This window comes from Mustelus asterias, chromosome 2 (assembly GCF_964213995.1).
Source record: "Mustelus asterias chromosome 2, sMusAst1.hap1.1, whole genome shotgun sequence".
Taxonomy (NCBI): domain Eukaryota; kingdom Metazoa; phylum Chordata; class Chondrichthyes; order Carcharhiniformes; family Triakidae; genus Mustelus; species Mustelus asterias.
The window spans coordinates 73,763,493-73,835,581 of NC_135802.1; the positions used below are offsets into that span (position 1 = coordinate 73,763,493).

The 72,089-nt window shown below is 42.3% G+C and overlaps 2 protein-coding genes and 1 long non-coding RNA gene across 5 annotated transcripts in view; 2 read left to right on the forward strand and 1 right to left on the reverse strand.

Moving 5' to 3' along the window:
- The window catches only part of LOC144503490 (uncharacterized), a 1,218-nt gene extending 656 nt beyond the window's left edge, over positions 1-562 (reverse strand). Inside the window, exon 1 of the long non-coding RNA XR_013499487.1 lies at positions 384-562. This is a non-coding gene — a long non-coding RNA (uncharacterized LOC144503490). The remainder of the gene's footprint in view (positions 1-383) is intronic.
- Positions 563-5,680: 5,118 nt separating this feature from the next.
- Positions 5,681-34,477, forward strand: nr4a3 (nuclear receptor subfamily 4, group A, member 3). 2 transcript variants are annotated; one of them, XM_078237306.1, is made up of 7 exons: positions 5,681-5,925; positions 8,347-9,194; positions 11,235-11,364; positions 11,976-12,136; positions 14,175-14,374; positions 15,925-16,103; positions 32,897-34,477. In XM_078237306.1, the coding sequence occupies exons 2-7, from the start codon at positions 8,349-8,351 to the stop codon at positions 33,151-33,153; spliced, it is 1,773 nt and encodes a 590-aa protein (XP_078093432.1). In that variant the 5' UTR covers positions 5,681-5,925; positions 8,347-8,348; the 3' UTR covers positions 33,154-34,477. The 2 variants fall into 2 exon arrangements, with proteins under 2 accessions (XP_078093432.1, XP_078093442.1); XM_078237316.1 differs by having other exon boundaries at positions 5,681-5,842.
- A 13,162-nt stretch (positions 34,478-47,639) lies between these two features.
- The window catches only part of stx17 (syntaxin 17), a 96,873-nt gene continuing 72,423 nt past the window's right edge, over positions 47,640-72,089 (forward strand). The window contains exons 1-2 of one of the 2 annotated variants that reach the window (XM_078237351.1): positions 47,640-47,690; positions 68,418-68,591. In XM_078237351.1, the coding sequence (XP_078093477.1) occupies positions 68,469-68,591 (123 nt within the window). In that variant the 5' untranslated portion in view covers positions 47,640-47,690; positions 68,418-68,468. Of the gene's footprint in view, positions 47,691-50,676; positions 50,815-68,417; positions 68,592-72,089 lie in introns of those variants that run through there. The other variant, XM_078237341.1, reaches the window with a different exon arrangement.

The following is a 72,089-nucleotide window of genomic DNA, read 5'->3' on the forward strand; positions in this document are numbered from 1 at the left end:
TGAGACAACATATGGAAACTGTACAGCCGTCTTTATTAAGTAACATCTACTGTGTGCGTTATTTCGGTTGCTTTGAGCAAGTTGAAAATCTGGTGGTGCTTTTTTTTTCCACATTCCAAAACATTGCTCGGGTACAGTGAGGGAACGTATACCGTTAAATTAAAACGTGCTTTTTCCGCATTAAAATGCAATAACCGTCATTTCTTATTTCATTATCTGTAAGTATTGCGAACTTGTCACTAGGGTGAATCCAAATGTACTTTCAGAAATAAAATGCGACTTGCTGGGGTATTTCCAAGTTCTGGTTTAAAAAAAAGTAATCTGGGCAAGTAAGAGGCTACACCGAGACGATCAGAAAAAAGAACCTCATGCTTTCTACTCACTGTTTTGTGCAAGCAACAGTGCAATTCTCCATCAGCGGGGATCAAATATTTTTTTTGTGGTGGGTTAAAATCAGAAATAAAATCTCCATAATTTGAACAATTGATGTGAAATGGAGCAACTGAGGATTAGACCTTTTTGGAACGCCAGCCGGAACTGACCTCGTGCCGGCTGCGTGCCTGCGTCATCAGAACGTCTCCTGATTATGACCACGCTCCTTTACGTAATCCGCGTGCGTGCGTCATATGGAACGTTCCCTTCCGCCTGCCTATTTATAAAGTGGAACAAGGGTTCACCACCCTCACTCACCTGCCAAAAGCCTCAGGCGCTGCGGTCAAGCTGCCAAACCGCCAGCTTGCCTAAATACCACTCACCGTCAATTGGTCAACCGCCTTCATGCAATAATGGAATTAAAACATTCAAAAACATCTCTCATATTTTTTTCCACCAAAAATAATCTCGCTTGAAAAAAGTGGAACATCCCATGAAGCAGTAACTCCCAACGTAGTGAGACTCCACAGCAATTTATTTTTTTCAGATTATGCACGCAAGGGCGTATTAGTGCGTAATAAATTTGTGAAAGCAAAGGCGTTTTGGCACACTTACAAGAATGTGTCCATTGTTCAAATAATTTAAAAAGGGTGGAATCTAAACGGTTTAAAAATTTAATAAATTCCCCCACGCATAATTTATTCCAACTTCCGTTTTCCAATTTAATCACTACAATAAATGTATGTTTTTTTTGTTCCAGCATCGTGTCCACATTAATTACACTTGTACAGTGCACACACACACGACAAACTGACAAAATAAATACTATATAATCCATAAGTAAATCGCACAATCATTTTTTTTTGTGTCCAGACGACTCCCGAGTATTGTAGCTGAGACAATTCGGGCGTTATGAGAAATTAGCATCATAATTATTCCATTAGTAGCCGTAATTAGATTATGTGGGGGGGGGGGGGAAGAAAGGGGGAGTATTTCTAAACATTAACAAAACGAGACTAAAAATACCTATCCACGACTATATTTGGTTTCACTGGATCACAAAATACTTCCTAAAATAAACGGTACGCCCCAGAAATGAATGAGATCTGTGCTATCTCAATCGATGGATTGGCCCGGCGGAGGCTAAATTTAGCTGCCGCTTGCGTCAATGGCGTGCGTCAGCGGGGCGCTCTCACGCGCACAAAGTTCCAATCCCCCCCCCCCCCCCCCCCCCGGGGGCCCAGGCCGCGCCTGGCTTCCCGCGCTCCTATTGGCTCTCCATGGGGAGAGCAATGCCACAGGGGGTGTGGTTATGACGGATAGAGGGAGGGCGGGGGGGTGGAGGGAGGGGGGCGTGGTGTTCCATCGCGAGCGGCGCGCGGCCATTGGGCGCCGGCGGGCGATGACGCGCTGACGCGGGGGTTCATAAATGATAATAAAGCGGCGCGAGCAGGGTGGCAGTCGTCTAGGTGTGCGTTCACTGAGCTGTCAGCTGCTGGTCACTGTTGGCGCGCACGCGCGAGCCAGCCCGGGAGGAGCAGCGCGAGAGAGTGTGTGTGTGTGTGTGTGAGCGAGCGCGAGGGGCACTGTGAGCAGACACAATACCAGCCAGCTGACGTGACGCGCCGCCGCGTGACGTGAAGGGCCCCGGAGGCGTCACAATTGACGTTGCCTCGCATTCCAGCCGCTCTGATGGAGATAGCGGCGCTCCTCCTATAGGCGCGCGCGGCTTCGGTCCCAGAAAGCCCACCCCCCCTTGCCTTAAACATAAATGACGTTCACAAAGTCAGGGATTGTACTGTTATCTGCTGCCTGCACATAAACAAAGGCACATTGCAACCGGAGGAGAGAGACAGACTACCCAAACCCGAGCCAGGGAGAGGAAAAAGGAAGAGTTTCTATCACTTTTTATTTTGTGTCTCCACTGATGAAGAGGAAGGATCCGAATGTGCATTGCAACCCCCACATCATTTTACCGGGAGTGATATTTTAAAGAGAAGTTTATTTTCTGTGTTCATATCCATGATTCGGACTGTACGCCTACACGCAACTTGGACGGCTGTTTGATTGTATGTAAAGACGGAACCGTCACAGCAATCAAGTACGTATCAATCAGTTACTCACTGGACATCATAAAAGTTACAATGGGTATGCTATAGAACAAGTGACTACAATTCAATGAGCTTTAGCGATGTTTTTTGTTGTTTCTAACGCTGATTGGAACATACTTCAGAACTTGTGCTTTGATGCCTGTGTCCTGAGAATTTATGGGTTAATCAGCCGCTTTGAGTTGTGTGACAATCGGAGATCAGCGGGTATTAAGGTATTTCTGGTAGTTGTCATGGTAATGTAATGCTGCAGGCAGGCACTGTGTTTGCTATGATGTGATGAATAGATGCGATTTGTCTTGCACTTGTCTGTGTATATATAATTAGCTATGTTCAAGTGAAAGTGTATAGTTATTTAGTGTCTATTTGACTTTGCTGCGACTGCATTCTGAAGAGGGTATAGTACTGGTTTGTTTATAAAGTTGAAATGCAACGCTTTGGGATGGAATTAGTGTTGATTACCATTTTGCACGTCGGTTCGGGGTACGGCCATCGATATTCCAAGTTCCAGTTAAGAAATAACCACGTCTAATTGTGGACTCCGTTGATCCACCACGCGTGATCATTCAAGGCACTAGTCCTAGTCTTGGCTTCAAATGCTTTTGCAATTCTTTTACTAATAGTTTCACTTTCAGAAGCGGATCTGTTTAACTTCTACTTTTTGTTGAGTAATAGTAGTAGCAAGTGCAGCACGTTCTTGTATGTATATGCGTATACATGGGATGTTTACATTAGAATTTTCAATAGAATGCCTTTGATATATGCGCATTGATGAAAGTAATAAGTGGAAACGTCAGTCAATAAGGCTACATGCGGGCGAGTCAACAGTCCAAGTCCCAAGTAGCCACTAAAATAAAAACTTCATTTTTCTGAGGCGGTGCCCAGAGATAAGTAACATGACACGGGCGAGTTTGTGAATTTGGGGAAAGTTTCTAATCGGGATCCCAGTAGAATTCCAAGGATGAAATTGCTGTAATCAAAACCCCGTAGCAAGTCCACATAACTCTACACTAGCTATATTTTGTATTCTTTCATTTAACTATTTGTGGTGATTTTGGCACGTAACTATTAGTGAAATTACAAGAATGTTATTCCCAGTGTTTTTGTAAATAGTAAGGTGTCAGAAATAGGGAGTCTTAAATAATTGTCTGTACAGGTAAGATCCTGAATTGTGCAGGTGGTACAAACATGTGCTATTATCTCTAAGCTCAACGTCAGAGTACACATTATACTGATCAATTTTTTTCATTTCACATATTAACATTTTTTCATGTTTCAAAAACTATTCTACACAACCAAGGGCGACATATCTGACTTCCAGTAGAGGTGGTAGTTTCCTTTCTTAAAGGAAAACGCGATTGAGAAAAGAGTATTTTAATGTAATAATTAAATGAAATTAAAATTAAAACATGACATGAAAAATTTCCCCGCAGTTAATGTTCTGCCCGACTCTGTATGGGAGACTGGACCGCTGGTAATAAGGTTGATAACAAGACGGATGTTTAAAGAGACATCGCCCGTTCTCTAGGTAACCAGCTGATTTGGAGCATTCATCCTGAGGGGAAAATAATGTGTAAAAGGAGTCAAGCGAGGAAGCTGGGCGATTTGATTGTTAAATGCAAAGGGTTGTTTTTAATTAAGTAAAACGAGATTCCACGCGATATAGATCAAACCGCCCAGGGCATTTCTAGAAGCGAAAGGTATTCGGAAAACATGTTTCCCTTTAGTGTAAGAGGCGACTACGATATTACCCGCAACTCGACATCTTTCCTGCCGATTTCCGCCCGCAGCTGCATTCTGTTGAGTGAAGCTCAGGGAGTGAAAAGTAGTTGTGACCATTTCTTTCCGATGGCAGGGACACAAGTTGTCTGAAAACGCCTTCTCGCTGTTTCACACCTGACTCAGCCCCATAAAGGATGTCGCTGTCCGATTATGAGTGTAAGAAGTTTAACAACACCAGGTTAAAGTCCAACAGGTTTATTTGGTAGCAAAAGCCACACAAGCTTTCGAGGCTCTGAGCCCCTTCTTCAGGTGTAATTATGAGTGTCCAGGCAACTGTAATATTGTTGAATGACATTTTCCAAGAAGACTGCATATTTCATAAGAGAGGGAAAAGAGCGGAGATTAAAGGCTGTGCTATAATTACTTCAACCACGATCTCCAGTTGAGTTATCACCAGTAGGTCATGTGTTTTATACCTGCCGGGGTAAAGGGGGCAGATTATCATGATTTTCACCAGATCCTTAGTCTTATCCAGTAAAATTCAATGCTGGCTGTGAGGTTGCACTGCTTGGCTGAACGTTTTCAGGAAAGGTTTGGTTCTGCAGCACCTTTGTGAAACGGAGTTTTAACTGTGGTATAACTCTGTGAAACTTTGTAAAAGGATAATGACATCGCTGTTGGGCTATTGTAACTTTGTAAAGTTTTGCCAAGTGGCGGTCAGATTAAACACATTGAGAGAGGGCGCTGCAGCTCAACTGATGGAGTTCGACTCCACGAATGGGACAAACGGGAGCAAAAAGTGGTATGTTTTTAATAATGCTGCAGGGGTTTGAGTGTGTTTCAATCCTGTGATTTAGTCGAGTGCCGGGTGATCTCAAAACCATGGTTTCCAAGCTGTGACATCACATGGAGACTAAGTGCAATGAGCGTAAGGCTGGCACGCAAAACCAAGAGCCACACTGACATCCTAGAATCTAGAAGAATGGAGTGGCTGAGCAAAGGCAGAAAGCACAAGAGTCGCTCACATTTACTAAGTTTCCCAAACCATCGCTCTCTGACTCAGCTCTGTGACAGCGACACAGGCTGGACCGCTTCAACCGAAGTGTCTACGCTGGAGGATCCCCCAGGGAAGCAGAGCTCTATAGTTTGAGTTGAGTTTCCATTCAATGAAGTTTACTCTGTCTTAAACTAACACATTATTGCCCAGTAACTTAAATCGTAGCGATTTGAGGTCGATTTGATGCAGGTCGATTTTCATTAGAGATTTTTATTTTTAAAAGTTACATTTTTATAACTTCTTGTCTCGGTCTTTCCGTCATGGGTTTTGTGTGTGTGTGAGGGATTATACATTATTACCATCATCTGATGTCTTAGGTGGCTTGATTTCATGTTTAAAAGATCAGGACAAAAGGAGAGCTTGTGCGCTTGTTGGTTTCCCCCCGGCTCTGATCTTTATTGTTCTCTCTGTGTAGATCTTGGTTCGGAAGAGCTTTCCCCGCCAAGCCGGAGCTCCGAGTCAAACCCGCGACCAGCCCAGAGCAACTCGCCCAGAGACAGCACGTCCACAGTGGCAGAGCCCCTGGCAGCCCAGCGAGCCAACATTCAGCGAGCCAAATATCACCCTCCCTCAGCACACACAGGTACACACTGCCGCACACACTGGAGGCGACATGGTTGTATGTAAACAACAGAATACACGCACAAGTGTATCATACACGTGAAGGTTCGTTACAACATCAGGAGATTCTCTACCTTGGGGGTGGGGTGGGGTTGGGGGGGGGGTGGTGGGGAGTGTGACGATGATGCTTCATTGTAGGTGGACAAATGTGGAAGGGGAAATTTATTTTTATTTTATCTTGTGCTATAGTTAGGATTTCTTTTCATTTTTTTTATCGCCTTCTTTTGTTTAGTGTTTTCCACTTCAATCGTCCACTTGTACATTTCCCCGTGCGAGGATAATTCGAATAGGATTCACCTCGGTTACACGTCACGGGAATGGGTAGCAAAGCTAGACTGGACTCTCCATTCATAATCTAGGTCATTAGTAGATGTGTTGTTTATGGGTCCATACTTGCTGAAACCTATGGATATATCGGGATCGCCACAAAAAAGTCTGCTTATGTCCAGGAGGTAGTATTCCTATGGAAGCCTACCTTTATCTCGGGGTCTGTATGGATATAGAAACCTGCCTACATCCAGCAGTCTCTATGCATATAGAAACCTGCCTATATCCAGCAGTCTCTATGCATATAGAAACCTGCCTATATCCAGCAGTCTCTATACATATAGAAACCTGCCTAGATCCAGCAGTCTCTATACATATAGAAACCTGCCTAGACCAAACATTCATTCATTACACTGCTTTTGCTAGTTTATGTACAAGGTCAATAAATCACTAATAAAAAAGTAATCCATTGGCTATGAAATGTTTTGGGGTGTACCGAAAGTGTTGTAAAGCCTTTTTTTGTTTTCTTTTAGCAAGCTAGCTAAAAACATTACTTTTATTATCCCAATTTTCTTAAGCAACAAATAGATGTGGTAGGAAGCATAGGCTTATCAATATGTAGTTTTTGTGCATATAACCAGAGGTTTGTATAGGTATGGAAAGAAACCTGACTCTTTTTTTGACGGTCTAAATGTATAGAGCTGCCTATGTCCAGGAGTCTCTATACATATAGATATACATATAGAAATCTGCCTATATCCAGCAGTTTTTGTGCATATGAACCAGCGGTTTATATAGGTATAGAAAGAAACTTGCCTCTTTCGAGGGTCTAAGCGTATAGAACTGCCTATGTCCAGGAGTCTGTATACATAAAGAAATTTACAGATAGCCAGACGTCTGTATGCATATAGAAACCTGCAGATAACCAGGGGTTTATATAGGTATAGAAAGAAACCTGCATCTTTCGAGGATCTGAACGTATAGAACTGCATATATCCAGGGGGTTGTAGACATGTAAAACGCTGCTTATGTCTAGGTGTCTGTATACATAGTGAAACCTATCAATATTCAAGTTCCTATACATAAAGAAAACTGCACATGCATTGAGGGCTTTACAAATAAAAACCTGTGTTCACCTGTAGCGAAATGAAAGCGGCCTATCTGCAGGGGTCGATAGATGGACAGGCTTGATAGACATGCAAATGAAGTTGCTTAAATGTTGAGAAAACATGCACATAGCTGATAAATGGCTTGCAGCTCTCCTTGAATCAATTTATCCACTGATGCCTACCCCCTATTTCTCGCAATGGATCACTACCACGTGTTGTGATAGCTGGGTGTAATATTCAGAATATAATCTATCCACTCCCAGTCAGTATCGATGGTTACTGGGTGTTTTTTGATCGTTGAAACTGAAACTTGATCTCATCAATTGCACAGTCTTAATGCAACATTTTCCATTGTCTTTCTTTACACGAAAAATCTAGGGTTCTCTTTCATTTCACTGTAACTGGCCATTTTCCCGCTTGATGTTTGAAAAAGTTCATTCATCTACGATACATTGAATGCAGTGCTCGTACTATTGCTCAGTCGCACCATTATTGTTGATAGGAGGCAAAATCCCTGTATCTGACTTCAAATCTTCACACAGGGCCCGCCTCTCTCTAGGCTACCGCCTGCCATCGAGCAGAGATCACTAAATGGCCCGCTGCTTCACTAGCAGGAAACAACATTTAAAAATAATATTACTTACAAAGGCCATCTCCTCCCATTCCCCCTCCCCTCCCGCCACAGTGTTGTATACTAGAGCAATACAAGTAAAATGTTACAAATATAATTGTCAGCAGAAATACTTCTAAGTAAGCATTGTCACGCAGTGACATGCGTTGCTGGAGTCTTCAACCATAGATACCCAGTTCGCCAATAATTTAAAAGTTACTAAGTGAGAAGGTGCAGATATTAACGTAGAGGAATCCTGACTTCTTTTAAGCGCCACTTAAGGTAAACGCTTTAGCCCTCAAGGTAAAATGTGTCAGTGGAATGCAGTTAATTTTCTGGGATGGTACTGAAGCAGGAATACGGATTTAGAGCATTTGCAGTTAGTGTGATCTCTTCTGTAGTAACATTTCCTTCCCCGCAGTACGAGCGCATACCATGCTACAGTACCTTTAGTAACGTCGTCTTTTTGTTTCTTCTTAGACATGCCCTGTGTGCAGACCCAATACAGCTCTTCGCCACAAGGTGCCAGTTTTGCAGCTCAGAATTACGCCTATGGTGGGGAGTACAGTTCTGACTTAGTGCATACTGAATCCCCCTATATGAAGTTTGGCATGGACCTGGGCAGCACTGAAATCACAGCCACCACCTCCCTGCCCAGTTTCAGCACCTTCATGGAGACTGGTTACTCGGGCAGCTATGAGTTCAAACCATCGTGCGTGTATCAAATGCACTCTTCTTCCTCACAGAGACCCTTCATTAAACTGGAAGATGCTCCCCATCACAGCTACCAGCCATCGATCCAGCATCCATCTGAGGACATCATGCCATCGACACCCATTTACTTCAAGCAGTCGCCTCCATCGACCCCCACCACGCCGCAGTTCACAACTCCACAGACATCCATGTGGGATGAGCCTCACACGTTACCTCCAGTGACCCAGACTTGCATGGCCACAGGTCATATCTTGGAAGCCCCCATGAAGAGCGCCCCGCCGAGATTTCCGCTGTTCGCCTTCAAACAGTCTCCGCCACACTCTCCAGCCTCCAGCAGCCACATGTGTTACGAGCCCACATTGAGCATGCCACTGGCAACCGAGAGCACTTCAGCACAATCTGTGATGGACACTCGCCAGTACCCGCTGCATTTAGTCAAAGGGTCGGGTTTGAGCTTCCATCCGATGCCTCTCGGCCACAGCGCCCAGAGCTTGCCGTCTCCCCCCAACCGAGGCTCCTCCTCTGGGGAGGGGATGTGTGCAGTGTGCGGGGACAATGCAGCCTGTCAGCACTATGGGGTGAGGACCTGCGAGGGATGCAAAGGGTTTTTTAAGGTACGGTGCACCTTCATTTTTATCATTGACGAAAAGGAAAGTTTTCGGGGGTGGGTGGGGGGTGGATATTCGCTAAGCAAATAGCACTTTGCAAAGACCAAACCTATCTTGTGTGCATTTATATAGCGCCCACCGGACATCTCCCAGCGCTTTCCAGCCAATGAAATACGTTTGCATTGTAAATGTTCAAGTAAATAAAGCATTCGGCGAGAGAACTTGTTGAATGCGCCTAATTTTAAATAAGTAGACCTTGGAAGTTATTTATTTAACTTGTTCAGTAATTAAACAAAACTCAAATGGTGGGGAATGTGCCTGGTCTGGGCTGATTTTAGAAGGAATGCGTTCGAAAGAGAGATGGGATCTTAGTACAACCTGCGAATAGCAGAATCCCGCTATCCAGCAACACCTTTTATGAATTGGGCATGTCGAAATGAGATGCTTGAAAAAGCAAGAAATCCTTCAATAAACACAGCGACAGATGAGGGAACCGAGCTGAAAGCAAGCCACTTTCAGTGGAATGGCAGTTATATACGGCAAAAATTAGTGAGAATTTCAAACAATCAGGTACAGAAGGGAAACATTTCACCGGCAAAAGCTCTAAAAAATTATATTAGAGAGCGAGGCAGAACCGAGACTGAGAAAGTTTCAGTATCTAAAGATCAGAAGGAACATTTTATCATAAACAAAATAACCAGGTAGTTGAAACCAAAAGAGAAAATGCTGGAAAATCTCAGCGGGTCTGGCAGCATCTGTATGGAGAGAAAAGGGCTGACGTTTCAAGTCCAGATGACCCTTTCTCAAAGCCAACCTTTTAACCAGGTAGTTTATTATTTAAAGCAGAAATCTAACTGAAATTGAGAATAGTAGAATAAATCAAATACTTAAACAGATTTATTGAAAGAGCTTCTGCGTTTTTTTGTGTGTTAAAACTTGTGACTCCTGCTGTGCCCCACATTCAAGCACGTGAGATCCCCTGTACATTGAATTGCAGTTTCAAATGCGGCCTTGTACTTGATAATTGCAGTTAAGGCAGCCAGAATTTAGGAATAGGTTCTGTCTAAAAGAGAGAGCGTGGGGGTGGTGGGGGCACGGAGCAGGTTACGGGGTCATTTCAGGATAAGACAATTCAACCTTGGCAGTCAGTGTGGCTGAGATGGTACTTTCTAGTCGGTGCAGGAGGCAAGTCTCATTTGCAAAAGTGAACAACCCTTCCTCAGACAATGATAGACTGGGAAATGCTACATTGTTACGAGCAATTAGTTTAATGGGTCGTTTCAACTGTACCGCTGAATGGGGAGCTCGCGAAAGGTGGGCAATCTATAATTATTATAATAATAGTTATCTTCTGCCGTTGTTGCTAAACGTAACGATTTACCAAACTTTTCCCATCTGGTGAAGGAACCTGGTGAAGGAATCTGGTGAAGGCGGCTTCCACCTTCCACCATGGTCAGCTCTCTACCAAGAAGGACTTCTGTACAGTTAACTTAACCCGTTAGCAGTAGTCTAGCTATATCATTTATTTTATCAAGATATATAGCATTTAATTAAACTCTAACCCCGAATGTGATTTAAATTGTACTGATCAGTCTTGATTAGCGAAATCCAAGCCAGGGTTTTTTTTATTTCGAAACCAATGTTGGTTAAGAAAACGCTACCTCAAATCATTTTAAACTTGTTTTAATAAGGTCAGTAATCACCGCGGGAATAAGCCAAGTGGAAAACGATCCCCGGGGGTATATTAAGAGGGAGGGATATTATACCCAACGGTATCATGTGATGACCCGGTAATTTCAGAAATAATTTCATCATTTAAAGCTGCCTGTCTCTTGAGAGTTTCTCCGGCACGGATCTGGCTGATTCTCATTGTCAGGAGCTAACACCAGTAAAATTGTTTTTCCTGCAGGCTAACGTGTTAGGAAATTAATTTTATCTAATTATCGGAGTGGCGTTGGCGCATTTCATATTGTAATTAGAGTCTGCTTTGTCAGCTCCTATTTTTTTGACAAGAAAACATCCTGTAATAATATTTGTTCCTTACAGAGGACGGTGCAGAAGAATGCAAAATACGTCTGTCTGGCGAACAAAAACTGTCCCGTGGATAAGAGGCGGCGCAATCGGTGTCAGTACTGCAGGTTCCAAAAGTGCCTCAGTGTGGGCATGGTTAAAGAAGGTGAGAGCTGTGTGCTAGGCTAGCCGCGTAGGCTTAACAGCAGCGCTCCAAAACCCAAACTCATCCACCTCCCCTCCAGTTTTCATTTAGAAAAACGACCGGCGATAATTTTGTTTAGCTGTGATTATGATTTGTCACCATTTAGATTGAGTGAGAGAAAGCAGTGCTAATCTGAATGCTTTAACTAACCAGACCTTCTCAATTCGGTCGGCTTTTTGTGCATTTCCTGTTTATAGGGTTTTTTCTCTCTCGATCTTCAAAAGCATGTTGTAAATACCTGGTAGGATAGTGCAGTAATAGACTCCTCTGAATGAACCGAACAGGAAACCCAACCAACAAAAAAAACAAAGCCACAATAATACTCATCGAGATGTGGCTTTAACGTTTTCTCAAATTATAAACCTCGAGATCTGGAATGTGCTTTTTAAAAATTTTACACAATATAGTGTTACAATTTTAACACCCCTTCTAAATAATCTGTAAATTGATGAAACATTGACCGTAGCCCAGAAGTTTGAAGGTAGATTATTTTCTATTTAACTCTATTGGTTCACTTTCTTTCGCGTCTGTCATTGTATGTGGAACTTTAAAAAAATCTTCCCTCTCTCCAGTGGTCCGGACAGATAGTTTAAAAGGGAGAAGGGGTCGTCTGCCCTCCAAACCAAAGAGCCCTCTCCAGGAACCATCCCCGCCCTCACCCCCAATCAGTTTGATGAACGCTCTTGTGCGGGCACTCGTAGACTCCACTCCCAGCAGCCACAACTACACCCAGGTAAGGAAGAGCCCGCATCGTAAAGACAGTGGGAGAAGCAGATAGCATCTTAGCAACGATAACTGCTACCATAAAATGATGTATACTCTGAAATGATTATATCACACCTACTTAAGCCATTGTTTTATTTTGTGAGAGTAAACACTAAGCTGACAAATATTTAATCACATTTTATATTATTAACGGTTTCAGAACATATTCTTGGTATTTTTCTATAATCTTTCTGAACAAAATGTGAAAGTCCTATTTTTGATCTAGATTACTGTAATGTACGCCACAGCACTGACTCAAACAACCAATTGAAGGAATGAGGAATTATTTAAAAATAACCAGTCAATCTTTAAGAAACCTGTTGGTAAACATACATGAAGGTTCCTGGTAGCAAATTAGAAAGCAGCAACTCTGTAATAAATCAAATGGAGAAACAAATTCAGTTGATCATTCCAAGATTTCCTAGTTTACAATTACAGAGCTGTGCAAATACTGTTGGGTTACAACAGGCATTTTCTCTGTCGAGAGAAGTTTCATAACTTAACCCGTTAGCAAGAGTGTAGCTATATCTTTTTTAAGTGAGATGTTGGCAAAGGAGCTCTAGTGTCAGGTGACTGATAAGAACTATCTTGCTGATCCCCACTAGTTTTGTAACAATCAGATTTCCTGCACACACATTCATGGGCCACTATCATTTCTGTTTCTTTCCTCGTGGGAAGTCATAGCCTTTTCCTCATTTGATATTTTCAAAGTTTCTTAAAGCTGTATTTTTAAAAAAAACAAAGATGTGCGGGTTGGGTGCATTGGCCAAGCTAAATTGCCCCTTAGTGTCCCAGGATGCATAGGTTAGAGGGATTAGCAGGGTAAATATATGGGATTATGGGAATAGAGTCTAGGTGGGATTGTTGTTGGTGCAGACTTGATGGGCCAAATGGCCTCTTTCTGCAGTGTAGGGATTCTATTCTATGAAATTATTTACTTTGGTGTCCACCATTTCATTCTTATTTACTTTTGAGGGCTGGCTGAAGGTGAGGACTAATACAGGGTGAGCCACTCCAAAGATGGCAGTGAACCCACCTCAGAGGTGCTATCCCTCCCTCATGCCTCTTGCACAAAAAACAGAAGACAAAATAATTTACCATTATATATTTTAAGATAACTTTACCCGTGTAGTGAGGAAATTATTTCAGTAATTTAAATTTACAACCAACATATTTCATTTCTAGCTGACAGTGCAAGTTGCAATTAGTACAGCAACAAACTGGTTTTTTAACATTTAGAATTTACCAGCTTTTGTTTAAATGTTAGAGATTTCTTTTGGAATTCAAGTGCAAAATCAAAATCAGTTCAATGCAGTTCTTACTTGGTTTGATATATGAAATTGATCACACAGCAAACATTTCTGAAATCACAATTACTTTACAATCTCACTAGTTTCATGCTTCATGACAGTCTTTAGTCAAAACCGAAGATGGCATATGAAGGAATGATTGGTAGAATTTTATAATTGAAAGCAATTTACTAATTTCACTTAATGTAGGAAGGAAGAACATTTGCTCAAAACTAATGATGCTATTGATTTATTGCATCTGTTTAAATATTCAGTTCAAAGGAATGCCTTAATGCATTTGATCATGGTTCAATTAATTAGTTGCTTATTTAGCAACAAAGGTGAGCTTTTTAAAGTATTTATATCTGTGTATTGAACAAATATAGATCATTCTTACTTATGACTGGAGATCATATGTACAATGAGAGAGACTACAGATCACTGCTCGCAATTGGAAATTTATTTCCATAAGTACATTTCGGCATAATATGAATTCAAGTTACTTGTGAAACATAACTAATTTTTAAGACATGCCCTAAAGTTGAAATGGAATATATGGAAAAAAATCTGAGGACAAATATTGGAAAATTTCTTCCATAAACAAGGTGCAAAATTTATGGCATAATTATTTCCTCCTTCTGTTGTGTGAATTGGAAAATATAATTTGTGTAATGCAATTTGACCTTCACCGACATGTTGCATTTTTTTCCCTTGTAGTTCTGTGCTACTGAACAGCCCACATCTGGAACTGATGCTGAATACGTCCATCAATTCTATGGCCTCCTTGCCACATCTATGGAGATCACACACAGCTGGGCTGAAAAAATACCAGGATTTAGTGATCTCCCGAAGGAAGATCAGACTTTGCTCATCGAATCTGCCTTCCTCGAACTCTTTGTACTGAGACTCTCCCACAGGTAAATTTCATAGTTCCCGGAAAAGTGTGCCAAATTCAAAATCACAACGGTCACATTCTGTGTACTTTTTTTTAAAAAAAAGAAATGAACAACTAGAAATTAGTACTCCAAGGATGTTTCATACATTGGCACCTAGTTCAGATGACAGCACATTATTTATAAAATGTGATTATAGCACCCACCTTCTGTAAAATACAGAGTATTGATATTATAAAACATATAGCTGTCATCAACTACAGGTAACTTTGAAAGAAATTGGCTTTGATTTTGGGAGTTGGGGAGTAGAATCCAGAAAAATATTTGAAATGCTGGAAATGCACAGTAAGTCATTCATCATGCCAAGGGAAATAAAATATAGATGAGGAATTTCATCTGGGCTAATCCTGCATTGGCATGTTTCTTTGGTGGAAATCATAGAATCCCTACAGTGCAGAAGGAGGCCATTCGACCCATTGCGTCTGCACCGACCACAATCTCACCCAGGCCCTATTCCCGTAACCTCTCCTTTACTCTGTGAATCCCGTGACACTAGGGTCAATTTAGCATGGCCAGTCAACCTAACCCATGCACGTTTGGACTGTGGGAGGAAACCGGAGCATCCAGAGGAAACCCATGCAGACACGGGGAGAATGTGCAAACTCCACACAGACAGTGACCCGAGGCCGGAATTGAACCTGGGTCCCTGGTGCTATGAGGCAGCAGTGCTACTCACTGTGCCACCATACTGTGTAGCAGTAACTCCATGTATGTGCATAAACGGGATTCCACCACACTTCCAGTTAAGGTATGGATATTCTTGGCCATAATTAACATTTTAAATGTTACGAGACTTTCGACTTTCAATCACTTTTAGGTGTTGACTAATCTTGTGCATTACCAGTATTTTCCATCATTATTCTAAATTGCCCATCTTTACAAATGTTATTTATATCTTGTCTTTTCATATGCAATGTTTAATAGATGATCAGGTTTGTGTTCATTATACAGTTACTGTTTGTTTCTTACTTTTGCTGCTTGTTCAAATGAACATCAGCTTGCGATGACACCAGGTGGCAAAGAAAATATGCTTATCATTGAAGTCAGGCAAAGTGAAATGAACTTCTTCACATTTAATAAGCATACTACAAAATAATTGACTAAATAAAGATATTTGGAATGTAACCAAACCATTCAAGATTCAGCGTGTCAAAGTTTCTAAATGCAATCTATGGTGTACATTGAAAACGCACCAGATATTGAATCAGGGAACATGTGCAACAGTGCAACCCAACAGCGTTGTTGCTCTCCAGAAAAATAATCTAGGGCCACCTTCTGTAAGCTCATTTGCCATCCTTTGTACGATGTATGCTGCCACACATATTGCATACAATGAATATATATCAAAGTGTTGTTGCCAAGGAATAATTGCATTAAAATCCCTCTCTGGACAATTGAGTTTATAATCTTGGATCGCTTGGATAATGTAGAATACTGCTGGTCATATGTTGCATAGGTTATGGTATAATTATAATGTTGCAGTTCATTAACTATCATTTTAATAATTTTTACAGATCCGCTCCAGCAGAGGATAAGTTTGTATTCTGTAATGGGCTTGTCTTGCATCGACTTCAGTGCCTTCGTGGATTTGGTGAATGGCTTGACACAATCAAGGAATTCTCTACAAATTTACAAAGCCTTAACTTTGATGTCTCAGCTTTTGCGTGTCTAGCAGCTCTGGTTATGATCACAGGTAGGAATATTTATCTATTCTTATCAGTGGAGTTGTAAATACACATGATTTATGCTTATTACCTTTCTATCCTATGGTTTTATGCTAAGTATAAAATCTCAGTTACTTTTGCCTCATTGAAACTGTGCTGGCAGTATTGTTTTGGTTTTAATATTGAATACAATTAATTGCAAACTATTTTGCTGGCTTGATGGTTACATGTTGTAGGGATCTGCTTGGGGCCTTGTTGAAGATGCATTAACAGATTGCAGTTTTTATTTCCTGCTTTTTTTTTCCCAAAATGGAATCAATTCAGACGTCCAACTAGTCAGTCACATAGACGCAGTCACAAATTCAAGCATTTATTCTGTTAGGTAGTGACATGTGTGATTTACTATCTCTGCGCAGATCTGCTGCTTAATCCACTCCTATATATGTTTCAAAAGTTTTAGATGGCTAAGCAATTTGGAGGAAGCTATGTAAACATGATTAAATATGAGGAATAACCATTGTGCTATTTTGGGTTAACTCTTGAGTCACAGATGGATTCCATGAGGAATTCCAGACTCTGTTTATGATGCTGATAGCTGCACTGTAGCTAGAATGCTGATCTCCAACTGGAGAATAATTAATGGTATCCATAGTTTATCAGTAATATGTAGCCCAGAAATACATTTTGGATATCTTTTTTAGAAGTTTTTAAAGTTACCTAAGTTTCTCTTTTTGACCTTTCCTTTTGCCCCAGTTCATCCATTGAAACACAATTGGACAGGTCAAATACCTCTCTACAATTACCATAGCCAAAACTTCTTCACATTCAGCTAATAGAAGGCATTATGGCTGTGGGCCCAGGTGGATTTATTCTGGTTTTTTCCATTTGAAGTGAAGTCCCCTTTCCTGATTAGGTCTCAGTCTAGATGTTGCCAGTTGCCAGCACAAGCCAAACTTCAATGCTACCAACAAACCAATCATGGGTCAATAGGTGACATTACTGCAACAGTTTTTAAGTCAGAGATGCTACTAGATGCCTTGCATTTCATAGACATGGGCTGCTTTCTGTGCTTACTGATCCACACAGAATAAAGTTTTGAAATTGATATTCTAAGGGAACATGGGTAAAGTTCACGTGTAATGTCATGATGAAATTCACATGACCTGATTGGTTTACAATAAACATAGCCCAGCACAAACCAAAGGAACAATTTGCTTAGCCCCTGAGGAATTATGTTGCCAGCTTCTCAATCATTGTCTCAGGTTTAGCGTTCAACAAGGTTCATCATTTGAACCTCCTGATTTTAGTTACAAGTTACTCCCAAACTTAGCAAAACCATTAAATTGAGTGAGTATTTGACATCAGAACTTTCTGTCTGTGAGGGGCATTGATAGAGAAAAAATAGTTACAGCCCTGAAGGAGACCATTTGGCTCATTATATACTTGTCATCTCTTTGGCGGAGCCAAAAATTAATCCCATTACCCTAATCTCTCCTAACCTTTATCTTTCTCTGCTTCAAAATAATTTCTAATTTTTCTTTTAAAATGTACAATAGTTTATGTCTTACGCAGAACTCAAACATTTTGTAGAAATGTTTTATTTCTTTGACTTTTGTATCCAATGCCCATATTTATAAAGCCCTACATTGTATTAAGCTTTGTGACTTATCTGTCCTGCACTCTCGGTTTCAAGGATTTATGTAAATGAAGCACATAATTCCTCTGTTCTTCCACACCCTTATAAATAATGTATACGTACGTGTAGAAACAAGTTTGGACTGACCCCTGGGGCATACTATTCTCTAGTTCAAGGAGCACTCACTTACCCTAATTCCTTATTTCTTGTTTGTTACCAAACTTTGTATCCATGCTGCTATATTTCCTCAAGTGTTGTGGAGATATATATGAATTTTTGTTTATAACAAGCCTGCTGTGGAACACCTTTTATGCAATAGTTTTAAAAATCCATATAAACTACATCTACTGACTACCCCATGTCTAATCAGTCATTTGTTCCAAAAAGAATCAAGTTCAACAAACACAATTTGACTTTAATAAATTAGGTATAACCAACCAACATGTAATTTAACATATATATCTTTAAATATTTACGATCTCATTCTGAATTTTAAAGAGGAGGCACTGATAACAGAAGGTAAATTCACTAGTCCATCATTGTCTCGTTCATCCTTCTTGAACATTGGTCTGGCATTGACCACTCAAGACCCACAATATAGTTTTTATATTAAAAAAATGAAGAATTATCGCCAGATCCTCTAATCTCAGCTCTAGTTTTTCTCAACAGCCTAGGGTCATACTTTCAGAGTCCAGTGTTGTATCCACCATGTATTCTCATTATGCATTCAGAACGAATTCCCTTTTTATGGTTACTATCAATTGTTCTGTCTCCACTTCTAGTTAAACTAGGTTCTGTTTTCCACTGTGGTTTGTTAATACCATTGCAAAACATTAATTTTATATTTCTGCCCTAGCTTCAACTTCCACAACTAGACTCTCTGAGCACTTTCATTCCCATATTATCTTTTACCTCTTCAATCTTTTTGTCACCTCCCTACCAGAATTTCTGGAATCCTAGTGATTAATTTCAGCATTAGGGTCCCGGGTTTGATTCCCGGCTCGGGTCACTGTCTGTGTGGAGTTTGCACATTCTCCTCGTGTCTGCGTGGGTTTCCTCCGGGTGCTCCAGTTTCCTCCCACAGTCCAAAGATGTGCGGGTTAGGTTGATTGGCCAGGTTAAAAAAATTGCCCCTTAGAGTCCTGGGATGCGTAGGTTAGAGGGATTAGCGGGTAAAATATGTGGGGGTAGGGCCTGCGTGGGATTGTGGTCGGTGCAGACTCGATGGGCCGAATGGCCTCCTTCTGCACTGTAGGGATTCTATGATTCTATGATTATTAGGTTTAATATTATCACATTCCTCCCTTTAAGTTTTAGATAATCTGTCAGCCTCCAATTATTTTGTGTATAATTGTGTCCATGACCCAGATTGCCCACTTTAAGAATATTTTAAAAAGGAGCTAGATTAGGCCCTTTGAGCCTGCTCTGCCGTTCAAAACCCCCTGGCCAATCTTCTACCTGAACTCCATTTTCATATATTGTTCCCAAGCCCTTAATTCCCTTAATAAACCAAAAATCTATCATCATCTGTCTTAAATATACTGCTATTCAACGACTGTGCATCTACAACACTGAAGTAGAGAATTCCAAAGATTCACAACCGTTTAACTGAAGAAATTTCTCCTCTCAGTCCTAAATGGCTGATCTCCTATTCTGAAGCTGTGGCCCCTAGTTCTAGATGTCATATTCAGGGGAAACATTTTCCCAGTATCTCTACTGTCAACCCCCTTGTACATTGCAATGAGGCTAATTTATTAGCATTCTCTGAGGATTTAGCAAGGGATGTGGATAAAGGAGAAACTGTGGATGTGGTGTACTTAAACTTCCAGAAGGCATTTGACAAGGCACCATATCAAATGCTACTAAACAATAAGAGCTCGTGGTGTAGCGGGTAACATATTCTGAGAGTAGGCTTAAATTGATAATTTTCAAGTTGGCAAGATACCCAGCAGAGTGTCACAGGGATCAGTGTTGGGGCCTCAACTATTTACAATCTGTATTATTGTATGGATGAAGAGACTGCTAAATTTGCTGGTGAAGAGGAGAGGAGTTTTCAAAGGAACATCGGTTAATTGGCAGGCAAATGGAATATAATGTGCACTTTGACAGGAAGAGTGAAAAAAGGCATATTATTTAAATGGAGAGTGATTCAGAACTCTTGAATTACAGAAGCATTTGTTGTCCTGGGACATGAATCACAAAAAGTTAGCATGCAATTGCAGCAAATGATGTAATTTATTGCAAGAGGAATAGAATATAAAAGTAGGGATACTTTGTTATATTTGTATAGGGTATTGGTGAGACCACATCTAGAGTGCTGTGTACAGTTTTGGTCTCGTTATTTAAGAAAGGACATAAATGTATTAGGAAGCATTTGGAGAAGGTTCACTCGGCTGATGAGGGTGTTCCCTTTATAAGGAAAGGTTGGGCATGCTGTATCCATTGGAGTTTAGAAGAATGAGAGGTGATCTTATTGAGACACATAAGATGCTGAGGTGACTTGACAGGGTGGATTGCTGAAAGGATGTTTTCCCCTTGTGGTAAAGACCAGAACTAAGGGACAAATTAAAAATAAGGGGTCTCCCATTTAAGATGGAGATAAGAAGAATTTATTTCTCTTGAGGGTTATGAGTCTGTCTCTTCCCAAGAGTCTGATAGTGGCTGGATCATTGAATATTTTTAAGACCTGTTGGACTTTAACCTGGTGTTGAGAGACTTCTTACAGGTACTGTGCCAGAAGACTGGAGAATGTTAATGTTGTACCATTGTCTGAAAAGGGACTAATTACAGGTCAGTCAGCTTAATCTTGATGATGGGTTAAGCATTGAAGAAAAATTCTGAGAAACAGTAGTAATTGTAATTTAGAAAAGACATTAAATCGAGGATAGTCAGCATGGATTTACATAAAAACATTGATTATGAGAGTGGACAATTCAGCCCCTCTGCTCTGCCATTCAATAAGCAGTATATTTAAGACAGATGATAGATTTTTGGTTTATTAAGGGGACAATATATGAAAATGGAGTTCAGGTAGAAGATTGGCCATGGGGTTTTGAATGGCAGAGCAGGCTCATAGGGCCTAATCTAGCTCCTTTTTAAAATATTCTTAAAGTGGGCAATCTGGGTCATGGACACAATTATACACAAAATAATTGGAGGCTGACAGATTATCTAAAACGTAAAGGGAGGAATGTGATAATATTAAACCTAATAATGCTAGAATTGGATAGATTCTTGATTGACAAGGCAGTTAAAGGGTATATGTTGTAGGAAGGAAAGTGGAGTTGAGGCCACAATCAGATAAACCATGATCTTATTGAATGGCAGAGCAGAGGGGCTGAATTGTCCACACTCATAATCAATGTTTTTATGTAAATCCGTGCTGACTATCCTCGATTTAATATGTCTTTTCTAAATTACAATTACTACTGTTCCTCAGAATTTTTCTTCAATGCTTAATCCATCATCAAGATTAAGCTGACTGACCTGTAATTAGTCCCTTTTCAGACAATGGTACAACATTAACATTCTCCAGTCTTCTGGCACAGTACCTGTAAGAAGTCTCTCAACACCAGGTTAAAGTCCAACAGGTTTATTTGGTAGCAAAAGCCACTAGCTTTTGGAGCGCTGACCCTTCATCAGGTGAGTGGGAGTTCTGTTCACAAACAGGGCATATAAAGACACAAACTCAATTTACAAAATAATGATTGGAATGCGAGTCTTAAAGGTACAGACAATGTGAGTGGAGAGAGCATTAAGCACAGGTTAAAGAGATGTGTATCGTCTCCAGACAGGACAGTTAGTGAGATTTTGCAAGCCCAGGCAAGTCGTTATGGGGGTTACAGATAGTGTGACATGAACCCAAGATCCCGGTTAAGGCTGTCCTCATGTGTGCGGAACTTGGCTATCAGTCTCTGCTCAGCGACTCTGCGCTGTCGTGTGTCGTGAAGGTCACCTTGGAGAATGCTTACCTGAAGATCAGAGGCCGAATGCCCGTGACCGCTGAAGTGTTCCCCAACAGGAAGAGAATACTCTTGCCTGGTGATTGTCGAGCGGTGTTCATTCATCCGTTGTCATAGCGTCTGCATGGTCTCCCCAATGTACCATGCCTCGGGACATCCTTTCCTGCAGTGTATCAGGTAGGCAACGTTGGTCGAGTTGCAAGAGTATGTACCATGTACCTGGTGGATGGTGTTCTCACGTGAGATGATGGCATACGTGTCGATGATCCGGCACGTCTTGCAGAGGTTGCTGTGGCAGGGTTGTGTGGTGTCATGGTCACTGTTCTCCTGAAGGCTGGGTAGTTTGCTGCGGACAATGGTCTGTCTGAGGTTGTGCGATTGTTTGAAGGCAAGAAGTGGGGGTGTGGGGATGGCCTTGGTGAGATGTTCGTCTTTATCAATGACATGTTGAAGGCTCCGGAGAAGATGTCGTAGCTTCTCTGCTGCGGGGAAGTACTGGACGATGAAGGGTACTCTGTCCACTGTGTCCCATGTTTGTCTTCTGAGGAGGTCGGTGCGGTTTTTTGCTGTGGCGCATCAGAACTATCGATCGATGAGTCGAGCGCTATATCCTGTTCTTATGAGGGCATCTTTCAGCGTCTGGAGGTGTCTGTTGCGATCCTCCTCATCTGAGCAGATCCTGTGTATACGGAGGGCTTGTCCATAGGGGATGGCTTCTTTAACGTGTTTAGGGTGGAAGCTGGAGAAGTGGAGCATCGTGAGGTTATCCGTGGGCTTGCGGTACAGTGACGTTTTGCCACACTTTGCAATGCTACGACAACGGATGAATGAACACCACTCGACAATCACCAGGCAAGAGTGTTCTCTTCCTGTTGGGGAACACTTCAGCGGTCACGGGCATTCGGCCTCTGATCTTCGGGTAAGCGTTCTCCAAGGCGACCTTCACGACATACGACAGCGCAGAGTGGCTGAGCAGAGACTGATAGCCAAGTTCCGTACACATGAGGACAGCCTCAACCGGGATCTTGGGTTCATGTCACACTATCTATAACCCCCATAACGACTTGCCTGGGCTTGCAAAATCTCACTAACTGTCCTGTCTGGAGACGATACACATCTCTTTAACCTGTGCTTAATGCTCTCTCCACTCACATTGTCTGTACCTTTAAGACTTGATTACCTGTAAAGACTCGCTTTCCGATCATTATTTTGTAAATTGAGTTTGTGTCTTTATATGCCCTGTTTGAATAGAACTCCCACTCACCTGACAAAGGGGCAGCGCTCCAAAAGCTAGTGGCTTTTGCTACCAAATAAACCTGTTGGACTTTAACCTGGTGTTGTGAGACTTCTTACTGTGTTTACCCCAGTCCAACGCCGGCATCTCCACATCACAGTACCTGTAGCCAGAGGATTAGAAAATTATGGTCAGAGCCTTTGGTTGTTTCCTCCCTTGCTTCTTTTAGCAGCCTGGGATACATCCGAACCTGATAATTTATCAACTTTCAAAGATGCTAAGCCATTTAATATTTCTTCTCTCAGTATATTTGTCCCACCTAGTATTCAAACTTCTCCTTGTTAATTTCATTGTCTGCATCATCCCTCTTTTGTAAAGACAGATCCAAATCATTCCTTAAGAACTACATCAATGTCTTCCAACTGAACACACAGGTTACTTTTTGGTCTCAAATAGGTCCTACTCTTTCCTTATTTATCCTCTTGCTCTTTATATATTTATAAAATATATTTGAGTTTTACTAGCCATTATTTTTTCATGCTCCCCCCCCACCACCCCCATCCTTCTCTTTCCCTCTCAGTAACGTTTCCCAATCTTTCACCTATTAAAAATATTCTGCTTTTCTATTTTTCATAACAAAATGGATAACTCACACTTTTACACACTAGATTCCATCTGTCACATTCTTGTCCACTCACTTAACCTATCCATAATCTCTTTACAACCTCCTCAATTCCTCCTCACCGCTTATTTTCCCACCTAATTTTGTATTGTCAGAAAACTTGGGTACATTACATTGGTCCCCTCATGAATCTCAATTGTAACTAGGTGAGACCCTTCTTACGATACCCCACAAGTTCACAGCCTGCCAAACTGAAAATGAATCTTCAATTCCTACTTCCGGTTTCTGTTGACTAATTCTCAATGTTAATATATTACACACAATTCCACGAGTCCTTTGTGGCACCTTATCAAAATGTTCTTTGAAAATTGAAATGCACTACTTCTAGTGGTTCCTCTCCTGCTAGTTACAGTTTCAAATAATTCTAATAGATTTGTCAAAGATGATTTCCCTTTTCATAAATCCATATTCACTCTGTCCATTCAAATTCCAAATTTCTAAGTGCCCTGTTATTGTGTTCCTAATAATAGATCCTTGTATTTTCCCTACTAATGTCAGGCAAACTGGTCTATAGTTTCTTGTATTCTCCCCCTTTCTGGATTAGCAGGATAACATTTGCCACATTCCAATCCGCAGGGTGGGTTAGAGAATCTAGGGAATCCTGGAAAACCAAAAGCCATTCATCCAGCTCTCTGTAGCCACCACTTTTAAAACTCTAGGATATAGGCCATCAAAGCCAGGGATTTGTTGTTGATTTGTCCAGTCCTATTTCTCATTCATTCTCACTTTATCTTTATCTTTAGCTCCCCAGTATTCCCAAAATGTTTCTTGTGTCTTCTACCATAGATACAAAATATTTGTTAATGTTTCTGCCATTTCCTTATTCCCATTATAATTTCTCATTATTCTGCCCTAAAGGATGGGTACTTTCACTAAATCTTTTTTTTGTAGAAGCTTTTGTGAATTTTCTTCTGCCTCGTGATTATTTACACTTATTCTGCTTTCTCTCTCTTGATCCATTTCTTGATTGTCTTTTGCTGGATTCTAAAATGTTCCCAATCCCCTGGCTTGCTACCCCTTTTGGCAACATTAGATGTCTCTACTTTAATTGAATACTTGTTAGCCATGGCTGTACCCCTCATATCCATTTGGTTTGAGTTGTTCAGATTCAAGACCCAAGACTCAAACTTAATTAAATCACACTCAAATTCAATATAAAATTCACCATATTATGATCACTCTTCACTAGAGCCATCTTTATTACAAGGTTATTAATTAATCCTGTTCCATACACAAAATTAGATTAAAAAGAGCGTGTTCCCTAGTTGGTTCCTTGGCATATACTGAACTAAAAAAATACATTTCATGATCCTGACCACACAGTATTACTGAAAAATTTGTTTTGCCAATCTATATGAAGATTAAAGTTCTTATAGTGACTACCTTGTTAAATACACTTATAAATTCTTGATTTATAATTTGGCCAACACCACAATGACTGTTACTAGATCTATAAACTAGCCCCTTTTAAAGTAAAGTTTATTTATTAGTCACAAGTAAGGTTTACATTAACACTGCATAGTATAGAAACACAGAGGGACCTAAGTGTGCAAGTCCACAAATCCTTGAAGGTGGCAGCACAGGTGGAGAAGGTGGTGAAGAAGGCATATGGTATGCTTGCCTTTATAGGACGGGGTATAGAGTATAAAAGCTGGAGTCTGATGTTGCAGCTGTATAGAACGCTGGTTAGGCCACATTTGGAGTACTGCATCCAGTTCTGGTCGCCGCACTACCAGAAGGATGTGGAGGCTTTAGAGAGAGTGCAGAGAAGGTTTACCAGGATGTTACCTGGTATGGAGGGTCTTAGCTATGAGGAGAGATTGGGTAAACTGGGCTTGTTCTCCCTGGAAAGACTGAGAATGAGGGGAGACCTAATAGAGGTGTACAAAATTATGAAGGGTATAGATAGGGTGAACAATGGGAAGCTTTTTCCCAGGTCGGAGATGACGATCATGAGGGGTCACGGGCTCAAGGTGAGAGGGGCAAGGTATAACTCAGATATCAGAGGGACGTATTTTACACAGAGCGGTGGGGGCCTGCAATGCACTGCCAAGTAGGGTGGTGGAGGCAGACACGCTGGCATCATTTAAGACTTACCTGGATAGTCACATGAGCAGTCTGGGAATGGGGGGATACAAACGAGTGGTCTAGTTGGACCAATGAGCGGCACAGGCTTGGAGGGCTGAAGGGCCTGTTTCCTGTGCTGTACTGTTCTTTGTTCTTTGTTTGTTCTTTGCAGTGAAGTTACTGTGAAAGTCCCCTAGTCACCACACTCTGGCGCCTGTTCGGGTCAATGCACTTGAGCACCTTAGCTCCATCTAAAGTAATTATACGCCTTGATCTTTTCGGCTAAAATCCTTTCTCTCCTTAACTTTAGCCCATTCTTTATTATCAAAATGACCAACGCATGCACACACAATTCGATCAAACGTAATTTATTTCTATTTGTGATAGTTATTAATCTATTTTATTTCAAATGTTCTGCACAATCTGAGGTAATGGGCAGTATTTTCCCTGTCTCCTGCATGTTCCACGGCAGCAGAGGTGGCCCACTATTGGCCGGTGGCAGGATCTCCTGGTCCCACCGTTGTCAATGGGGTTTCCTGTTGAATGCGTCCCTTGCCGCCAGGAAACCCACAGCATGGATCCGCCATTGGCAGGATCCGAAAGATCCCTCTGCTGTGAATGGCTGGAAAATTCCAGCCAGTACCTTTTTAGTTTTTAACTTTTTTTCCTATTTTTCCCTTTTACCACCTTTGTCATGACTGTTCTTATGACCTTTTATTTTTACTGATTTTTAATCAGTAAGGGAATCAAGGGTTATGAGTATAAGACAGGAAAGTGGAGAAAGGGTTATCATATTCACATCAGTGATAATCTCATTGAATGGCAGAGAAGACTTGATGGGTTGAATGGCCTACTTCTGCTCCTACATCTTGTAGCCTTTAAAAAAAATTTCCTATCTCTTCCTGATCTATTTTACTTACTTCACTCAAATTGTTACTCTGCTCTACATTTTTGACAGTTCCCTTTCAGTTTTTAAATTTATCTTTTCCTAAATCCTCCTGGATTTTAACTTCAAAAAGTTCTCTAGAACTCAATGGGAGGGGGTAGAAGATGTGATTCTTCTGCTTCAATCATGGGTTGCTTATTTTCTACTGACATCATAAAACTCAATCACAAATTTTTGTTCAATAAAATTTTACACTGAACAATTTTCTAGAGATCAACTTTATTATTTTAATTGCAGAATAACATTAATTCTCAGTTTACTAATGGATTTCCAGTAGCAATACTTGTAGGAAATTACACCCTCGTTTAGGTATCTTCTCAAACCTCTTCTTGTGTATATCTTGCCCTTTTGGCTCTTTGCCTTTTCAGTTCAGCCTTTTCTCTGTGTTCTCTGTTGTCTGTCTGCCTACTGCCTCTTTCTCCTTGTGCGCAGTGATAGATGGTATGATGAGGAGGAGAGCTGATGAAGGGAACAGGCTGTATTTTGCGATGGAACCGGAGAACAGTGTGAAAATGTTGCAGTTCTAACTAACTTGTCCCATGCTCCTGTAGCTGTGCATCTCTTGCTGTCACCGTGGAATGCTCTAACCTCCCACTCTCCTTCCACCCTTCATTCTCTATTGTTTCTGTGTTGTATTTCTACCCCTCATTGTTGCACTCCTTACCATTGCTTCTGTCTCATCCCTGTCAGTAGTCTCCCCCACCCCCACTTCCCAAACCAGCTGCCAAAACATCCTAAACTGCCAGAGGCTTTGAAGCAAGAACTATTTTTTTTCAGATAACTGATCACCTAGGGAAGTAAAAACATTATGATCTATATGACCCCACTTTGCATTAAAGAAAAACAAGATGGTGAGGAGTGGGTGCTGAATTCAGAAGTACAGTGGCACCCAGTGACCAGAGTCTGCAACTACACTGAGTCAAAATGGGAATGAGAAATGTTGACATAATTTACCACAAGGAAACTGGGGGCTTTGTGGGACCAAAAAGGATGATAACAGAAGTAAAGTTGTTGGCATGAAGTACTCTCCCTATCTAGGATTTTTAATATAATTTATTTATGATTTGTGGTGAATCTTTGTGCTTATATAGATTAGAAAGTGAACAACTTTGCATCCTCAACACTCAGCATTGATAGCAAATGTTTCTAGATATTATCAGAGGCCCATTCAGAATAAAGCTCCTTAACTCTGCTGCAATGTGTACATTAGTCTCCAGAATAGAACCATCACTCTAATTGCATCTTTTTCCCAGACTAATCATTTTTGAGTTCTTTTGAGTTGAGACTGAAGACAATCCAAGAAACAGGAGCAGGAGTAGCCCATATGGTCTTAGAATCTTAGAAGCCCTACAGCACAAAGAGGCCATTCGGCCCATCGAGTCTGCACTGACCACAATCCCACCCAGGCCCTACCCCCATATCCCTAGATATTTACCCACTAATCCCTCTAACCTACGCACCCCAGGACACTAAGGGCAATTTTTTAGCATGGCCAATCAACCTAACCCGCACATCTTTGGACTGTGGGAGGAAACCGGAGCACCCGGAGGAAACCCACACAGACATTAGGAGAATGTGCAAACTCCACACAGACAGTGACCCAAGCCGGGAATCGAACCCAGGTCCCTGGAGCTGTGAAGCAGCAGTGCTAACCACTGTGCTACCGTGCCACCTGTCTGTCGAGCCTGCTCCACCATTCAATATAATCATGGTTGATCTTGGGCTTCAACTCTATTTTCCTAACTGCTCTCCATACCCCTTAATTCCCTGAGACCCAAAATCTGGCCATCCCAGCCTTAAATATATTCAATGATGGAGCACTCGCAACCCTCCGGGGTAAGAATTCCAAGATTTCACAACTTTTCAAGTGAAGTAATTTCTCTTCCTCTGTCCTAAATGATTGAGCTCTCATTCGGAGTCTGTGCCCCTTTGTTTTAGACTTCCTAACCGCCACAATCTCTCAGAATCTGCTCTATTAGAATTTAGTAGGTTTCAATTGAATCGTCTCTTTCTTCAAAACTGTAGAGAACATAAGTCCAATTTACTTAGCTTCTCATCATAGGACAGCCCCCTCATCCCAGGGACCAACCTAGTGAATCTTCATTGTATTGCCTCCAAAGCAAGTACACCTCTTAAATGTGGAGACTAAAACTATACACAGTACTCCAGACGTGGGGTGGGATTTACCATACAACCTGCCACATGTTTTACTGCGGTGGGAGGCGGCCTGCCATTCACAGGTAGCGGGATCTTCTGGTCCCTTTGTCAACAGGGTTTTCCACTGAATGCACCCATCACCGCTGGGAAAGCCACGTTGGGATGCACCATCGGTGGGACCAGAAGATCCCGCCTGCGTGAACGACTGGAACGTCCCACCCATGGTCTCACCAAAACTCTCTACAGCTGTAGCAAGACTTATTTATTCTTGTACTCCAATCCCTTTGCAATAAAGGCCAATATGCCATTTGTCTTCCATTTCTATAGTTTTTAAATAAGAGTTAACAAAGTGAGCATTAGTCCTATAGAAAGTGGGTGGGATTCCCGCGGCATCGTTCTAGCAGTGGGAGGCCCACGCTAGCAGCAGGATCTTCTGGTGCTGCAATGGAATTTCCCATTGACCCAACACCACACTGTTGGGAAACCCATGGTCCTACCGTTGATAGGACCAGAAGGTCCTGCTGATGTGAACAGAAAGAAGGTTTCAACCAGTACATCTGCAGAATTGATCATGGAAAACAGAGCTATGACAGATTCATTAAACAGGCATTCTGCATCAGGCTTCACTGTAGAGGATACAAGTAACATCCCAGAAATAGTTGTTAATCAGGAATGGAAGGGAGGGAGGAACTCAAATTGCAATTGTCAGTCAAGTGGTATTAAGTGGGTCTCCAGTCTGACAAATCCCCAGGTTGTGATGAATTTTACCCTAAGGTTTTGAAAGAAGTGGCTGATAGTACATTGATTTTAATGTTCCAAAATTCCCTAGATTCGGAGAAGGATCCATTAGATTAGAAGATAGCAATTATAACTCCTTTTTCAAAAAGGGAGAGAGACAGAGAGCAGGAAACTAGAGGCCACATAGCCTAACATCTGTCACAGAGAAAATGTTAGATGCCATTATTGAAGTTGTTTGTAGGAGGGCACTTGGAAAATTTCAAGGCAATCAGGGAGAGTCAACATGATTTTGTGAAAGGGAAATCATGTTTAGACAATTTACTGGAGTTCTTTGAAGGAATAACATGTGCTGTGGATGAAGGAGAATTGGTGGATGTACTGTACTTAGATTTCTAGAAGGCATTTGATAAGGTGCTGCATCAAAGGTTATTGTGGAAATTAAAAGCTCATGGTGTAGAGCATAACATATTGGCATGGATAGAAGATTGATTAACCAACAGGATTCAAAGTTGGCATAAATGGGTCTTTTTCTGGTTGGCAGGATGTGACAAGTGGTGTGCCACAGGGATCAGTGCTGGGGCCTCAACTTTTTACAATATATATAAATGACTTGGATGAAGGGACTGAGGTATGGTTGCCAAATTTACTGATGACAAAGATAGATAGGAAAGTAAATTGTGAAGAGGACATGAGGCTACATAGAGACATAGGTTAAGCCAGTGGGCAAAAATATGGCAAATGGAGTATAATGTGGGCAAATTTGAATAGCCCATTTCGGCAGGAAGAATAAAAGAGAAGCTTATTATCTAAATGGTGAGAGATTTCAAAGCAGAGGAATCGGAGTGTCCTCATGTATGAGAAGAGCAAAAGGCGACTTGATTGAAAACTTTAACATCCAGAAAGGTATTGACAGGGTAGATGTGGAGAGGATGTTTCTTCTTGTGGGAGAATCTAGATCCAGGGCTCACTGTTTAAAAATAAAGGGGGACGATTCTCCCAAAAGTGCTGAATTGGTGGGAAAATTGTTCTAGACCACTACTGTTTTTTTCAGTGCAGCTTCAGACTGAATCTCTGCACTCTGTGCAATGCAGAGGTTACAATCGTGAATATCATTAAAAATTCAGAGGGGTGGGGGGAGCGGGGGGGGCTATTCGCACCAGAGTCTGACAGTTCTGGAACTCTGCGCATACCATGCACAGTGGCCCTGATCTGTCAGACTCCCCATTTGCTAGCCAGCCGGGGACCCCCACAGTGCTGCCCCTCCGGCCACCCCCCCCCCCCCCCCCCCACAGCCCAATCGCGGCCCCCACGACAATTCCTGGGCCAGCCCGACCCCTTCCCGTCCTGGAGCGCCCTGATGTTGAGCCTCCCACATCCAGCCATGGTGAGACCCCCCCCGACACGGGAGGCAGATACCCCTTGGGCAGTGCCAGGGGGCACAGGCTGGCACTGCCAGGATGCCCATGTCCAGAGGGCACCACTCTTTCCCCCCCCCCCCCCCCCCCACTGCCTGACCCTTTGTGGGGTCCCAATTGCCCCCCCCCCTTCATTCCGGCAGGGTCTCCCATTAGTTCCCCAAACGTGGGGAGCTACTCTATACCTCACCAGAGTGAAGTACTCCTGGCGGGGTGGGATATGCTATCGGGCCCGGCATGTTCCGTGCCAGGCCCAATAATCACATTGAAAATAGATTTAAAATGCATTTTAAAAAGATTTAAATCTCTTGCCTCTCTTCCCGCCAGTTTCCAGTGCGGTCCTGACTGCGACTGTTCCCTGTTTCTGGGAGATGCGCATGCATCAGGAACACATGCGTGAATCCCGTGAAATGGTCGGCACGTGCATCTCCCGACCCGAACCCTCCCCTGCCAGAAAATTTGCGGGTCGTGATGGGAGAATTGCCCCCAAGGGGTGGGATTCTCCCAAAAAAATTCTAAGTGCCAAATTTGAGTAAAACAAAAAAAAATTGGGGTAAATCCCGCTGGTTTTTTTCAGCGGGATTTTCAAAATGAATCTCCTACACTCTGCATCACAGAATACTCTATGGGATCTATTCCCGCTGGAGAGGCCGGCAGCATAGCGCTGAACAGGCCACTGCGTATGTGCTGATCTGTCAGCGTCGAGACCGGCGCATGTGCAGTAGCCCCGCAGTGCTGGCCTCCTGATCGCTGGCCAGCTCCGTGAACCTTGCATCGCTGGCCATGCAACCCCCTCCCCATGCCCTGATCACTGGCCTCCCAGACATTTCCGGGCCAACCCCCCCAGCCCTCCTCGGCTCTCCCGATATGCCTCCCTCCCTCTGCCTACGATCCTAATGCAGGGTGACAGTGGGACCCCCTCCACACCCTGCCCCCTCTGGTGCCACTCACTTGGCAGTACCTGATGCTTGGGCAGTGCCAACATGCCCCTGGCATTGCCACTTTGCCCCTTGGGTAGTGCCAGGCTGGCAATGCCAACGGAGAACCTTCCCCCCCCCCCCCTTAACCTTGACCTCTTTGGCCCCCCTTTACTCCAGTGGGGTCAGGCCACCAGCTCCCCACTCGTGGGAGCTGTTGTAAACCCCGTGGGAGTGAAACACTCCTGGCGGGGGGGGGGGGGGGAGAGAGATGCTAGCGGACCCAGAGACTTCAATCATGTGGAGGCTGTGGCGCAAGCGGGAAACCCACTAAATGGTCTCCGCTTAAGTTTCCCAGCCTGCTAGAGCAGCGTGGCAGGCTGGAGAATTGCCCCCAGGGGGTCACTCATTTAAGACATAGATGAGGAAAACTTTTCTGAGGGTCGTGAGTCTCTGGAACTTACCACCTCAAAATGTAATGGAAGCAGAATCTTTAAACATTGTTAAGGCAGAGCTGGATAGATTCTTGATTAACAAGTGAATGGAAGATTATCAGGGTAGGCAGTAATATGGGGTTGAGATAACAATCCATCAGCCATGATCTTATTGAATGGCCGAGCAGGCTCGAGGGGCCAAGTAGCCTACTCCTTCTCTTCTTTTGTATGTTCATACATTTTCCTAATTGCTTACTGTAGCTCCATGCCAACTTTCTGCATTCCTTGTACAAGTACACCCAAATCTCTTTGAACATCAACACTTGCAAGCTTTTCACCTTTTTAAAAAAAAATCTGCTTTTCTATTCTTATGACCAAAGTGAATAACTTCAAACTTCCCTATGTTATACTCCATCTGCCATCTTGTTGCTCATTCACTTAACCTGTCTATATCTCTTTACACCCTCTGTGTCCTCCCCACAGCTTACCTTCCCAATAAGCCAACTCATTCCATCAGTAACATTTTATAAGTTGACCCATGTTTTAAAAGTGCATTGATGGGTCAGTAAAAAGCAGTGTCTTTTTTGTGTATCGAATATTAGGTTTTTAATATTGGTTATCATTATCTCTGCAGATCGCCATGGGTTAAAAGAGCCAAAGAGAGTGGAAGAGTTGCAATCACGAATTATCAGCTGCCTGAAGGAACACATGTCATTCAGCAGTACTGGGGAAAGCAAAGGGCAGCCATTGTCTAAGGTGCTGGGCATCATACCTCAGTTGCGTTCTCTCTGTACACAGGGGCTCCAACGCATCTTCTACTTAAAACTAGAGGACCTGGTGCCACCCCCGGCCATTATCGACAAGCTATTTCTGGACACACTGCCTTTCTGAGACGTCTTACCTCTTTCTTCTTGGCAAGTGCACACTTCAGTAGCCAAGTGGATTGTGACGGAAACAATAGCTGGTGCTCTGGCTTCTCTCCCCTAGAAAGCAGCTTGAACTGCCCACGTCCAAGGACTTTTCCTGACGCTTTACTCTGCAGGACCTATACTTAAAAAAAACTGTCTGCTTGCTGCTTTTGGGAATGCTAACGTGGCACCTTGGGAACGAAACCTGTCATGGTAGAAATGATTATCTGACTTCTCTCAGACTGTAACATGTCATCCCAATGTTCTTGGGTGATAGGAAACTTTTTAAAAATGTCAACAACAAAGTTGTTACAAAGGTAGTACGCTTTTTGTTGTGATTGATGCCTTTAGTATAGCTCCTGATGTGTCATATGTACAGCAAGTGGTGGTGCAAGAAGGCATCTCTGATGAAAAATCCTGATTTTAGAATGCAGCGATTAAAGGCTGTTGGCTCAAACGTTCAAGTGCAATTTTTTGAAAGTGCTACAACTTCAAGATTTTTTTTTGTTGGTTTTATTTTTTTCAAACTCTAATTTATTGTAATACTAAAAGAATTTGATGAAATACAGGAATTGTTGGCACTAACTTTACTGACAAAGTTACCTGAACTTGAATTATAGTGATATTTGTACTGATAAATGTACATAATGACGCGGGGACACTTTGTGAACCAGAAGAGCACTTACATGTTGCTTAGAAAGAGAAAAATATATGGAGAAAAAACACATTTTAATTTTTAAAGAAAACTTTATGTGGTGTTTCAAGGATGATCACAGAGCTTGGACGTAAGGATACTGAAATACAGCAAAGGCAAGATCTTCTGAGTCAGAATTGGTTAACCCACCAGACTGTTTTACAAACCCAGCAGGTCTTACTGAATACTGTAGTTGTAAGAATGTAGGTGCTAGAAGGGATGCAGTCAGCTGCATTAAACATTCCGTGTTCGTAAAAGTTTTTGTATGATGTTTATACTGTTGATGCCATATACTAATACAAAAATACTTTTGTTGCATAATGTCTTTATTTGTATAAAGATTATATGCATGTTATTGTAATGGCTTTGCCTGTATTTATTGCGACAATTGCCGGTTGCTCAGAGTAACTCTGCAGGCTGAATTCAGGAACCCTAGCTGTTAAAGGGGCAGTGCCTTGCTTTTGACAACAGAGTGTATTCACATACCATCTCTGTGCTCCTTTAGCATTCAACAGTGTTTTATCGTGTTAACCTGTGTGTTTTCAAATGTTCAGTACATTGTACATAGACAGAAATGTAAATTAAAATATTAAATTGAATAACATTTTATCAGAACACACTTGGCTTGAGAGGATTCTCTTTGAAATTATTCTTGCGGCACACTTTATGATATCCAATTCTAACGATGGTTCATTGCACCTTTTTTAGAATTGTTGATTTAATTTGTATTTTGGTTCTTATTCTAAGTTGATGAATGGAACTTTAAGAATGTGACATTGAGTCGTTTCTCATATTATCCTCCCTTGTATCATATTACCCCCTTCTTGTTCCGGAGCACATTGTGCTCTTTCTCGTATTTGAGACAATGAGGGCAATCTTAAGGCTGCATTTACCATCCATGGTAATAGCGGCAAGGGCTCAAGATCCAGCGAAGCCCAGAAGTTGTGAATCTCACCACCGAGATAGTGACTCCTGATTGTCGCTGGCACCGTAATCGGTGGGCATGAACCTGATTTAAATACACTACACTTGCAGATAATTAAAGAACCAGATATTGAGCCCTCGTCGTATTTTCAAACAACAGCTCACCCTAATGTCCCATTGTTGTTCATCTTTTTAGAGCTGACTCGTTGGCTGTGTTGCATTCTTCCAAATCACACTGACATCCAGCAATGGGCTGCATTTATCTTCAGATTTAATATGGATGCAGACCACCTGAGCATAACAATGTGAAAGATTTGCATGCCAGACATTAAAACGGCTGCTCTTTAAGCCAATTGTGTGACTTCATGGCCAGCCCAGGTCCTTACCAAGTCCATAATACACGCACACCATGAAACCCTCAAGGGCACATGTCATTGCTAATAAAGAGCACACTTCAGCTTCAGCACATCCTCACTCCTATCCCATAGCTCCCTTCCCCATTGCCTAAAGCAACCATAGGCATTTCCAGAGCATGCTGAAAGCCTCTATCGCCCACCAGAAATTACCATTTTCAATTAGTGTCTCTGACTTTGGTCAATGCTCAGGCGAGGGGATGGACAGTACTGCATTCCTAGTTTGTGATGAGAGCCTTATTCCCCACAAGACACACAACTACACGGTGAGAGATGCTCAAGGTTGGACATTTGAACACCAGGACTATAGTGTGGCTGGGAGAGGTAGAGTTTCATCACCTTGAGGTGGCAAGGTGCCCCACTTATGGGTGAGCTTAGCAGATGTACACTCAAGTCAAAAATGCAGTTGGCTGACATCAGTGTACACAAGCTCTGAATATGGACTCCTAACTCAGCCCTGCTGAGAGACAGAGTACAGGGGATTTGCATGATCTCTGACCCCTCTCCGTGTGTGAATCCATGTTTCCTTAGACAGGTCTTTACCTTTCAAGAATGCAGACAAGATAGGAGAAAGTCTCTGCCTCAATCTTACACAGTCAAGAATAAAGGTGACTTGATCCTGCAAAGCATATGAATGAGGTTCCTTCCACAAGCACACTAAATATTAAGATTGATGTCGGAAATTGTGTGCAAAAGGGGTACACACTGTGGTGATAAGGGAGCAGACCAGTCAAGAGACCTTTGATAGCGACATTTGCGATAAGTGAGGGGAGGGACCATGGCATCACACATAGAATAATAAATCAAAAACAGAAAACGCTGGATAAACCCAGCAGGTCTGGCAGCTTCTGTAGAGAAAGAAATAGAGGTAACACTGTTTCTCTCCACAGATGCTGCCAGACCTGCTGAGTTTATCCAGCATTTTCCGTTTTTATTTCAGGTTTCCAGTACCTGCAGTATTTGGCTTTTATAAGGTATCACACCTGATTGACATACTGCTCATTTTAAAAAGGAGGCCTACATAAGAGGAGATGTGAAATGGATATCATTCTATTTACATTTGTGTAGATTACAAACATGTTGTGAACACCCATGCCACTGCTATGCTCCTAAATCTTTTTAACTTTCCTAACTTGACTGCTACATATTGGTGCTTCCCAGACATCCACAGCAAAGGTGGAGGCAGCCTGTTGACTGCTCTGCCCTGTAGTCTGTGATGACCTTGGTGGGTGCCCTCTGGAGGGCTGAGCTGGAGGGCCCCAGCCTACCTTGGGTTGCTGCTGTATACCTTGTTGGTCTGTTGGAAGTTTTATGGGGACAGGAAGAGGGTCCTTGAGTCACTTGGCTGTATGCACCAGGATGTTCAGTTGCTGGTCCTCCTCCCTGTGGGTGCCAGAGACTCCCGGTTGCTCCTTGAGGTGAAGGGCAGCTGCAGCGAGATCTAGGTGCCCTGTCCCCCCTCTCACATTGACACTGATGGAGCCACCAGTAGCTACATCAATGCAGTGCCGCTCCTGCATCAGTACAGGACCAATGTCCTGGGCCAAGGTCTCCACAGTGGCTGCCAATTTACCAGTGTTGGCCTCGCTGCACTGGCATACCGCCAATACAACCTTAGATTTAAGGTGGATAAACTCTTCCATTGTATGTTGCAACCTGAGGGATGCAGCTGACATCTCTTCCTGATATTCCCTTAACTCCAACAATTGATTTAGGACTGAATCCAGAGGCTCATCATCTGACTCGGTCTCAGCAGAACCGTGGCCTCCAGCAGTTCTCCCTCTGCCTACTGTGCACCAGACTGTGTTGTGCTCACCAGATTGTGACACCAAGCCTGATCTAGAACTAGGTCCCACCGAGGTTACTGCACTGCTCGAGGATGTGTGAGTGATGGGATGGGTCTTCTATGGTGTTCTCCTCTGATTCCGCAACTGAGGTATCCTTGGAGCTGGAGATGAGGCTTGTAGATGCTGTTGGGAACTTTCCAAAGGAGCCTATGAGAGGAAGGAGAGATAATTAGTGTGTGGGAGGCGACTCTAAAACAGGATAACGCACTCACAGTCTGGTTGTGATGGAGGATCTGGGGCAGGATCTTTATGTGGGTATTTGCCGCTGGTGTCACCATCACAGGAGGCATGGTCAATGTGCTCTCCAGCCAGCTTGATAGCACAATTCTCAAACTCTGTGAAGACCTCGATATCAGGCACATCAGATCCAGTTTGGGACTTCTCCTTTTTATTGTGCGCCTGACCATCCGGCATAAAAGTAGACAGAGAGGGAAAGAGTAAGATGCATGCCAGGACAGATGATGAGGATGCCAAGTGTGTGTGGTGATGAGGGGAGCCATGGACGGGATGAGGCCATGATCTCCAGAGTGGATCAGACCAGATGGAAATGCGAGGGTGTGTGAGAGAGTGGGTGCTGATGTCCCTTGAGCTGGCAGAGCGAGACGCCAATGAATATGTATGCAAATCACACATTAAAAAAATGAAAAATATCAATCAAAACAAGGTACACCCTCAATGATATTCCGGGTTGGTTTAGCTCAGTTGGCTGGACAGCTGGTTCATGCTGTAGAGTGATGCTGACAGCGTGGGTTCAATTCCCATATTGGCTGAGATTATCCATGAAGGCCCACCTTCTCAACCTTACCCCCAGCCTAAGGTGTGATGATCCTCAGGTTAAATCACCACACCTGAGGTGGGAGTAAGGTTGAGAATTATGAGCGTGTGAGTTGAGAGAGATGAGATGGTTGACTTACCCTGGTCCTTGGTGGGACGGAGAAAATCATTCATCCTCTTTTTGTACCAGTTGGCTGACCTCTTGTGGACCACTCTGTCACTGACCACTGCTGCCAGTGCCTTCCAAGCCAAATTGTTCACCTTGCTGGACCCCTGTGTCTGGAGCAGAATTGGGGGACATTGCAGCAGGCCTTGGCTGTGTCCAGCAGGCGCTCTAGTGGGGCATCACAGAATTTGGAGGCTGTCATCTTCTTTTGTGTTTCGGGGCCATGTTTTCAGTTGGACATGCTGGGCTGTTGATATTGAGGAAGCTGTGTGGGATGTACTTTAAATGTCACATCCAAAGTGAGGAAGCAGTGAGCTGACAGTGGGACAGGAGAATCAGATGCCACTCACCAGTGACACCGCATGCTTCATGTGTACGCATAATGAATGAGCCGGGGATTGGGTGAAATGGCACAAAAACCCGCCATTGCAGCCAGTGGATAGAACACCATTTTTCACCCCTGCTCCCATACTTGGTGCAATGGGAAGAAAATTCCGTCGACTGGCCGGGATTGTACCAGCCCCGCCATGGCGGGACCCCACAGGAGATACAGCGGCCCAGCCAAACATGCATTGACAGTCAGTGGGGCTAGATGATCCTGGCTGGGGCCAGAAAATCCTGTGCACTATATCTAACTCTGATTTAGTTTTCTGTCTGAGCTTTACATCCACCCCTTGGTATCTTAGTCTCATTTATGGTTATTGCTTGATGATTGAAAATTGGTCAAACAGGAACATCTACAGGGACATATTTAGAGCCATTTGTTTGTGCTTTGTCGATCCACTGACAAGTAGAACAAACACTGAAAAATATTGCTCTGTCTTATCTCTTTCTTCCATTATTGTTAATCAGGTAATGTTAGTGACCAAAGGATATTCCCAATGTTTAAAATGATTAATTATATATTAATAAATCTCGTGGGGCATTGCTCAAGTTCATCAGGGTGCAGAGGACCATGTTTTATTCAATCTGCACTGAGATAGCATTACTGCTTCCTTTCTTATTAAGGTTTTTTGGTTGTCTTTTGGCATGGATATTGTGATTGGGAGTACTCAAGGGGTGGGAGTGGGACTTCATGCTGCTAAACGTAGGCAAACTCGATTCTCCATTTGGAGCCCTATTTGGGAATGGGGAGATCTCAGCAATATCTCTTTGTCATTTTGGAAGTGCTTGGTGTCAAGGGGGCCTAGAAGAGCTGTGGTCATTGTTTTGTCATTGCCCTTTCTTTTTCTTTATTACTCCTTTGCTGTTTCCGTTACTCTCACTCTTTTGATCTGATTTCTCTCTCTGCTATTCTTCTTCAGTCCATAATACTGTTCCCTTTCTATGTTTCACACTGTCACTTCCATTTCTCCCAGTGCTCTCGGTTACCTTGGCAACCTCCACCAACTGCATGCTTTGCTTTCAATGAACTGTAAGTGCTGTTTCCTTTCAGCAATATCTTACAAGAGAGTCACAGCTGGGGGAGCCAAGAGGGGAGCTGCCGGAGAGGAGGGGGTAACTTAGCTGGAGTCAGCGCTAAGTGGTGAGTGATAAAGCAGGGAACAGTTGGTGGCAGCACCAGAGAGCAGCAGAGAACTGAGTCGTCAGTAAGTGCATGCTTCTAGTCTGTTGCAATGCACAAATGTGGATCCAGTCTTCACATCAAGCCTGAGAATGTCTGGTCTGAGTTGGATTGGGCACATCACACGGGGTACCGAGTCAATATGCTGATTGTTGCTAACTGGGCTGGATATGCCTAGTGTTTTGTGTGAGTGGAAAGAGATATGTTAAAGTGATTGGAAAGTAGGGCTGGAAAGTTAATGAATAATTTTTTTTCTTTGTCAATGGAACATATTTGTGTGTATATTATGTGATCATCTTTTAAGTTAACAATGGGGTAGGTGCAGGACTATCATGATCATGATCTCAAAGGATTTTGTTTCTGTAATTTGGCAGTTTTATTTTGGTATAAAATGATGAAGTTTTTGGATTATTGCTATGAATAACAAAAGTCGAAAAATAACCGTAGAATCTCTACAGTACAGCAAGAGACATCCAGCCCATCGAGTCTACACTGACTCTCCAAAAGAGCATCCCACCCAGGCCCTCCCCTCCACCATATCTGCATAACCCCGTACAGTTGCCATGGCTAATCTGCGTAACCTACACATCTTGGGACACTAAGGGTCAATTTATCATAGCCAATCCACCTAACCTTCACATCTTTGGACTGTGGGAGGAAACCGGAGCACCCGGAGGAAACCCACGCATACACAGGGAGAATGTGCAAACTCCACACAGACAGTCACCTGAGGCCAGAATTGAACCCAGGTCCCTGGCACTGTGAGGCAGAGTGCTAACCACTGTGCCACCATGCTGCCCCAAATTAATAAAGAGAAAAGCACGCATTAGGAAGAAGATTGGTAAAAATTCAAAGACAGGTTTTCTTGGACATTCATGAAAAACCCTTCATTCATTCCAGTCATGATGCTCACTACACACAAAAACTTATTATTTTATACATAGAAAAGGCATTCTCCTTTCCCCCAAAACATGTGGCCAGTTTTTTCTTAAGGCTGCCAAGTTCCACACAAAAATGCAGGGAAAATGTTGCAAATCATATTTTAAAAATGAAAAATATCAATCAAAACAAGGTACACCCACAATGATATTCCGGGTTGGTTTAGCTCAGTTGGCTGGACAGTTGGCTCATGATGTAGAGTGATGCTAACAGCGTGAGTTCAATTCCCATACTGGCTGAGATTATCCATGAAGGCCCACCTTCTCAACCTTACCCCCTGCCTAAGGCTTGGTGATCCTTGGGTTAAATCACCACCAGTCAGCTTCCCTCTACTTCAAAGGGGAGAGCAGCCTATGGTCACCTGGGATTATGGTGACTTTATCTTTTTATTTCTTGAATGCTGTTCAGTGACTAACAAGCCACTTAACCAGTATAAGAATCAAAATGTTCATTCATCCAGTTGTAATGCACATCATTGGGAAAAGCTGAATCCGAGTAGAGAAAAGTCCACATTTACTCACAGCACACTGCACGCCCACCGGCCCCCTAACTGCAGTCTCCTCTGTCCTGCACAAGATCAGAGTGAACTGCATTGTTGATGAAAGATGTTGGGCCAGATTTTGCTGCAGCAGAGCATCTAACATTAATTAGATTTACCCCTACATCTTCCAGCATTTGGCCCACTGAATTGCGAAAAGAGCAAGTTGATAAGCGAGGAAACAGGGCAAGCAACTACGTCTCTCCTGAACCAATCGCATTAATGGATTGAAAAATAAACAGAGAAAGGACTGAGAGGGAAGTGTAGGTTAGAGCAGGTGAATTTTGTTGTCAAATCAGGTACAGAAAGAGAAATAAAGAGAGGGAAAAGAAAGATTGAAAAAAGAGACACCGAAAAAAAAGTGTGTCAGAGTGAGAGCTGTGTAGGAGACAGATGGGTGTGTAAGAGAGAAAGGAGTGTGTGTGTAAGCATAAGAGAGTGGTGAGTGAGTGTGTATAAGAGATAAGTGTGTGTAAGACAGAGGCTTGTGTCAGAGAGGAGTGTGTGTGTGTGTGTGTGTAATAGAGAGTTGCATGTAAGAGAGAGTGTGTGTAATACAGAGGTGTGTATGTAAGAGAAAATGTGAGTGTGTGTAAGAGAGGTGTGTGTGTAAGAGAGAGGCGTGTGTGTAAGCGAAAGTGTGAGTATGTGTAAGAGGTGTGTGGGAGAGGGAATGTGAGTGCGTGTAAGAGAGTGTGAGTGAAAGAAAGAGTATGAGTATGTGTAAGCGAGAGTGTGTGTGTGTGAAAGAGGGAGAGGTGTGTGGGAGAGAGAGGTCAGTGTAAGAGAGAAAGGAATGTGTGTGTGTAAGAGAGGCAAGTGAGTGTGTGTAAGAGAGGAGAGCGACTGTGCCAGAGGGAGAGGTATGTGTGTGTGAGAGAGGGAGAGAGAGAGGCGTGAGTCTGTGTGAAAGGGAGAGGTGAGTGTATGCGCTGTGTGTCCAATATGAGAATCCAGCTCTCCAGCAACACTCCTTCATTAACCAATCAAAGAAAAGGAGCAGCAACCCATTAAAAATGACAAACAAGTAAGACTGGAGTACTTCTTTTTAATAAGGTAACTTTTTAGGTTAATATAAATATACACATAAAGAAAAGACCTTTATGAATTAGGGTTTTGTACGTTTGTACCTACTGTGCAAAAACAATCATTTTTTGTGGTTTGGCTCTTCAACACAATAAGAATGTTTCTCAGGATGTTTCTCAACACTCTTGGGTGGTCAAAAGGGTTCCATGGCTGGAAACGTTTGGGCAACCCTGGTCTAAAGAAGCCTTTTTGATAGTCTGCCCTCCTTTCTTGCCACGGTTCTTTCAGTGGCCGCAGGAATTTAATTCCTGTAGCAGCACAAGGTTTTCTGCTCTTCCCAGCACAGACACTCAGTTACTGGCAGGAGGAATTCCTGCTCCATCCAAAAATGTGTATATTAGCTGACTCCAAAAAATCTTCCAGCATCAGCAGTGAACATGTGGGATGGATGGAAGTTACAATGGAAAATGGAAAATGCCAGCCAAGATACCTATTCTGTTAGTGTACATGAGCTGGCCATGTAATAGCTTACTGTTGGAGGATGTGTCACTACAGCAGTAATGATTAACATCTTACAAGTAAGGCTGAAAGAGCAATTCACCAGTGACTAACCTATCGGTAAGTTATAGTTAATCTGGTGGAGATATTAATCATATCTCAATCACAGTCGGTCTTTTTTGATATTACTGCTCATTTAAGATATAACATAAAATGAAACACTATTTGTATGACATAAGAAGTCAGTCTACAATTTTGATTGCTTTAGTGAAGGAAAATTTTGTCCATAACCCACATGCAACTTTTGCAGGAAGACATAAGCGGTTTATCCCCTACACCAGTACCCTGTATAAATGCTTAAGAGTTTACTTTCTCAATGCTTGTCCTTGGTGTGTGAATATAGGATATCTTCTGTTATCTATTCTTCTACTCCTGAGTAATACTTCAGTGGGGGCACCAGTGCTGTGAAAGCCTAATGCTGCTCAGCATACGTTCTTGAGGCAGTTTTAGCACTGATTTGATTTGATTTGATTTATTATTGTCCCATGTATTAGTATACAGTGAAAAGTTTTGTTTCTGCGTGCTATAAAGAAAAGCATTCCATTCATAGAGACAGAAAGGAGAGAGTGCAGAATGTAGTGTTACAGTCATAGTTAGGGTGTAGAGAAAAATCAACTTAATGCAAGATAGGTCTATTCAAAAGTCTCAATAGCAGCAGAGAAGAAGCTGTTCTTGAGTCGGTTGATACGTGACCTCAGACTTTTGTATCTTTTTCCCAACGGAAGAAGGTGGAAGAGAGAATGTCTGGGGTGCGTGGGGTCCTTAATTATGCTGGCTGCTTTTCTGAGGCAGCAGGAAATGTAGACAGAGTCAATGAATGGGAGGCTGGTTTGCGTGATGGACTGGGCTTCATTCACAAACCTTTGTAGTTTCTTTGTAGAGCTACTTACATAAGAACATAAGAAAGAGGAGCAGGTGTAGGCCATCCAGCCCCTCGAGCCTGCCCCGCCATTTAATAAGATCATGGCTGATCTGAAGTGGATCAGTTCCACTTACCCGCCTGATCCCTATAACCCCTAATTCCCTTACCGATCAGGAATCCATCTATCCGTGATTTAAACATATTCAACGAGGTAGCCTCCACCACTTCAGTGGGCAGAGAATTCCAGAGATTCACCACCCTCTGAGAGAAGAAGTTCCTCCTCAACTCTGTCCTATTTTGAGGCTGTGCCCTCTAGTTCTAGTTTCCTTTCTAAGTGGAAAGAATCTCTCCATTTCTCCCCTATCCAGCCCTTTCATTATCTTATAGGTCTCTATAAGATCCCCCCTCAGCCTTCTAAACTCCAACGAATACAAACCCAATCTGCTCAGTCTCTCCTCATAATCAACACCCCTCATCTCTGGTATCAACCTGGTGAACCTTCTCTGCACTCCCTCCAAGGCCAATATATCCTTCTGCAAATGAGGGGACCAATACTTTGTACCATGACGTACAATGACTAATCCTTTACCCACTGCCTGCTCCCATACACTACCTACCATGTTTTCAGTGTACTGAAGAAGACAGTTTTGTGGTAAAATGCCAGCATGCCAAGAGGCAACAGCTTTAATAGTGCTTCTTCTCACTATACACCAGCTGGTGTGTGTGCCTCTTGCACAGGTCACTGATCTGTGTGGAAGCTCATCCTTGAAACACCATTAAGGAGTGTGAAGTCTACCTTCAAAGAATATAAATTCAAAACCTGCTTAAGGTGGCAACAGCAGCAATTGGTCAAGAGTTCCCAGAAGGAGAAAACAATTTGGGCCAGTATTTTTATTTTGCCGTTTCACTGTGTTTTTCCTTCTGGGTTACTAGTGGGATCACAAGCATGGTAGCAACGGTGGCAGGCATGAATCAAACTGCCAACATTTCCAGTTCTGCCTGGGAACTCCTCCTGAGTGAAGGCAGCAGTGAAGTGCCAGCTTGTTTTGGGTGGATGGATGGATAGATCTGTGGTGCACACAATGGCGGGGGGAGTGGGGGCGGGGGGAGGGGGGGGGGGAATGACTAGCAATCAAAAAGGTAAACAATGAAAACTCCATTAGGATGAGCATGCTGCAGATTGCCCAAAGGCTTCAGTTGCATTTCCTTGGTGGCCCTGGAGACCATAGCCAAGCTGGTTAAATACCCCCTTGAGGGCTTACGAGATCCAAAACAAATAGCTGCGGAAATGTCAAAATAATGTTTCATGTTTACAGCTTCAGTATTTAAATCACTTCTGTCTTGATCCACTGCTACAGGCACAATGGGCTGATTTACATAGGCAGTTATAAAATTCGGAGGCCTGTCAGCCAGAAGTGACAGGTTTTCAAATGGGTGTCACAATCCTATCGTGAACCTGTGATTTCCTATGCCCACCAGGCGGGGCAGCTTGGGACCACTCAATTCTGGTGGAAATTTTGACCAATGTCAACAGCTGTGGAGATTCGGAGGATGCAAAATTTATTTGCCCCGATATTTGGATGTGGGAGCCACAGTTCGTGGCACTGCCCGTGCCCATCACAAACAGGGTGGGGGTAACACATAAAATTCATCTCCCCATCTCATTCCCATGACTGTGGTGTGGCCACAGTGCAAGTGTCCTCTCACTCTGCTCATTGCAGGATTGTCCGGAAACCATTTGCTCCAGGAAGTCTTCCCCTTTTAAAGGTACAGCCTCCATTAAAAGGGAAGTTGCAGCAATGTACTCCAGGCTGCTGGATAATTGTGTTTTTTAAACCATTCAGGGAAAAGCAAAGGCAAAGCAAAGGAAGTTAAGGGCACCCAGATTTGTGTGATTCTGACCTGGACTCACTCTGTTGAGAGACGCAGACCAGGGATGAGGTGATATTTCCTGCTAGAAACCCTCCAAACTAACCTTCCAAAGGGCATGGGAGTGGGTAGTAAAAGCCTAGAGCACTGCATCACAAGCTTTGCAGCCACCTTGCTGGAAGTTTAATTTTTTAAAATATCCAGTTCTGGGACATGGGCATCGCTGGCTGGCCAGCATTTACTGCCCATCCCGAGTTGCCCGAGGGCAGTTGAGAGTCAACCACATTGTTTTGGCTCTGGAGTCACATGTAGGCCAGACCAGGTAAGGACAGCAGGTTTCCTATCCTAAAGGACATTAGTGAACCAGATGGGTTTATCCAACAATTGACAATGGTATCATGGCCATCAGTAGATTTTTAATTCCAGATTTTTTTTTAATAACCTCAGGTGGTCAAAGTGAATGAATTTACCTGCACATCACATCTCACATCCACTCGCCACCCACCTCTCTCACTGTTCAATTCTCCACAGCCCCATTGCTCACCCAGCAGCGCACCCTAGCACTCAGGACTCATCCCTAGCATCCTCATACTGCCCCTCATCCTTTCATGCTTATCAATGCTGCCAACTTCATACCTACCTCTCAGGGAAGGTCATTGATAAAGCTGCTGAAGATGGTTGGGCCTAGGACACTACCCTGAGGATTGTGCAGTGATGTCCTGGGACTGGGATGCTTGGCTTATAATAACCACAACCACCTTCTGTTGTGCTGGGCATGACTCCAATCAGTGCAGAGTTTTCCTCCTGATTCACATTGACTTCAATTTTGCTGAGCTCCTTGCGACGTGCTTGATCAAATTCTACCTTGATGTCAATTACATGTCCCTATCACCCTCAGCTCTGGAATTCAGTTATTTGGTCCATGTTAGGACCAAGGCTGGAATGAGGTCTGTAGCCAAGTCTGGTGGAACCCAAAGTGAGCATCAATGAGCAAGTTAGGTGCCGCTTAATAGGACTGACAATTACACCTTCTATCGGCTTGCTGATGCCTGAAAGTAGGTTAATTAGGTGATAATTGGCCAGATTGGACTTCTTCTGCTTTTTTTGAGAGGGCATAGCTGAGGATTATTCACACTGTTGGCTTGATGTCAGTGTTGTAGCCATACGGGAACAGCTTAGCTGAGGGTACAGCTAGTTCTACAGCTCAGTTCTTAAGTACTACAGACTGGATGTTGTTAGGTCCCAAAGCCTTTGCCTTATCCAATGACTTCAGCAATTTCCTGATATCACATGGAACAGAAGTGACTAAATAGGGACCTCAGGAATAAGCCTTGTCTTTTGCACTGACAAACTGCGCTTTGCCATAGAATTCTATAATCATAGAATCATAGCAGTTATAATGTCTGCGTTGACCGTCTGAAGGAGAAATGAACCTAGAGTCATTTCCCTGCCTTTTCCCTGTGAGCTAGTACATTTTCCTTTTGAAAACCTCAACTGAATCTGCCTCCACCACACTCAGGCGGTACACTCCAGACCCTAAAGTCCCTCATGTCTCCATTGCTTCTTTCATTTGCTTTTTTAAAGAGGGTGGGGCCAAAGTAAAGGAATTTTCAAAAGGCAAATCTGCATGGCCTTCCACGTAGCATTTAAAACAAAATAAATGAACTGAGTGCGCACATAGAAATAAATGAATATGATTTGATAGCCATTATGGAGACTTGGCTGTGGGAGAAAAATGATTAGGATCTGAATGTTAAAGGGTACAGGGCATTTAGAAAAGATTGGAAGCACAGAAAGGTGGTCCTGTTAGTTAGTGCAGAGAAGCATCATAATAAACCCAGTATGTAGAATGACTTTGTCGCATAAGTGGAACCCAACAGGCTTCCTGACATAGAGCTGGGCCTTGGACTCCTTTACCTGTTATGCCAGCAGTAATCCTCTAGGCTCCTTTAACATGGGGGCCACTTGGGGCAGACAAAATTGTGAATGGTGCCTGCAGTGAAGAAAAGCACTGGTCAACAGACAACCCTGTTTGCCTACTTCTACCTCTAACCTGGCTGGGGCCTCAGCAGCTTCAAACATGGCCAAGTGCCCGCAATTACTATTTAAAGAAGATGACCTTTCATTGAGCCCTGATAGTACATAGAGGCCGCTATTTTGCCACTATTCTATGGCGGTGCAGGTCGTGGCTTTTCAGGGTCAGTAATGCGGTCTGTGTCTTATGATACTCTATTTGTGTAGTATGATTTGTATGCATGTGGTGTTGGGTAGCAGGCATTTTTATAAAGTAATCAGGACCAAGGAAAAGTTGCTAATGTACATGGTGCCACATCTTCAGTTCAGGAGGTAATGTATGCTTGAATAGATAGCATTCTGCATATGCCAGCTGGGAACAAATTCAGGACTGTGTACGCTTGTTGTAATGTTTGTATGCTAGCCTGACAATCCATTTTTCTATATTTGAATTATTGAACAATCCTGACATTTGTCATCTGGTTGACTATCTTAGGCACTATATTGCATCATATATGTGGGCAGCTTGATACTAGACAGAGCTCGCTCAGTGACAGATCATATTAGCATCAAAGTATTTAGGTTTTGACTAAAACATTAGCGACATGCTCATTGAAGTCATCTGTCTGCCTGTCCTCTCAGCCAGGATCAGTGCATGGCAATATAAAAGAAAAAGAGGAAAGTAAATGAAAAACAAACATGATCTTATTTTGAACAAATTACATTCCATCCTGATGCACTTGGTAGAAATAAACAACTTTCTAAACTATTATAGAAAAGATTAATTAAAATAAATTATTTCAATGTATATAAAAAGTCCTAACCTTTGCATGTTTTGCACCCACAAGATTTTTAAACAGATAACAAGTCTTGCTCCCAGTAATTGCGGGTTTCAGAAATTTTAAAGATTGTGGTCATTGCATTTAATGCCACATTAGTTTCAGATCAAGATCACACCTTAACCATTGCTCGTCACAAAAAACATCTCTCAAAAGAAGTACAGCCTTATTATTGACAATTATTGTTAATTCTAAAATTGGCGTGACCATAAATTTAAATTAATAGACAGGAATTACAATCAATTATCTGAGACAAATCAGCTTTTTATTTTTATATATGAGGAACATATATTCACCTGTTTACTCTGCCCAGATTTCTTCTGGTTTGTAAAATTAGTTTTACTTGGATGTTTATAGAAGAGAATGGACAGACCGTCCCTACAGTTTCTCAGCTTTCTACAGTTTTGAGACAATATTTAAATCAAAGTTCTTAAGTATAGTAAAAAGTATCTTTCATAATTACAGACATCACAAGAGTAGTTTACAACTAAAATATGTTGCTCCAATAACTTGCCTTTTTTGCTTCTGAAGCTTGTGGCATTTATATTGATGTTTCACCACCAATAATGTCACAAACAGTCAACCTTTTCCTCCTTCGTGTACATTGCCCAAAGAGGACATTGTGAATCATAGACTTTATTGGCTCATGATTATGCTTGACAAAACACTGCAGTGATACGCCATTGCCTCCTGCAGTTTGGTTGACCAGGAAACTCTCCTGCCATCAGGCACATTGGACAGTTTTACAGGCAGATAATCAAATCCTGAAGTGGAACTTGAACCCAGGGCTTTTGGCCCAGAGGTAGGGATGCTACCACTGCACCACAAAACCTCCACACTGGCCAAAATCTAGCACTTAAGAATTTGAAAGTGCAGTTATAAGTGACTGAGGGAGAGAGGCAACGTGTGGCAGGGGATGGTTCTTGGAGAATATGATTGGGTTGTCAGCTAGGGAAGAAAGTGAGACTGAGAAATTAGGGACTGGCAGCGGGTTAGAGGGGATTGGGGAATGGGTGAAGTTGTGGACATGGGCCCAACATTTCCTGCAGAGCTGAAACCAACAGCAGCATAAATGTGGTGAGGGAATGAGCCATCGAGAGAGATGCAGCCAGTGAAAGGGAAAGTGAAACCCTCGGAATACTTTTCCATTGATGGTTGAATGAGAAACAAGGAAAATGGGACTGAAGATTCTCAAAGCATGCGGGGATTGCATGTCCTGAATTTATATTGCAAGCTGCAACCGACAACTGCAGTCATGTTGGACTGGGAGAGTCACAGCTGCAATCTGCAGCTTACTCCTCTCTCAGGCAACAAACAACACAAACAGGCCTTGGGCTTCAACAATCTGAACTGAAGCATCCTTGTTCTGTATCTTACAGAGTTTGTAGCCGGATCCCCACGGTTCAGCCAAAATAGGGCTATGAGCTTGCTACACTTGTAGAAGCAGCTCTCCTGAATGTATGGCCTGCTACATCTTTGTTAAGTCTTAGGAGGTGCATGGGTCAAGAAAAAATAACATACATGCTCAGGTCAGCAATGGCCTACTGTAATGCTGTACAGGTAGGAAAGGTATAATTTCTTCACCAACCTCCATCAAACCCTTTAAAATCCATGCTTTAGCCTGCTGAAAACAAATTGGAGTTTGCCTAGTTTTCCCACACATTTAGCAGATGGGTCCTGAAACAAGCATAAACTCTACCTTGCAAAGTTAAATTGATCTAACATTGATCTGGGCATCTACAAAAGTGATAATCAATATATAGTGGTGGCCATACATGCCAGTTATCTGTGGGACTTTGTGTATAGAAATTGGTATACATTGTGCCTATTTTATATATGCACAAAGAGCAGAATGTGTAGCAATTTTTATTTCAGTGTGTTCAAATAAATATTCCTAAATGTAGCCCACACTGAGGTGTCAGATGTCAGCCAGGACTCACAAATGGTTTTGACACCTCTGTGGTAAGAGAGAGTCCTGTGTGATTGAGACCATGTGGATAAAGAGGCAACATGGCAAGGCTGAGGGTGTGACCGTGGTTATTTCTATGCAATATATTGTGCAAATTCAGTGATATTCTGCCACTATTAGGACCACCTTTGGGACTTGTACGCTGGTAGCTACATTTAATTGAGTGCAGCAACTTAACTCAATAGAATGCGTTAAAACCTGTTGCCTAAAATAACGAAGGAGCAGTGCTCCGAAAGCTTATGGTATTTGCTACCAAATAAACCTGTTGGACTTTAACCTGGTGTTGTGAGACTTCTTACTGTGTTCACCCCAGTCCAACGCCGGCATCTCCACATCCTAAAATAATTCTCATAGTATAACCTGATTGCTGGTAAAAAAAAGTGGTAATTGATGGGGGCGGGGCAACAAAAATAAACAATACACTGGGTGGGATTTGGAGACCTTTAACCCGGCCTGGACCCACAGCTGTCAATCTGCTGCATTGAGTCCCAGGCTGTGGGTTCCCGGCCCCGATGGAGCCGCGTCTGGTGCTCGGGGGGTTTGTTTTGATGCGGCACCGGAAGTGGTTGGTCCGCCAAGTTGTGGTGATTTTGGTCAATCGGGAGAGTAGTTTAATGTTGGGATTTTAACCCGCGGACCGGGGCCCGAGGTACGTCTTTCATTTTGTGTGTCTTTCCACCAAGTTGCTGGAGTTTGTTTCTGTCAGCCGGACCCGATGGCGAGCGGAGCCCCGGCTGCTGGGGCACGGGTACAATCTGAGTCCAAGAGCAGGCCACTTGTTGCTGTTGATGAAAATGGTACAAAGTAAATTACCTGAGTTCAGTGGCACAAATATTTCTCGTGTTTCCTACCAATGTACGCCAGTTAGTATCTGGTGCCAGTCAGAGGGTGCCCAGTTATTGATTGGTTGGTTGGCCTGGCACTGGGCGATGAAGTGTCATGTATTTTACACAACTAACCCATAGTTTCACTTTTGTTCTCTGTCCCTTTCTTTGCCTCCCCAGAGCACCATTTGTCCCATATTTCTCGGGCAGTGACTGGAGACTCTTTCCTTCTGCCAGGCCCTTGTAGCTTTGGTTGTTGGCATCTGCCCACATGACCACAACGTGGAGAGGAGGAGGAATGGGTAGTTGATTGGCTCTGGAAAGAACATCCTCCTGGGTAGGAGTAGGAGTAGGCCATTCAACCCATCAAACGTGCTCCTTCAGTCAACAGAATAACGGTGGATCTTCTATTTCAACTCCACCTTCCTGCACTTTCCCCATAGCACTTAATTCCCTTAGTATCCAAAAACACGTTGAATTCTGTCTTGAATATATACAGTAAGAGTTTTAACAACACCAGGTTAAAGTCCAACAGATTTATTTGGTAGCAAATGCCATTAGCTTTCGGAGCACTGCTCCTTCGTCAGATGGAGTGGATATCAGCTCTCAAACAGGGCATATAGAGACACACAATCAAGTTACAGAATACTGATTAGAATGCAAATCTCTACAACCAACCAGGTCTTAAAGATACAGACAATGTGAGTGAAGGGAGCATTAAGCACAGGTTAAAGAGATGTGTATTGTCTCCAGACAGGACAGCCAGTGAGATTCTGCAAGTCCAGGAGGCAAGCTGTGGGGGTTACTGATAGTGTGACATAAACCCAAGATCCCGGTTTAGGCCGTCCTCATGTGTGTGGAACTTGGCTATCAGTTTCTGCTCAGCGACTCTGCGCTGTCGTGTGTCGCGAAGGCCGCCTTGGAGAGCGCTTACCCGAATATCAGAGGCCGAATGCCCGTGACCACTGAAGTGCTCCCCAACAGGAAGAGAACAGTCTTGCCTGGTGATTGTTGAGCGGTGTTCATTCATCCGTTGTCGCAGCGTCTGCATAATTTCCCCAATGTACCATGCCTCGGGACATCCTTTCCTGCAGCGTATCAGGTAGACAACGTTGGCCGAGTTGCAAGAGTAGGTACCGTGTACCTGGTAGATGGTGTTCCCATGTGAGATGATGGCATCCGTGTCGATGATCTGGCACATCTTGCAGAGGTTGCTGTGGCAGGGTTGTGTGGTGTCGTGGTCACTGTTCTCCTGAAGGCTGGGTAGTTTGCTGTGGACAATGGTCTGTTTGAGGTTGTGCGGTTGTTTGAAGGCAAGAAGTGGGGGTGTGGGGATGGCCTTGGTGAGATGTTCGTCTTCATCAGTGAGATGTTGAAGGCTCCGGAGGAGATGCCGTAGCTTCTCCGCTCCGGGGAAGTACTGGATGACGAAGGGTACCAACACATGAGGACGGTCTAAACCGGGATCTTGGGTTTCTGTCACACTATCAGTAACCCCCACAACTTGCCTCCTGGACTTGCAGAATCTCGCTGGCTGTCCTGTCTGGAGACAATACACATCCCTTTAACCTGTGCTTAATGCTCCCTCCACTCACATTATCTGTATCTTTAAAACCTGGTTGGCTGTGTTTACCCCAGTCCAACGCCGGCATCTCCACATCTTGAATATATACAACAGTTGAACATCCAGAAGTCTCTGGGGTATTCAATGGATGTCCAGCATTGCATAAGAATGTAACAAATTGGAGCATCAGTAAACTATTATGTCTCTCGAGCCTGCTTCCTCAGTCAATACAATTATGGTTGATCCTCTGTCTCAATGCCAATTTCCTATCTGCTTTCCAGGTGAAATATCAAAATCTATTGATCTCAGCCTTAAATGTACTTAATGATGAAACATTCATAATTCCAATGTTTCACAGCCCTTTGAGTGAAGAAAGTTTTGTTCATCTCAGTCCTAAATGATTGTCCCTTTAACGTGAGACTCTGCCACCATGTTCTTAATTCCGCTCAGGGGGAAACATCCTCTCGGTGTCTACTCTGTCAAGCCCCTTCTCCTTGCATGTTTCAATGAGATCACCTTGCATTCTTCTAAACTCCAGAGACTACAAACTTAATTTACTCATCTTATAGGAAAATCCTCTCATCCCAGGAACCATTTTAGTGAACCTTCATTTTACTGCCTCAAGTGGAAATACGCCCCTCCATAAACCTGGAGACCAAAAGTGCATACCATAATTCAGGTATGGTCTCACCAATGCCCCACACAATTTTAGCAAGACATCCTTATTCTTGTACTCCAGTCCCCGTGCAATATTCATCAACAAGTCATTTGCCTTCCTAATTACTTGCTGTGTCTGCATTCTAACTTTGCGTTCTTGTACAAGTATACTAAAGCCTCTTTGAACATCAACATTTAGAAATTTTTAACCTTTTAAAAAATTATCTGTGATTCTATTCTTACTACCAAAGTGAATTACCCACACTTGCCCATGTTTTGCCAAATTAATTGGCTATGTCTTGTCTGATAACATGTAATGGGGATGGAGTTATTAAACTCCAATTTATCCAGCCTCTCAACATTGGACAACCCTTTCATCGGGGCGGCACGGTAGCACAGTGGTTAGCACTGCTGCTTCACAGCTCCAGGGGCCTGGGTTCGATTCCCAGCTTGGGTCACTGTCTGTGTGGAGTTTGCACATTCTCCTCATGTCTGCGTGGGTTTCCTCCAGGTGCTCCGGTTTCCTCCCACAGTCCAAAGATGTGCGGGTTAGGTTGATTGGCCATGCTAAAAAAAAATTGTCCCTTAGTGTCCTGGGATGTGTGGATTAGTGGGTAAAATATGTAGGGATATGGGGGTAGGGCCTGGGTGGGATTGTGGTCGGTGCAAACTCGATGGGCCGAATGGCCTCTTTCTGTACTGTAGGGTTTCTATGATTCTATGATCTCAGGGACAAGTCACATAAGCATTGTGTGCTCCTTAGTGTGTGAAAATGGAACTGACGAACCTGAAATGATTATTTGCCACTCCACAGTCAGGGAAGCACACCCCACATGTGGACAAACAAATGGAATGTAAAAATAAGGAAATGTTTTTGAGCAAGGGAAACTGATTTTAGGAAAATCACATGAGGCAAAATCATTCCAGTGATAAAAATGCCTATCTAAGTGTATTAGAGATATTGTCCTCAAACCTGTCCTGTCCTTTAGCTCTGTGTCTGTGGAAAAAGAAAGTAGCTGCCACTTCTGCTGTACAAATAGAGGAGCACATTTTGTTTTAATGGTCACTATATTACCAAATCTATGGCTGGATCTTAAAACTTGGTGATAGCAAAATCAGCTTACACTGTCATGGTATGTTTCTGCACATCCCAAAGCCATCTAGGAACTGAACTTGATGATTGAAATAATTGCTCCAACATGCTCTTTAATACTTGCATGTGCTAAAAGGAAATACTGAAAGACTCCACTTCCTCTGTGGACCTGAACGGCACAGTCTACTACTTTACAGGCCATCTGTGAAGCCACGACCAAAGTCGTGGCAATCACATCACCCATCCAAACAAAGGGTTCTATTTATCAGTTTAAACTTTTATGTATCTGGTTTGAGTGCACCCAACAGCCTTGTGGTGACCGTGCTGATGGGCATGGTCACCCAGATGTGTACAGGAGCATGAATTTTGGCAAACAGGCAGAGACTTAGCCCTATTGATCCCACACATTCTTTGCCTTTTGCTAAGGGTTGTTAATGACTGGAATTGATAGGCTTTCTCCGATCCTGTCGATAGGTGTAGGCAACATACCCACTCACCCACCCCACCCCCTATTGAGAGATGTACATGCAACTGTACTGAAATGTGATGTGGATTAACTTGAGACAAAATAACTCTTTAGTATGGAACTATGTAAATCTTTCAATACTGAAGGTATTCCCCGGTGTCATTTTCTGTCAGTTGACGCAATTAAATGTAACTTGCGTCTTATTTGTCATCCCATTACTTTCTTGTTGCATAACTTGGCACTCCATGAATGTAGTACAACCTGTCTGGCTTTACAACACCCACTCAATCCTGGTTCCTTGCAAGTACGTCATAATGCTAATTTCCATAGCTTGAAGCAACGGTGTCCAAACTCTGCTCCTCCTAGTGCAAGCCCTGGTAAAACACCTTGAAGTTCAGGCAACTCAGTTCCACCTAGTTTATTTATTTGTGTCACAAGTAGGCTTACATTAATGCTGCAATGAAGTTACTATGAAAATCCCCTAGTCGCCACACTCCAGCACCTGTTCAGGTACGCTGAGGGAGAATTTAGCATGTCTTTTGGACTGTGGGAGGAAACCGGAGCATCCGGAGGAAACCCACGCGGACACGGGAGAACGTGCAGACTCCGCACAGTGACCCAAGCCAGCAATCGAACCTGGGTCCCTGGCGCAGTGAGGCAACAGTGCTAACCATTGTGCCACCGTGCTGCCATGCCACCCCTGCTTATAGTAGTATTGTGTATTTGCTGGTGCATTTTTTGCGTAAATATAATGTTGCCTTGGATTCAGAATCAGCTGTTACCGTTGTTGCCTTATTGGTTGATAGACCCTATACCAGAACATGAGATGTTTACATGTTAATGGCAGCATACATTAAGGTTCACAAGTGGCTTCTGAGATTCCATGGTACCAACCTGCAAAGACAATCATTTGGGCATCCTTTTCTTACGGCCTATGCTGGCTTGCAGAATTGCAAATCTAATACAGTTGTGGATGCATTGTAGTTTACCGAGGGTGGAGGATGGGAAGCCAACCAGAAGAACATTGGAATTGTTGAATTTGAAGGTGACAAAAGTCTGGATGAGGGTTTCTTTAATTCTTTCATGAGATGTGGGCATTGCTGACAGGCCATCATTTCTATTGCCCATTACTAATTGCCCTCGAGAAGGTGATGCTGAACCACTTTCTTGAACCAATGCTGTCCGTGTGGTGTAGGAACACCCAGAGTGCTGTTGGGGAGGGAGTTCCAGGATTTTGACACAGCAAAGGTGAAGGTTTCAACAGTGAATGACTGATGTAATGGTAGAGGTGAAAGCTGATGACTTTTATGATGGAGAAGATTTGGAATCGGAGTCTTATTCAACTCGAAGACTGAAAACAGTCAAAAAGTTTGATTAAGTCTGCCTAAGGAAGGGGAAGAAATTGGTGGCAGAAGTACAGAAATAGTGCTGGGCTGTGGAAGCCGTGCTTTTGGTCTTCTCAGTGTTTAGCTGGAGGAAATGGGGAGCATCCAAGGCTGGATATCATATAAGCAATTTAACAATGCAGCAGCGGTGGATGGGCTGAAGAATGTGGTGGAGAGGTAGAGCTGGAGCTCGTCAATGTAACTAAAATGGTATCACCACCATGTATATGAAGAAAAGGAGGGGCCAAGGAGAGATTCTTAGGGGAATGTTGTGGGGATGCTCTTGCAATGCTCAGATTGGTGAGTCGAGTCATGAGAGATAAATCCCACTGAGCTGACTAATGCAAGAGAATCATTGGAGGGAGATGGAGTGACTGATTGTGTCAAAGGCTGAAAAGTAGTCACGGACAAGGAGATAAGGAAATGCACCACGGTCATTGATAGACAGTGTTGCTTGTGACTCAAGTTGAGGCTGCTTTGGGAGGGGCAGAAAACGGATTGGAAAAGATTCAAATAAGGAAATACAAGAGAGATTTGGGAGGAGACATAGAAACTCTAGCCTAAAGTGCAGAAGTAGGCCATTCGGCCCATCAAATCTGCACCGACAACAATCCCACCCAGGCCCTAACCCCGTAATCCCACATATATGCTTCACTAATCCCTCTAACCTATGCATCCCGGGACACTAAGGGGCAATTTAGCATGGCCAATGTATCTAACCAGCACATCTTTGGACTGTGGGAGGAAACCGGAGCACCCGGAACACATGTTGAGGACTTTGAAGAGGATAGTGAAGTCTGAGATGGAGTGAATATTTATTTGCAAGCATGGAGGGTTTGAGGATGAGGTTTTAGAAGAGCGTGTACACTTGGTGGTTTTGACAAGGGAACTTTGTGAGCCTGATGAGAGGGAACCTTTGGAATGATCAAGCAGCATAGGGTGCAGGAGCAGAATTTGGATCACCACTTTTTAGTGGGAATGAGAAATGGAGGTGGGTAGCTTGGATGAACTGGGAAGATCATTAGGTAATTTAGGCGAGAAACCAGAGAGATGGAAAAGGAATTGATATGTAAGAAAATTGCTTTCAGTATGGTTTGGCACAAGAGTTGAAAACTGATTCCAACAATGAGGAAGTAGCAAAGTGCAACTATTATCAAATATTTGGAATGGCTTCATTTTGTTTGTACTAATTTTATTTAAATAGTTTTGCACTTAATCCTAAACACAAGTTGAGTGTATTGTTATTCAGTACCCTTTTCATTTAGTGCCTCTCCTATCTCTGCGTGGAGTCTGAAGAGATAGGAGAGGCACTAAATGAATATTTTTCGTCGGTATTCACACTAGAGAGGGACAGTGTTGTCGAGGGGAGTACTGAGATGCAGGCTGTTGGACTGGATGGGATTAGTGTTCATAAGGAGGAGGTGTTAGCAATTCTGGAAAGGGTAAAAATAGATAAGTCGCCTGGGCCGGATGGGATTTATCCTAGGATTCTCTGGGAGGAGATTGCAGAGCCTTTGGCTTTGATCTTTGTGTCATCATTGTCTACAGGAACAGTGCCAGAAGACTGGAGGATAGCAAATGTGGTCCCCTTGTTCAAGAAGGGGAGTAGGGACAACCCTGATAATTATAGACCGGTGAGCCTTACTTCTGTTGTGGGCAAAGTATTGAAAAAGATTATAAGAGATAGGATTTATAATCACCTAGAAAGGAATAATTTGATTAGGGATAGTCAGCACGGTTTTGTGAAGGGTAGGTCGTGCCTTACAAACCTTATTGAGTTCTTTGAGAAGGTGACCAAAGAGGTGGATGAGGGTAAAGCGGTTGATGTGGTGTATATGGATTTCAGCAAAGCGTTTGATAAGGTTCCCCATGGTAAGCTTTTGCAGAAAATACGGACACATGGGATTGAGGGTGATTTAGTGGTTTGGATCAGGAATTGGCTAGCTGTAAGAAAACAAAGGGTGGTGGTTGATGGGAAATATTAATCCTGGAGTTCAGTTACTAGTGGTGTACCGCAAGGATCTGTTTTGTGGCCACTGCTGTTTGTCATTTTTATTAATGACCTGGATGAGGGCGTGGAAGGATGGATTAGTAAATTTGCGGATGACACTAAAGTCGGTGGAGTTGTAGACAGCGCGGAGGGAAGTGGCAGGTTACAGAGGGACATAGATAAGCTGCAGAGCTGGGCTGAGAGGTGGCAAATGGAGTTTAATGCGGAAAAGTGTGAGGTGATTCACTTTGGAAGGAGTAACAGGAATACAGAGTACTGGGCTAATGGTAAGAGACTTGGTAGTGTGGATGAACAGAGGGATCTGGGTGTCCATGTGCATAGATCCCTGAAAGTTGGCACCCAGGTTGATAGGGTTGTTAAGCAGGCGTACGGTGTGTTAGCTTTTATTGGTAGAGGGGTTGAGTTTCGGAGCCAGGAGGTCATGCTGCAACTGTACAAAACTCTGGTGTGGCCGCATTTGGAGTATTGCGTACAGTTCTGGTTGCCGTATTATAGGAAAAATGTGGCAGTGTTGGAAAGGGTGCAGAGGAGATTTACCAGGATGTTGCCTGGTATGATGGGAAAATCGTATGAGGAAAGGCTGAGGGGCTTGAGGTTGTTTTCGTTAGAGAGAAGAAGGTTAAGAGGTGACTTAATAGAGGCATACAAGATGATCAGAGGATTGGATAGGGTGGATAGTGAGAGCCTTTTTCCTCGGATGGTGTTGGCTAGCACGAGGGGACATAGCTTTAAATTGAGGGGTGAGAGATATAGGACAGATGTTAGAGGTAGGTTCTTTACTCAGAGAGTAGTAAGGGCGTGGAATGCCCTGCCTGCAGCAGTAGTGGACTCGTCAACATTAAGAGCATTCAAATGATTATTGGATAAACATATGGATGATATTGGCATAGTGTAGATTAGAGTGGCTTTAGATTGGTTCCACTGGTCGGCGCAACATCGAGGGCCGAAGGGCCTGTACTGCGCTGTAATGTTCTATGTTCTCCTGACAGGGTAGGTCCTCAGGAGGCACAGGATAAAATGGAAAGCTTAAATGAGGTTAACAAAGTTCCTGACTCTTAATTATTCCATACACTTTACAATACATTGCTTAGATTTCAGAGAAAGTGAAAGCATACTTGAGTGTGTACGGAGTTAAAATTCGTGTATGCACACAGTCTGAAAAACAGAAACTGAAAATGTGTAATTAAACTATTAAATACAGCAAGGGTATGGTACAAAATCATCCTAATTCTATACTAACTGCCATCTCCACTCAGAGGTGAAAGGGTGGCTACCATGAGAATGCAAAATTACCATTGTTGCAGGAGAAGATGTTTTCTTAATTTAGGACAAAAGTATGTTGTTGGAGCAGAAAGAGTTTTCCTTTACATTTGGCAGACTGACCTGGGAGTGCTTTGTGCTGGCACAGATGGGGTCTTTTCCTAGGCAGGGAGAGGTGGGTTTGGGTGTGCATGGGGATTTGGATCCCCTAAGAGTGACTTAGGCTCAGGCGGCCATTGTCATCCCATCCTCTTCTGGCATCCACAACAAAACCCGAAAATGCTGGAAAATCTCAGCAGATCTGACAGCATCTGTGGAGTGAGAACACAGCTAATGTTTTGAGTCTGTGTGCTTGCAACAGTAAAAATGGTTGTAATTATCAAGCTTGTTGTTAGCCACAGTGAAATCCTAATGCTGCCAGGAATAGTTCTTTCAGCCTGAATTCACTAGTTTCTATAGGAGTTTCAACTTTGTTCAGTAACTTCCAAGTGGCTTAGAGATGAGAATCTCCACAACATGGGAGCTACCTATGGTGAGCTTGGAGCTCTGAGGAGGAGCAGCAGTTCGGTGCAACCCAATAGCCACAGTAACGGGAGGAACAATTCCAGCAATCACAGCGCCTGCCTTCCTTCTCCACAGCCACATGCAGCTCCACAGGACAAGGGGGATGGACCAGGATTATGCCTGGTCTTCCTCCTCCATATGCTGCCCTTTGACAACATCATTATATGTAACCTAGTTTGACCACTTTGCCACCCAACACCTCTATAAGTTATTTTTGTGGTGAGTAAACTGTTCACTTACGTTGCAGGACCTTTGTGTTTATGATGTGGTCATACACACACAGTAAGTTCAAGGGCCTGACTTGTGCTTGGCCTGCTTGGGAACTTCTGAGTTGCTGTGTTGTCACACAGTTTAGAGGGAACGTTGCCTTCGACCCTTTGCTAGTGCTGTTCTGTCAGAGTGTAAGTCTACTGTTAGGAAAAGGTTTATCAGATGGTACTATGCTTGATCTCATTTGCAGCTTAATTATCGCTTTGATATAAACAAATCTGTAACAAGACGTTGAGAGTTTATAGGCCTTGGTAATTGTGTAAACAATGCGGCATCTATTCGGCTATTTGTCTTTAAACTTCACAGAGATGCAGGAGAAACCTGTAACAATATTACGATAGATAGCTGCAAAGCTAAAGATAGAAAAGGGTTGTATTGATCAGACATGAACAGCTGCATCCAAAGGCCACATCTGTCACAGGAACATGGTGTGGGATGATTGAAAAATAACACCCTCACAGAGTGTTAAAAGGCCTTTGTTTTTCATCAATTTCTGTAACTGTCTTCAGCACCAAAGTTTGATTAACAGAAGAGTCAGGATGTATAAAAAATTATTGATAAAGGACATGAAAAAAAGATTACGTAATGCTGAAACAACATGATTCATAAAATGGTATTAAAAATTGCTATGAAAGTAAAATACTGCAGATGCTGAAAATCTGAAATTAAAAACAGAAAATGTCGGACATACTGAGCAGAAACCTCTGATAAAGGGCCATTGGCCTAAAATTTTAGGCAGAATTTTACCAAATTTTGTTAGTGTTAGACCCTGACTGAAAACCAGTGTGTATCTCTTCAGACGCAACGGCGAAGTTTTCAGACCAGATTTTAGTACACTTAGTGCACGGAAAATCTGGAGCATGATTTTCACCGTCACTCTAGTGGGCGGTGCCTGATAGAGCCTGCGAGACCAGCTCCACAGAAATCAGGGCATCTTTAAAGGGTGCCTTGACCTGCATTAAAAATATACTTCTCCCAACCCCGATGGACATGGAGGACCATCCTTCACAAGCATTGAGCCAACCCTCCCAACACACAAATATTGGGGGCTATATATGGAAATGATGTTCCCACCTTTTGTGGACAGGAACCTTGTTATGTCACCGATGAGGGGTGGGGAAAATCGGGAAAGAAGATCTTGCTGGCAAGAATCTCATTTCCCAACTCTCGCAAGAATTTTCACTCGTTGCCGTTTGCGCTTGTGGCAAATGCAGGTGCAAAATCACCCCCAACTCTGTTTCTCTCCACAGATGCTGCTTGACTTATTCCCAGCATTTCCTTTTCTTATTATGCAGTGTTGGTGTTGAGCGAGATATCTGAATTCATGTAAGGTCCAGTCAACCTGGAAAACTTCCAGCTTGAAACTGTTAATGTGTGTGCTGCTGCCATTTGTTGCTGTTAAATCTTTGTTTGATTATTATCAATAATAGTTATTATTTTATTCTTCATAAATAGACGAACATCTGCCTAGTAATGCCGTGAACTTTTGTACTTTGAACAGTATCTCATTAAAATATCCATCCTCCAACACTGGCACCCAGTCTCGGATGAGCCAGTTTTCTCCAGCTAAGATTTTAGAATGTCAAAGCTATCGTTTTCATCCCTTTGCCACAAACTTTGTACCCTTGCCAACAATTCCATCCTCCTTCCTGGCTCCTGTCTTATACCTTTTGTTTCCTATTTGACCATGGCACTCCGTGGTAGCACTTCTCCTCAAAGGTTGTGAGTTTATGTCTTCGTCCAGGACTTGAGCATAGAATTCTAGGCTGTCAATCCAGTGCAGTACTGAAGGAGTGCTGCACTGTTAGAGGTGCTGTCTTTCGGATGTAGACATTAAACCAAGGCCCCATCTGCCTTCTCGGCTGGGTGTAAAAGACTCCATGGCACTGTTTTGCAAAAGCAGAGGAATTATCTATCCCCTGGTGTCCAGGCCAATATTTATCTCGCACAAAAACACAGTTTATCTGATTAATATCACAGTGCTGTTTGTGTGTGCTTGCTGTGTGCAAATTGGCTGCTGCTTTTGCTACATTATAACAGTGACTGCACTTCAAAAGTAATTTATTGGCTTAAAGTGCTTTGAGATGTCTGATAGTCAGGAATAGTGCTCTATAAATACATCTTTTTTTTTCTGATGCTGTATACTCTCCATTATAAAGGCCCTCTAGGTCCTTCTTTGTAACATCACTAATCTCACTCCCTACCTCAGCTCATCTGCCATTGAAACCATCATTCTTTTCTTTGACATCTCCAAACCAACTATCCCAATATTCTTCTGGCTGGCCTCTTGATCTCCTCCCTTTGTAGGTTTTAGTTCATCCAAAATGCTGCTATTCATATCCTATCCTACTTTCACTGGCTTACAACAGTTCCTGATCCTTCAAATCCCACTCTTGTTTCTGAATGTTTCATCGCTTTGTCCTTACACCCTATATCTTCCCTTAAATTCTCTGCTTGCCTACCTCTAGTTTCTTGTGCATCCCTGTGCTTTCACCAACCATTGATAATCTTGTCTTTAACTGCCTCGCCCTACACTTAGCAGTTCTCTCTTAAAGCACTCCATTTCTCCTTAAAGCTCACTTCTTTTATCTAACTTTCAATTACTCCCTGCCTATCTCACTTCCTCTGGTTTGATCTTCAATTTTTTGATTGAAATTCAGTGAAGAGATTTGGGATTTCCATTTACTTTAAATGCTTTCAAAAGATGTGTTATTGCTCTGAATGTAGTGCCTAACTGCTAATATCTGGAATCATTAGAAATAAAGTCAGACACATGTCAGATGGATTAACAACTTTATTTGACAGAATATGACTGCCACCATCAGAAAGTTTGGCATTGGGGAGTACATAAAAGACTGACTGTGTCTAAATCATCATAGGCACAAATGAAGCTTCACACTATCTCAGCAAAAGCTGGATTCTCTTTGGTTGTGGTATAATAATTACATTCAGCATCTATCATTACCATACACATTGCTAGATAAAGTTTACAGTTCATATTTACTGTATTGCTGATAAATATTTCGATTCCTGCCGGATATAAGCCCAGTGATACAGATCAGCTAGTTATAGAGAATTGGTTGTTTAACTTCCTCTTGGATGTTCAGCTTCATTCCTGGTGACTTGTTGTACATGACACTTCTTTGGTTACTTCTCATCTGAGCCGAGCTAAGTTCACATGTCGATTGTCTGTCTAGTTATATGCTTACTTTAGTTTCTGTATACTCCGAGACCTTAGCAGTTAAATATTAACAACAGTTGTAATGCACTTTTACAAGTTCGCTTTTATCAATGTTATTTATCTTTATTCATAACCATTTTTAGTTAAAAGACTTAGCTTTATGTTATAATCCCTTTGCAACTTTTCATTCTCGCTTCTGTTTAAGGTGTGTCAAGTATGATCTTTTTATAGCTTTAATTGATCAAGGTAAATCCTCTTTCAGGGAACACCATTATTAGCAATCATCCAAGGTGATTCATTCTCTACCTTGGATTTATTTTAAGATGTCATTCAATTTGTATGAACATGTCAAGGACTATCATAGTCATATTTTAATTAGTTTGGCAAATACCAAACTTCTGATAATGTGCCTCATACTTTTCTGTTATGCTAGTGTCGGAATCATAGTAAGAAGCCAGCCCTGATATAAACAAGACTTTGTCATTCTCTTATCTAATCAGATGGTGTGACCCATTTGTATTGGTAACCATGACGAAGCGAGCACAGCCAGCATCAGGCCTCTAATTAAGAACATCTGGTGTTCACACTGAGTCCATTGTTTATATCAAGTCTCCCAGTCTCATTCCAATATTAACCATTTAGCTTTTCCCTAAATTCAGCCATACGGTTTAGAAGACCATTTCTCCTATATTGTAGCCTATATAGGGATAAATTTGTGAGCCGCATTGAATATTGAAGCCAGGAAAGGCTTTCTTTACATTAAAGGACAATAATCATGCAGGGTAATTTTGATAGTGTCAAATGACATAGTGGGTGATCTTGTTCAGATAATCTTTTATATGCAAGTCAAAGCCCCCATACATTGAGGAAGGAACCCGTGACTCTGGCTTGCTTGTTTCTTCTCTGCATTTGCCCCAAAACTTGCTTCTCCTCTTGCTTGTATGTGACGCTTTAGGTGCCACCTTCTCAAAGTTACAAAACTGTCCAAGGAGTGCCAGCTGATAAGAATGAGGCAGTGTACAAACTTCCTTAGGGCCAATTCCAGGCCTATAATTAGAAGAGAGACATAGAATAACATAATTAATTAGTGACGAAGAAGGCTATTCGGTCCATTGTGTCTGTGCTGGCACTTTGGTAAAGCTATCCAATCAGTCCTACGCTTCTATGCTATTATGTTGTTTGCAAGAGACGCAAACAGTGTTGGGATTGTAGCACAGTGTGTGTAATTTTTTATGGTTAACTGCATGCTTTAGCATGAGTAAGTAGAGGGAAACAAAAATAAGATGTTACTATCCCTCAGCTTGTAAAAGCCTTCAGTTCTAACCTCTGCTTTCTGTCTTCTCCCTAGCATATGGTGTCCAATGTGATATTTTTAAAGAGAGTCAATAAATTAAAATTTCTGAGGCCAAGCTTGGGTCTGACCTTTTGGTGCATGTGCTCTGTTAGCAGAGACTTGAGAATTTGCAGGTTTGAAAAGCATGTACAATGACTCACTTTTGCCCATCATGTAGTCTGTATCACTAAATGAACATGCATCATGCAGTTAGGCGTATTGGGTGTTCAGCATGAAGTCTCTTTAGATTTCAGTGTTGCAAAAGTTTCTGTTGTAAGTTGCAGTAGGGCAAGCATTTGAACATTTCAAGGACTGCAAGATTTATGAATTCTTTGCGTTGTGTAGGTAGAAATATGTAACTGGTTACCAGAAAACACACCGATTTCAGGCCCTTGATATCAAAAACTGTTAAATGGCCTTCATTTTTGTTTTTCCTTCGGTCTGTGTGCACATTAGGAGCCAGACCTTCTGGGCATTGAATACAACATTTCAGTCTTATAATTAATTGCCACCAGACTTTTTGTATGGTGGACACTGCTCTTCAGTAATAGCCAATAGCTGCTGGAGTTCTTAAACTGACAGGTTGTGAATCTTGTGCAGGTTGGAGGTCGTATAGCGTGTGTGCAATATAAGCCACAAAAGGCCACACGCGCACGCTATAGGTATGTATACAGGCAATGAAAATGTCACTGAACCTACCTGTAGACCAGGTACATAGATCATTAAAATGTTATGAACAGGTACAGAAAATAAGCAAAAGATTTAATGGAATGCTAAAATACAAAGGGTAGAAGTTGTGCTTCAGCTGTACAAAGCCCTGGTTAGTACTGTGAGCAGTTCTAGACACCACACCTTAGGAAGGAGCATGGATCTACTGGAATGTTACCTGTTTCCAAGGATTAAACAGTGCGGAGTGATTAAACAAATTCAGTTGTATTCCCTTGAATTTTGAAACTCAAGAGGTTATTTGATTGAAGTATTCAAGCTATTAAGTGTAGACTAGATAAGGTAGATTGGGGGAAACTATTTCCACTAGTTGAGGATTAGAGTGCATTGTCTAAAAATTAGATCCAGATCTTTCAGGTATGAAATTAGGAAACACTCCTACACACAAAGGGTGGTAAAAGTTCGGAAAACTCTTTCACAAATGGCAATTGATACTAATTGCATAGTAAATGCCAGATCTGAGATTGGTAGGTTTTTATTATCTATAGATAATAAGGGATACGAGGCAACAATGCATATATGGAGAGAAAAGAGTTGACGTTTCGAGTCCAGATGACCCAGGTTAACTCCTTTCTCTCCTGACAGATGCTTCCAGACCTGCTGAGATTTTCCAGCATTTTCTCTTTTGGTTTCAGATTCCAGCATCCGCAGTAATTTGATTTTATTAATCAAAAGGAGTTAGGTTGCTGATCAGCCGTGATCTTATTGAACAGCAAAATGGGTCTGAGGGGTGAAATGGTTAACTCCTATTCCTATATTCTGACTTTCAAACAAACTTTCCTTCTAGTCAAAAGGAATTACAATATGTTGTACCTTCACTATTGATTAAAGGAGTTACATTAGAAGAGAATTAACTTTCTTTCTGTAGAAATGGAATAATCTTTAACTAAAAAATAAAAAAATGACTCCATTTGCACTGTTCAACAATTCTTTGTTTGATACTGGTTTCTATATGGTTCAAGTAACTGAAAGCAAACGCAAGCAGGGGATTTCCCTCCGATAAGACAGAAACTTTATGTGGGAGAACAGTCCAGACCACAATTTACTCTCCATAAATACTTTTCTATAGGATCTGTTTATAGACATAGGACAAAAGGCAGGCTAGCACAATTGTGCGTTGGTGTGCTGTTGAGCTGTAACATAGAGAAAGAATATAACTTTACACCCACGATTCCTCATGTGGAAAGTTCACAATCTTGACTGGGCTGCTTTGAAAAGATTTTAAATGAAAGTTGAACATCAAATTTCCTGTGTATTTGCATTAAAAGACATGCATAATCGGGACATAAAATAACTATCTGATATAAAATTTTAAGAAAGCCAGAGCATTACTGTATTACAAATGTAACTGTGCTCGAACTTCCCCAATCTTTTTCACCCGTTTATTGATTCTTGCACCCTGTGCTAAAAAGCCATAAACGTGATTTTCCTGCAATTACACTATTTTACAATGAGTGTAAAATTAAATCCAAAATTTTTAATTCCGCAGAAAGAAAATATATTTTATGCCTTAAAAATGATACTAATGGAGATTTGCATTGTATTTTCTGTTTATTGGAATGCATTTTTGTGACTTATGTATAAGTCGGACAAAAAATTAAAAAGCATGCCCAGTTTCATATTCTTAAACATGCTGTGCCTAATATGGATTAATGATTGTTTAATGGTTCAAATAGCTTTTACACATGCAGGAGGATTATATGGTATGAGTTCCACACTTGCCTCCGGCTCCAATTTTGCTGATTTCCTCATGTTTACGCCAAATTTTAAGTTGTGGCATATGAATGAATGAGATTGGTAGACAATTTTGACATTAGTTTATATTGGCAAACTGGATGTACGAGTAGGCATAAGTTATCCCAATTAAACCCTGACAGGAAATTCCACCTCTTTACAGTTAGTCGTATATCCCTTCATCTGCAAGAAATAGCATCCTACACAAGCTTTGCAAGAGGTTTGGGAGAAAATCACCTGTTTGCTTTGTTGAGAGAAATGGTGTGTAGCACAAGATGACCTAAAAGGGAAGTTTTTAAAAAGGAGTAGAAAAGATGAAATGATAACAACAACGGTTCTCTGTAACAAGATGCTTCTGCAACACAAGGTTAAAGTTTTGATATGAAAGGCATTTAAAATTGGATCATTCTTTGTGCTGAGGCCAAACCACATTCACACCAGCATCAGTGCAAATGTTTTTTTAGGTCAATGCAAATAATTAAAGACTGATAGATCACATATAGAATTGCTGAAGGATAATCCAGGATGTGGAGTGCGGTTTCTGATGTTTCCCATAGTCCTATTCCAGCCTAGATTGAATAACTGTTCACCCATCTGGGTAAGACAGCAAATTTACTGAAGCAATACATCATGACTAACATGAGATGAAAAATGTATGCATCTTATTCTTCATAAAGGGAATTTGACCTAAAAGATTGCAGAACTGCTGTGGCTGACATAGCAATCGTTTATTTCTCGTACAAGAATAAATATTTTTGTGTAGTATTTATTAAATAGGAGCAATTTTATAGACATTCTATTGCATTCTCATAAATTTTCAAATGACCAACTTGGTGTAAAAGAATTGAGAGTGTATAGAATGAAGTTGTGCATGTGAACTGTCAAGGGCATATTTTTATTTGCAACCTGCATTTGAGGTGATGGGGATCCGGGTTAGAATAGCCATGTATCAGCAGTTTTACGTGAATGGAAAATTACATTTCCTTAAAAGTATCACGATCCTCAAAAAATCAGCAAGTGGAATATCTTGTGATATTTTGTGAAAGAAGCTATTTGTAAAAATCATCATTTGACACCTGTTTTGCTTATTAGACTTCAAACTTTATAATGAAAGGAAGAGCTTCTGAAAGACCCTGAAGTATCAGATTTTTCCTTTGAACCAATGTTTTTAATCTTGAATGAAGGTCCTGATGTGTCTTCGGCCAGGAAGACCCTAATTGCTGTTTGGGAACAGCATGGCAGAAGATCCTGCAAAACTGAGTCTTCGACGGTTGGAACCAGCTATCCAGAAATTTGTTAAAGTTGCAATCCCAACAGATTTGGAACGGCTCCAAAAACACCAGATAAATATTGAGAAGGTTAGTGAGATTTATGTAAATATTGATGTGCTATACATATTTTCACAGTTTTGGAATAAAATATTTACTATATTTCTGAAAAAGAGATATCCTGTTGAAGCTTTTTGTCTTGTACTTATCAGAATTTGGGAAGAATATCAAAATTTATATTGCTTGAGAAAAGGGGATTGGTTCGCAAATTGACTCTGATTGCTTAAGGCATTACCATGGAGAATGCGCCAGGAAATTTTTGTCCCCAAAGCTTTTGTTTAATTCAAAATGGCGCAAAGCCTCAATGAGAATACCTCGACCAATCCAACTCAACACAAGTATTTAAAATGATTAAGGGATTCAATAGGATAAATACAGAGTAATTATTTCATCTTGTGAAGAAATCAAGAACAAAAGGGCGTAAGCTTAAAACCAGAACTTGGCTATTTTGGGGTTGAATCGGGAAACCCTTCTTCACATGATGTGTTGTGGAACTCCCTTCTCAAAAAGTCTGTGGATGTTGGGCCAATTAAAATGTTAATAACAGTAATTCTCACATTTTGTTACGTAAAGTCATTGAGGGATATGGATCAGAGCTGCATAAATGAAGTTGAGGCACAGCTCAACTACGATCTGCATGAATGGAGAAATAGGTCCAAGGAGTTACAAGGCCAATTGTTCTTATGGGATTTAATCATTTTCTTCTCTGTAAAGTTTTCTGATCTTATCATTGGTCTACACTGTGGTCTTTTATCCTCCATCTAATTTTATCAATTCTATTTAAATTAAGGCACATTTTATAGAGTCGTAGAGGTTTACAGCATGGAAACAGGCCGTTCGGCCTAACTTGTCCATGCCGCCCTTTTTTTCAAACCCCTAAGCTAATCCCAATTGCCCACTTTTGGCCCATATCCCTCTATACCCATCTTATCCATGTAACTATCTAAATTCTTTTTAAAAGACAAAATTGTATCTGTCTCTACTACTACCTCTGGCAGCTCGTTCCAGACACTCACCACCCTCTGTGTGAACAAATTGCCCCTCTGGACACTTTTGTATCTCTCCCCTCTCACCTTAAATCTATGCCCTCTAGTTTTAGACTCCCCTATCTTTGGGAAAATATATTGACTATCTAGCTAATCTGTGCCCCTCATTTTTTTATAGGCTTCTATAAGATCACCCCTCAGCCTCCTACGCTCCAGAGAAAAAAGCCCCAGTCTATCCAGCCTCTCCTTATAACTCAAACCATCAAGTCCCGGTAGCATCCTCGTAAATCTTTTCTGCACTCTTTCTAGTTTAATATCCTTTCTATAATAAGGTGACCAGAACTGCACACAGTATTCCAAGTGTGGCCTTACCAATGTCTTGTATAACTTCAACAAGACGTCCCAACTCCTGTATTCAATGTTCTGACTGATGAAACCAAGCATGCCGAATGCCTTCTTCACCACTCTATCCACCTGTGACTCCACTTTCAAGGAGCTATGAAGATGTACCCCTAGATCTCTTTGTTCTGTAACTCTCCCCAATGCCCTACCGTTAATTGAGTAAGTCCTGCTCTGGTTCAAACTACCAAAATTCATCACCTCACATTTATCCAAATTAAACTCCAGCTGCCATTCGTCAACCCACTAGTCCAATTGATCAAGATCCCGTTGCAATCGGAGATAACTTTCTTCACTGTCCACTATGCCACCAATCTTAGTGTCATCTGCAAACTCATTAACCATGCCTCCTATATTCTCATCCAAATCATTAATATAAATGACAAATAACAGTGGACCCAGCACTGATCCCTGAGGCACACTGCTGGTCACAGGCCTCCAGTTTGAAACAATCCTCTACAACCACCCTCTGGCTTCTGTCAAGAAGCCAATTTTGTGTCCATTTAGATACCTCACCCTGGATCCCGTGAGATTTAACCTTATGCAACAACCTACCATGCGGTACCTTGTCAAAGGCCTTGCTAACGTTCATGTAGACAACATCAACTGCACTGTCCTCATCTACCTTCTTGGTTACCCCTTCAAAAAACTTAATCAAATTTGCGAGACATGATTTTCCACTCAAAGCCATGCTGACTGTCCCTAATCAGTCCTTGCATCTCTAAATGCCTGTAGATCCTGCCTCTCAAAATACCTTCCAACAACTTGCCCACCACAGATGTGAGGCTCACTGGCCTGTAGTTCCCAGGCTTTTCCCTGCAGCCCTTTTTAAACAAAGGTACAATATTTGCCACTCTCCAATCTTCAGGCACCTCACCCGTGACTATCGACGATTCAAATATCTCGGCTAGGGGACCCGCAATTTCCTCCCTAGCCTCCCACAATGTCCTGGAATACTCTTCATTAGGTCCCGGGGATTTATCTACCTTGATGTGCTTTAAGACTTCCAGCACCACCTCCTCTGTAATATGTACACTCCTCAAGACATCACTATTTATTTCCCCAAGTTCCTTAACATCCATGCTTTTCTCAATAGTTATACTTTAAAAATAATCATTCAAGCAGTCCAGTTATTTTTTTTGCTTATGTTTGTCAGTGTGAAATACCAGACTTTACATGTCAATCTCATTCCCCATTTTATGTCTGGACCAATGGAAAGCAAACTGCAAAGGTTGTCCCAAAATGATCAATCCGTTTGAAATCTTTACCTAGAAAAGCAAAAATTAACTGCCCTGTGTGACGGTCCACCTCTGGATTATTGTAAACTGTAGTTGGATTTCGACACAGGCTGCTCAGTAATTGTAATCAACTGCTGAGCTACCTGCTGATACCGAAATGGCTTGCTAGTTCTGATCAGGTTAAGGATTGAAGATAATGGAGTGTTCCTGAATTGCAGCTATTGTGAAATGGTAAGTCTTTAACACTGATGGGTTCAGCGATTATAGTAAATAGCACGCAGGTCTGGATAATTCCAAAATTTAATCATGATTTGGTTGTAGAGCAGTGTCATTCATTTAATTTCACAGTTCTAAAAGAAGCTCTTGCCGTGTCCTACGTATACTAAAAATATGACTTATATTTTTACTTTTTATCAGTGTGCCTACTTGTTCTCAGATAGTGTATTGTTGTTGCATCCAATATGGTGTGCATCTTGGGTGTATTGGGCATTACTCTGTTCAGTTTTGTTGCACAATAAATAATGAGGATATATTGCTTCCATCAGTGTGTGATTTGAAATTCCAAGAGTGCAAAGTTAGTTGGGGCATGCCATTTGGGGTCTAAAATGGCATCTGCTATGTGTGTGTCCGCTTGAGTTGTAAATTACGCTGAATCTTGGCAAAGGCATTAGTGCATGCCCAGTTAAGTACCCAAGTATGTAGAGTGCAAATAGATTGCACGATGTTAATTTGACATCAATAATACCAGTTTGGAGCACAATACTCCAGGTGGCACCCTCTCTTAACATCACACCCCCACACATTAAGCAGCATAAAGGATTCCCAACCGATTCTATTTAAAAACATCAACTGCTAATAGTTTCTAGCTGACTAAAGAGGGAAATGTTGACACCTCCTGAGTTGGC

Coding starts and splice junctions, on each gene's coding strand:
- nr4a3 (XM_078237306.1), top strand. CDS start 8,349: ATGCCCTGTGTGCAGACCCAATACAGCTCTTCGCCACAAGGTGCCAGT. Junction 14,375..15,924: donor GTACTGAGACTCTCCCACAG/GTAAATTTCATA, acceptor TAATTTTTACAG/ATCCGCTCCAGCAGAGGATA. Junction 16,104..32,896: donor AGCTCTGGTTATGATCACAG/GTAGGAATATTT, acceptor TTATCTCTGCAG/ATCGCCATGGGTTAAAAGAG.